This window comes from Lolium rigidum, chromosome 2, assembly GCF_022539505.1.
Source record: "Lolium rigidum isolate FL_2022 chromosome 2, APGP_CSIRO_Lrig_0.1, whole genome shotgun sequence".
NCBI lineage: Eukaryota > Viridiplantae > Streptophyta > Magnoliopsida > Poales > Poaceae > Lolium > Lolium rigidum.
Window position 1 is genome coordinate 41,031,454 of NC_061509.1, and position 60,948 is coordinate 41,092,401.

The 60,948-nt window shown below is 45.7% G+C and overlaps 4 protein-coding genes and 1 long non-coding RNA gene across 6 annotated transcripts; 2 read left to right on the forward strand and 3 right to left on the reverse strand.

The window, feature by feature from the left end:
* Window positions 1–23,447: 23,447 nt before the first annotated feature.
* On the reverse strand, window positions 23,448–25,881 carry LOC124686296 (syntaxin-51-like). 2 transcript variants are annotated; one of them, XR_006997778.1, is made up of 7 exons: window positions 25,688–25,845; window positions 24,976–25,077; window positions 24,715–24,818; window positions 23,978–24,078; window positions 23,856–23,900; window positions 23,540–23,727; window positions 23,448–23,500 (listed from the first exon to the last, which is right to left on the reverse strand). XR_006997778.1 is itself a non-coding variant. In XM_047220266.1 (6 exons), the coding sequence occupies exons 1-6, from the start codon at window positions 25,828–25,830 to the stop codon at window positions 23,596–23,598; spliced, it is 627 nt and encodes a 208-aa protein (XP_047076222.1). In that variant the 5' UTR covers window positions 25,831–25,881; the 3' UTR covers window positions 23,478–23,595. The 2 variants fall into 2 exon arrangements, 1 of the variants encoding a protein (XP_047076222.1); XM_047220266.1 differs by having other exon boundaries at window positions 23,478–23,727; window positions 25,688–25,881.
* Window positions 25,882–39,929: 14,048 nt separating this feature from the next.
* LOC124691636 (BTB/POZ and MATH domain-containing protein 2-like) lies at window positions 39,930–41,125 on the forward strand. Its single transcript, XM_047224920.1, has one exon. It carries the CDS (start codon window positions 40,223–40,225, stop codon window positions 40,859–40,861), a length of 639 nt encoding a protein of 212 aa, XP_047080876.1. The 5' UTR covers window positions 39,930–40,222; the 3' UTR covers window positions 40,862–41,125.
* An 852-nt stretch (window positions 41,126–41,977) lies between these two features.
* On the reverse strand, window positions 41,978–46,348 carry LOC124691633 (AUGMIN subunit 4). Its single transcript, XM_047224918.1, has 13 exons — window positions 46,199–46,348; window positions 46,083–46,130; window positions 45,899–45,997; window positions 45,370–45,711; window positions 45,017–45,116; window positions 44,877–44,922; window positions 44,423–44,516; window positions 44,232–44,303; window positions 44,081–44,139; window positions 43,568–43,636; window positions 43,400–43,451; window positions 42,510–42,587; window positions 41,978–42,437 (listed from the first exon to the last, which is right to left on the reverse strand). Exons 1-13 carry the CDS (start codon window positions 46,346–46,348, stop codon window positions 42,372–42,374), a joined length of 1,275 nt encoding a protein of 424 aa, XP_047080874.1. The 3' UTR covers window positions 41,978–42,371.
* Window positions 46,349–49,378: 3,030 nt separating this feature from the next.
* LOC124691635 (F-box/kelch-repeat protein At3g17530-like) lies at window positions 49,379–52,141 on the forward strand. The gene is made up of 2 exons (XM_047224919.1): window positions 49,379–50,513; window positions 51,782–52,141. Exons 1-2 carry the CDS (start codon window positions 49,388–49,390, stop codon window positions 51,787–51,789), a joined length of 1,134 nt encoding a protein of 377 aa, XP_047080875.1. The 5' UTR covers window positions 49,379–49,387; the 3' UTR covers window positions 51,790–52,141.
* A 904-nt stretch (window positions 52,142–53,045) lies between these two features.
* LOC124691638 lies at window positions 53,046–53,947 on the reverse strand. Its single transcript, XR_006999043.1, has 2 exons — window positions 53,842–53,947; window positions 53,046–53,341 (listed from the first exon to the last, which is right to left on the reverse strand). It is a non-coding gene; the product is annotated as an uncharacterized LOC124691638 (long non-coding RNA).
* Between the last annotated feature and the right edge of the window lie 7,001 nt (window positions 53,948–60,948).

Below are 60,948 nucleotides of genomic sequence, written 5' to 3' on the forward strand. Positions count from 1 at the left end.
TCCGACTACCCTCGTATGCTTTACTCGCCGAAACGGAACTGAACCTCTTTCTTCCACAGCGAGCCTTGGCTTCGAGTGGTCAAAAGAGTCTAACCTGAAGAGGACGGAGGCATACGAAGAAGTGCGGACTTCCATTGGCGCATTGTTTGAGGCCTGTCGCGGAATTGCCAAGACTCTATCTTTGAAGAAGGCCAAAACTTCCGTGATCGACACGATGACCCAGCTGATGGAACAAGTGCCGGACTTCATTAAGGATTGGCAAAAATCTTCCGCGCGCGGAGTCGCCTCCCTGGTCTTAGCCACCTGCAAGGCCCACTTCCCTTCACTCAACTTTGCGGATGTTGCGCGCGGAGCTCCAAAAGGATCCGACATGGGCGCCATCCTCACGGAAACCGAAGGGTACGAGCAGTTGTTTGTCAGGCGGGTGAATCACTCGTTCTGGTATGGCAAGCACGCTTTGCCCAAGGGATTTTCCGATGCAGAGGAGGAAGAAGGCGAGCCGGAGTATTACGGGGAGGGCTCCGGGTCAAGCATCGAGCGTTCCGAAGGAGGCTCTGGTGATGGCTCCGAGGCCGGCTCCGGCGACGGCGACGGCTCCGCCTACCAGGAATCTGAAGAGGAGAGCTCCGAGTAGAGTTCCTGTTTGAACAATGAAACAGAGTTGCATCATTTTGGCCCTAAAGTGGGTTTGTAATAAGACTTAAATTCTTAAGTAGCTAGGGACGAAACGACTATGCATGGGGCGGAAACACTTATCCTGATATCCGTTAATATTATGTGCATGTTTTCGTTTTGTGTCGGAAAGCAAGTGCTGACTTCGTTGTTTTCCGGCTTGCCCGCTTGACCTTCCGCGAGCCGGAAGACCTCAGCCGGAACCGCTCGCCAGCAGCGACGAAACCCAATGGTAATCCGTCAATAACCGCGGAAACAAGCCCCCAAGCATAGGTGCCGGAAATCGCTACTAGGAATCCACGAGTTCGCAACAGATAACAATTTAATCAGAAAACTTAAGCTTACGTCCTAGAGGACGATTTTTGAAAATCACAACTTTTATACACGCCTAGGCGGAAATATCCAGCTCTGCGGTTTTAGTCGGAAAACTCACATGATCTAAAAATGAACAAGTAAAGGAGGTAAAAGACTCGAAGAGTGAACCATAAGCTTTATTTCATTGATCATGTATAACTATTACAGAGTTTATAACTCGGAAAGAATACGCTAAGTGTGGAAAGGACGTAGCTGTGCGATGTTCCAGGGGCGATCTGTCTCGTCGTAGATGTCATCCGGATCCTCACGCTGGCGCTTCCGGTGCCAGTTAGCAGGTCTGTCCCTCAGCTCTCGGAAATCGACAAGGTAGTACGATCCGTTATGAAGCACTTTGCTAACGACGAAGGGTCCTTCCCATGGGACTTGCAGCTTATGGTCTTTCACCTGCCGAAGGCGGAGGACCAGGTCTTCTGTCATGAAAGAGCGATTCCGAACTCGACGACTGTGATAACGTCGGAGCTTCTGCTGGTAGATGGCGGAGCGCTGGTCAGCTAAATTCCGAGCTTCCTCGATCAGGTCCACAGATAGCTGTCTGGCCTCGTCAGCTGTTTCTTCATTGTAGGCGGAAACTCGCGGCGAATCGTGGATGATGTCGGAGGGGAGCACGGCTTCGGATCCGTATACCAGGAAAAATGGGGTAAACCCTGTTGACCTGTTGGGGGTAGTTCGCAAACTCCACAAGACAGCGTCTAACTCGTCAGCCCAAGCTCCAGCTGCTCGTCGCAGCGGTTCTTCAAGGCGTGGCTTAATTCCTGATAATATTAGACCGTTAGCCCTTTCAACTTGACCATTGGATTGTGGGTGAGCCACCGATGCAAGGTCCAGTCGAATCCCTAGTGTCTCGCAATAATCCTTCAATTCTCCCTGTGCGAAGTTTGTGCCATTATCTGTGATTATGCTATGTGGGATGCCGAATCTCATCACGAGGCTGCAGACAAATTTTAGTGCCGTAGCACCGTCGGCTTTTCTCACTGGCTTTGCCTCGATCCATTTGCTGAACTTGTCAACAGCGACCAAGAGGTATTCAAAACCGCCAGGAGATGATCTTTTTAACTTACCAACCATATCGAGCCCCCAGACCGCAAACGGCCAGGTGATAGGTATGGTCTTCAGCTCTTGGGCTGGAGCGTTTGGCTGAGTAGCGTAGTACTGACAACCTCGGCAGGTCTTGACTATCTTGTCAGCATCTTCTTTAGCTGTGAGTCAGTAAAATCCTAGCCGAAAAGCTTTTGCAACGAGTGACCTGGGAGCGGCATGATGCCCGCAATCCCCTGCATGGATCTCTCTGAGGATTTCAATGCCATCTTGATTAGAGACACATTTGAGAAATACCCCTGTTGCGCTTCGTTTGTAGAGCTGTCCATCAACAATTATGTAGGATCTTGCTCGTATGACGATCTGACGTGCGAGGACCTCGTCCTCAGGCAGCTTTTGATCGATGAGGTAGTCCAGGAAAGGCTGCGTCCAGGCCGGAATGATAGCCATCACTTCTTTAGCCGGAGACACTGCCACGTCTGGGTTTTCCGGGTTAGCGCCCTTCACCGAGGGTATCCGAAGGTGCTCCAGGAAGATACCAGGCGGAATTGGTTTCCTGCCGGATCCGAGCTTGGATAGCATGTCTGCCGCTGCGTTGTCGTCTCTCCGGACGTACTTGACTTCGTATCCTAGAAAGCACTTGGCGATCTCGTCAACTTCGTCTCTGTAAGCCGCCATGACGGAATTTCTGGCGTTCCAGGTTCCGGCTACCTGCTGTGCCACCAGGTCGGAATCTCCGCAGCAGATAATGTGCTTGATCCCTATTTCCTTAGCGATGCGCGATCCGTGTAGTAGAGCCTCGTACTCCGCCATGTTGTTTGTAGCTTCGAATTGGATCTGCAAAACGTACTGCAGTTCTTCTCCGGTAGGGGACTTCAGGGTGACTCCGGCTCCTGAGCCTTGATGCTGCTTGGATCCATCGAAGTGCATAACCCATGTTTCTGGTTCCGGCTCCAGATTTGCATCTGGAGCTTCTGTCCAATCTGCGACGAAATCGGCCAAGACCTGGGATTTGACCGCGGTCCTGGCTTTGTAGCTGATGTCGAAGGCGGATAATTCAATCCCCCATTTTGCTGTGCGTCCTGTTGCGTCAGCGTTGTTGAGAATCGTTGACAGCGGAGCCTTGCTCACGACTGTTACTGGATGTTCTTGGAAGTAATGTCTCAGCTTCCTGCTGCCTAGGAATACTCCGTAGGCTAACTTCTGAAAGTGAGGGTAGCGCTGTTTGGATTCCGTAAGGACCTCGCTAATATAGTAGACTGGCCTTTGGACTCCGTATTCGTGACCTTCTTCCTGTCCTTCCACCACGATGACGAGGTTGATGACCCTGTTGGTGGCTGCCAGGTAAAGGAGCATAGGCTCTGACTCTCCTGGAGCTGCTAGGATAGGTGGGGAGGTGAGTATGTCCTTCAACCCTTGTAGAGCTGCATCCGCTGCCTCGTCCCAGACAAACTTGTCTGTTTTCTTCAATAGCTTGTACAGGGGAAGTGCCTTCTCATCAAGACGGCTAACAAACCTGCTGATTGCTGCGACACAACCAGTGAGCCGTTGCACATCTTTGAGACAAGTTGGCCTTTTTATGCACAAAATTGCCTTGATTTTTTCCGGGTTCACTTCAATGCCCATGTTAGAGACAATGAAGCCAAGGAGTTTTCCAGCTGGTACGCCAAAGACGCACTTCAGCGGATTCAACATCATCTTGTACCGACGGAGATTCTCAAAGGTTTCTGTGAGATCGCTGATCAAGTCGGATCCTTTCCGAGTCATGACCGCGATGTCGTCGACGTAGGCGTGTACGTTCCGGCTAATCTGGTCCTTCAAGCACCGCTGCATCGTACGTTGGTAGGTGGCACCTGCGTTTTTCAAGCCAAAGGGCATTGTAACATAGCAGTAAGTGCCAAATGGGGTGATGAATGAGGTCGCCTTTTGGTCGGACTCCTTCATCCGGATCCGATGATACCCGGAATACGCATCAAGAAAACACAGAGTTCCGCCCCGCCGTCGAATCAATGACTTGGTCAATGCGCGGCAGGGAAACGGATCTTTCGGGCAATGTTTGTTCAAGCCGAGTAATCGATGCACATTCTTAGTATTTCAGTATTCTTTTTGGGTACAAGGACGGGATTTGCGACCCAATCAGTGTGGATTACTTCTATTACAAAACCTGCCTCTAGTAACTTTGCTAATTCCATTCCTATGGCGCGGCGCTTCTTATCTCCAAAGCGTCGCATAGCTTGCTTCACCGGTTTAGCCCCGGGTTTATGTTGAGGTAGTGCTCGGCGAGTTCCCTTGGTACTCCGGACATGTCGAAGGTTGCCATGCGAAGATATCCATGTTAGCGCGGAGAAACTCGACGAGCGCGTCTTCCTATTTGGGGTCCATGTTGGCTCCGATCGAGACTTGCTTGGTAGCGTCATCTTCCTTGAAGTTGACTTTCTTGGTCTCTATCGCGGCCCTGAAGGAGTTTTTGTGCTCGGAGATCTGCTTCTTGGTGGTCTGCATTTCAGTCGGATCCACCGCGGCTCTGTAGCCTTTCAGCTCTTCTCCGGATATCACAGACTCTGCGAAGGCGGCTTCGCCCAACTCGCACTCATGAGCCTTTTTGTAGTCTCCGGATACGGTAATCATACCCTTAGGACCCGGAATCTTGAGCTTGTTGTAGATGTAGCACGCTCTTGCGTGGAACTTGTGGTAGGTGGGCCTGCCGAAGATGACGTGGTAGGAGCTCTTGAAAGGCACAACTTCAAACGTGATCTTTTCTTCGCGGAAATTGTGAACATCGCCGAAGGCCACGGGAAGTGTGATGCTTCCTAGGGAATTCGCCTTCTTACCCGGAACCACGCCATGAAACTCAGTGTTGCTGTGTTTGAGCTGTTCCCTGGTGAGGTTCATCCGTTCTAGAGTCTCCAGGTACATGATGTTCAAACTGGCTCCGCCATCCATGAGGCACTTGGAGAAATCATACCCGTCTATGCGGGGACTTACAACCAAGGCGTAACATTCTTTTGGCACGATGGCGGGGTGATCCTCCCTGTCAAACGTGCACGGGACTTCCGACCACCTGACATACTGCGGCACAGCCGGAACTGTGGCGTTTAGGATCCGGGTAGCTGGCTTGGTAGCGCGGACTGTTGGGGTTCCGAGGAAGGTGTGGTACGCGCCCACGCTCTTTTTCTCGAAGGGGTTGGATTTACCTGCGGATCCGGCTTTGGGATCCGGCGAGTTATCATCCTCGTCCATCGCCTCGGAACTGTCCTCCTCGTCTTTGTTCTTGCCCTTGCCTCCTTTGCCACGAGGGCGGTGCTTCCGGGCTCGCTTGTATCCTGCTTCCGGGTCGTTCTTTAGATCATTGACCCACTTGCAGTTGCGGTTGGTGTGAGTGGACTTCCCTGTAACCGGATCCAGGTGGGCCAGGCAGGGCATGTCTCTGTACTCCTCGTAAGTTTGCGGGGCGCGGGATCCGCCAGCTGTGACCTCAGTGTTGTGCTGCTGACCCCTGCCGGCTCCGCCTCCACGGCCGCGTCCTCTTCCGCCTCCTGAACCTCCGTGTTGGAACGCCATGGCGACCATCTCGGATCCGCCACTCTTCTGGTCATCAGGGTTCTTGCGTTTATGGCTGCTGCTGTTGCCGTTATCACGGTTCTTCTTTTGTTGATGTAGGGGGATTGCTGTAGCTGCGAGATCACCGCCAGCGTCATCATCGGCGGCAGTATGATCACTGGCAATGGAGATCATTTCATCCAAAGTCAGTTTATTTGCGTTAGCCAAACAGGTGAGCTTATGCCTCAGCAATCCTCCCCTTTGCAGTCCACCAATGAAGGCGTACATGGCAGTGGTGTGGTCGACATTTTCGCACTCATTCCTGCATGCCAACCATCGTGTGAGGAAGTTTCTTGAGGATTCTCCCTTCTTCTGGATACAAGCTTGTAAGTCGCTTGCCGTGGCAGGTCTTTTGTAGGTGCCTCTGAAGTGTTTCTCGAAAGCGGTCTTCAGGTCAAACCAGCAAAAGGTGGAGTTCTTCTCGAGGTCGCCGAGCCGGATCCGGGCTGGACCTACAAGGTACAAGCTGGAGCATGCGGCAGGCGATATTAGGGGTTCCTCCGGCAAAGGTTACCGCATTATAGTAATCCTCAATCCGGGTATCCGACCTTTCGGTGCCATCATAATGCTTCAGGTTTCCGGATAGCTTGAGGTTCATCCTTGGCTTTGGTTCCTCTCGAATCATCCTGCCAAAGCACTTCGGACCGATGTAGTCGGTTCTGTATTCGTTGAGGCGTTCCCGCGCGTCGCGCGAGCCGTGGCGGGGACTGTGAGCGAGAGCGAGATCTCCGGCCGCCGCCTCCGCCGCCACCTCCGCCGCCACCGCTGGGTGGTGGTGAGGGAGACCTGCGAGGGGGTCGATCCGACTTCTTGCTTCCGCCTTCAGATTCTCCCCGGCCTTCCCGATGCTGGCTCCGGCTCCTGTGGCTGCCTTCGCCGTGGCGCTGGCTGCCCTGGTCGTTCCGGCTCCGACGAGGTTCCGGTTCGCGCTCCTCATTCCGACTCCTCCTAGGCTCGGGTTCACGATCGTTGTTCTGATTCCGGCGAGGTTCCGGCGTGCGCTCCCTGTTTCTGTTTCTTGAGGGTAGCACGTTGTCGCGGATAACAATTCCACCATGCCCCTGGGGCCTGGTGTTTCCGGCTGGACTACGGCGGCGAGGGGGACGCGGGTAACCATTGGGTGGAGGAGAGGGATTGCGGTACTTGTCCCGTCCAGAGTACATTGCATCCTTTCCCTTTCGTGGATCTGACGGAGGCGTCTTTGATGGGACGGGGATTGGATTTGGATGTTCTCTGGCTTTCCTTGTGCGTTCCGAAGATCCGGTTCGCGATTCGTCATCTCGATGGTGATTGTCGTGGGCGTCCTTCTGCGCGGTGGAGACGCAATGCTCCGGGTTAGACTCTAACTTGCGCGAAGTGTCTGCCTTGCTCTGTTGCCTCACTGCTGAAGCGACGAGCGTGCGAACATAGTCGATGTCAATCTCCTCGTTGTTTTTCTTCAAGATCTCTGCAGCCTTCGTCATATTGTCCTTTGGGGTTGCGAACGGCTGCTACTCCGTTGGAGTTGCGAAGGTGATCCTGCGGGGAGCTATCAACTCACACCGGACCTTTTCAACCTCCTGATGAGCTTCAACGATCTTGTCCTCCCAATGCTTTCGGAGTTCCTTGACCTTTGCCAGTCCTTCATCTACCTCCTGCTCACGCTGGATGAAGTCTTCCACAAAAACTGCGGCGTGCTTCCTTTCCTCCAGCATGGCGGCTGCGGTGTCCTTAAACTTCTTGGATATAGCCAGCAGCTCCACTCTCTTAGCTTCTAATGCTTCTACGTCTTCGGGAGTGATGGGTTTGATAAGAATATCCGAGCGATAAACCGCATCCATGCCTGCTTGTGCGACCATCTCTTCAGGCGACAGGAGGTCCTCCGAGGAAGAATCCCTGCGGGGTCGCTCCCGCGACATTGGAGATCCCTGATGGGATGGCTGGGGGTCGGATTGGGTGCCTGCCTCTTCTGATCCATGTTCTCCCAACGCCGCTACAGTCGCAAGTACCTGCCTTGGCTGGGCGGAGTCAACTTCAGGCTGACCACCGTATCCATATTCCTTCACCTTGCGATCGAACTCTTCAGTGTCCATGGATTGGGTATCTCCGGAAATTGGGCTTAGGTTGCCCAAAATTGACTCTTCAACCGGAGTTCCGCTTTCTCCGACAGCTTCTTGCTGATCCGGAGCAGCGTTGTTTTCCGGGGCCTCGACCTGCTCGGGACCAGCTCCGACTTCTTGAGGGGCGGTTCCGGCGGTATGGGCCAAGAAGTGCACGAAGTGACACCTTTGCTTCTCTAGCACCTGGGAGACCCAAGCGGATCTGCATTGGTCTTCCACCTTTATTTCCTGCTCAGGGGCGGATTGGGTGGGTTTTGATTTTTTCAGATCTAAGCGGAATCTTCGCTAGGAAGTTCCTGCGTCTCAGATCAGATCTTCGCGACTGCGTCCTGCTCAGCGGCGGTCGCGTCAGCGCTACTTACCAGTGGGTTTCCGTCGGAATCGACGGTTTCCCCGATGAAGATGTGTATGCCGCCAACTGGGACGATGGAGAGCTTGACAGGGTCGGTTTTAGCCGGAATCCAGCACTCATCCGGAGGGACGATCGGCAGATTTCCGGCGTAAAGGACACGCCCCACTGTAGGATAACGTAGCATAGAAAACAAAAATTTTCCTACCGCGAACACGCAATCCAAGCCAAGATGCAATCTAGAAGACGGTAGCAACGAGGGGGTATCGAGTCTCACCCTTGAAGAGATTCCAAAGCCTACAAGATGAGGCTCTTGTTGCTGCGGTAGACGTTCACTTGCCGCTTGCAAAAGCGCGTAGAAGATCTTGATCACGATCGGTTCCGGCGCCACGAACGGGCAGCACCTCCGTACTCGGTCACACGTTCGGTTGTTGATGAAGACGACGTCCACCTCCCCGTTCCAGCGGGCAGCGGAAGTAGTAGCTCCTCTTGAATCCGACAGCACGACGGCGTGGTGTCGGTGGTGGTGGAGAAGTCCGGCGGAGCTTCGCTAAGCGTGCGGGAAGTGGAGGAGCGAGGCGGCTAGGGTTTGGGGAGAGGGGGCGCCGGCCACTATAGGGGTGCGGCCACCTTGGTGGTGTTTGAGGTGGCCGGCCCCCTCCCCTTGTCCCTCATTATATAGGTGGAACCCCAAGAGGTGGTGTCCAAGTCTTCGAATAAGACCCGAACCAAATCCTTCCATAGGAGGGGGCAATCCTAGCCCAACTAGGACTCCCACCCAAAGGTGGGATTCCCACCTCCCATGTGGGGGTGGCCGGCCCCTAAGGGGAGTCCACTTGGGACTCCTCCCCCACTAGGGTTGGCCGGCCATGGGGGTGGAGTCCCTTGTGGACTCCACCTTCCTTGGTGGTTTCTTCCGGACTTTTCTAGAACCTTCTAGAACCTTCCATAGAACCTTCCGCGACATTTTATTCACATAAAATGACATCCTATATATGAATCTTATTCTCCGGACCATTCCGGGACTCCTCGTGATGTCCGGGATCACATCCGGGACTCCGAACAAATATTCCAACTTTATTCCATATTCAAGAACTACCATTTCAACATCCAACTTTAAGTGTGTCACCCTACGGTTCGAGAACTATGCGGACATGGTTGAGTACTCACTCCGACCAATAACCAATAGCGGGATCCGGAGATCCATAATGGCTCCCACATATTCAACGATGACTTTAGTGATCGAATGAACCATTCACATACATTACCAATTCCCTTTGTCTCGCGATATTTTACTTGTCCGAGGTTTGATCTTCGGTATCACTCTATACCTTGTTCAACCTCGTCTCCTGACAAGTACTCTTTTACTCGTACCGTGGTATGTGGTCTCTTATGAACTCATTCATATGCTTGCAAGACATTAGACGACATTCCACCGAGAGGGCCCAGTAGTATATCTATCCGTCATCGGGATGGACAAATCCCACTATTGATCCATATGCCTCAACTCATACTTTCCGGATACTTAATCCCACCTTTATAGCCACCCATTTACGCAGTGGTGTTTGGTGTAATCAAAGTACCTTTCCGGTATAAGTGATTTACATGATCTCATGGTCATAAGGACTAGGTAACTATGTATCGAAAGCTTATAGCAAATAACTTAATGACGAGATCTTATGCTACGCTTAATTGGGTGTGTCCATTACATCATTCATATAATGATATAACCTTGTTATTAATAACATCCAATGTTCATGATTATGAAACTAATCATCCATTAATCAACAAGCTAGTTTAAGAGGCATACTAGGGACTTCTTGTTGTCTACATATCACACATGTACTAATGTTTCGGTTAATACAATTCTAGCATGATATATAAACATTTATCATAAACATAAAGATATAAATAATAACCACTTTATTATTGCCTCTAGGGCATATCTCCTTCAGTCTCCCACTTGCACTAGAGTCAATAATCTAGATTACATAGTAATATACCTAACACCCATGGCATTCCGGTGTTGGTCATGCTTTGCCCTAGGGAGAGCTTTAGTCAACGGATCTGCTACATTCGGATCGGTGTGTACTTTGCAAATCTTTACTTCTCCATCTTCGATGTACTCGCGAATCGAGTGGTAACGCAGCTTGATATGCTTCAGCCTCTTGTGTGACCTTGGTTCTTGTGCATTGGCGATGGCACCCATGTTATCACAAGTAAATGATTAATGGGTCCAATGCACTAGGAACCACACCGAGCTCTACAATGAACCTCTTCATCCATACCGCTTCGATGAAGCCTCCGAAGCCGCTATGTACTCGATTCCGTTGAAGACTTCGCCACCGTGCACCGCTTCGAGCTTGCCCAGCTTATCGCAGCACCATTCAATATAAACACGTACCCGCATTGTGACTTAGAGTCATCGGGATCGGTGTTCCAACTTGCATCGGTGTAACCGTTTACAACGAGCTCTTGGTCACCTCCATAACAAAGAAACATATCCTTAGTTCTTTTCAAGTACTTCAGGATATTCTTGACCGCTGTCCAGTTGTTCCATTCCCGGATCACTTTGATATCTCGCTAGTCAAACTAACAAGCATGTGCTATATCCGGTCTAGTACATAGCATGGCATACATGATAGATCCTATCGCCGAGGCATAGGGGATATTATTCATCCTTTCTCTTTCTTCTGCCGTAGCCGGTCCTTGAGTCTTACTCAATACCTTGCCCGGTAACATAGGTAAGAACCCTTTCTTACTTTCGTCCATTCTAAATTTCTTTAGAATCTTGTCCAGATATGTACTCGTGATAGCCCTATTAGGCGTCTTGATCTATCTCTATAAATCTTGATGCCTAATATATATGATGCTTCACCAAGGTCTTTCATTGAAAAACTATTATTCAAATAACCCTTAACACTCGCTTAATAGTTCTATATCATTCCCGATCAATAATATGTCATCTACATATAATATCAGGAATGCTACAGAGCTCCCACTCACTTTCTTGTAAATACAGGCCTCTCCATGACACTGTATAAACCCGAAGTCTTTGATCACCTTATCAAAGCGTCGGTTCCAACTTCTTGATGCTTGCTTCAGTCCATAGATTGAACGCTGAAGTTTGCATACTTTGTCAGCATTTTTAGGATCGACAAAACCTTTGGGTTGTACCATATACAACTCTTCCTCAATGTCTCCATTAAGGAATGCCGTTTTGACATCCATCTGCCAAATCTCATAATCGAAAAATGCAGCTATTGCTAACAAAATCCTCACAGACTTTAGCTTCGCTACCGGTGAGAAAGTCTCATCGTAGTCAACTCCTTGAATTTGTCGGAAACCCTTTGCGACAAGTCGAGCTTTATAGACAGTAATATTACCATCAACATCTGTTTTTCTCTTGAAGATCCATTTATTCTCGACAGCCTTTCGGCTCTCAGGTAAGTCTACCAAAGTCCATACTTTGTTATCATACATGGATCCCATTTCGGATTTCATGGCTTCTTGCCATTTGTTGGAATCTGGGCTCATCATCGCTTCTTCATACGTCGCAGGGTCCTCATCATTGTTATCCACAATCATGACATTTAGACAAGGATCAAACCAATCAGGAGTGGTACGTTCCCTTGTCGATCCGCGAGGTTCGATAGTTTCCTCGTTCGAAGTTTCATGATCATTATCATTTGCTTCCTCTCGTTGCCGGTGTAGGCGGTACATGTACAACTTCCGGCATCGCGCTACTCCGATCAACGAGTATAGATTCATCAATCTCATCGAGTTCTACTTTTCTTCCAGTCACTTCTTTAGTGAGAAATTCTTTCTCAAGAAAGGTTCCGTTCTTAGCAACAAAGATTTTGCCTTCGGATCTGTGATAGAAAGTGTACCCTATAGTTTCCTTAGGGTATCCTATGAAGACGCATTTCTCCGCTTTGGGTTCTAGCTTGTCCGGTTGTAACCTTTTTACATAGGCTTCGCAAACCCCAAACTTTCAGGAACGACAGCTTAGGTTTCTTATTAAACCATAATTCATACGGTGTCGTTTCTACGGATTTTGATGGTGCTCTATTTAAAGTGAATGCGGCTGTCTCTAATGCATAACTCCAAAAAGATAACGGCAAATCAGTAAGAGACATCATAGAACGAACCATATCTAAGAGAGTTCGATTACGACGTTCGGACACACCGTTTCGTTGTGGTGTTCCCGGCGGTGTCAATTGTGAAAGTATTCCGCATTTCTTTAAATGCATGCCAAACTCATAACTCGGATATTCACCTCCACGATCGGATCGTAGAAATTTAATCTTCTTGTTACGTTGATTTTCTACTTCACTTTGGAATTCCTTAAACTTCTCGAAAGTTTCGGATTTATGTTTCATGAAATAGATATACCCATATCTACTCGGATCATCCGTGAAGGTTAGAACATAACGATAACCACCGCGCGATGCTACGCTCATTGGTCCGCACACATCGGTATGTATGATTTCCAATAAGTCAGTAGCTCGCTCCATCATACCATAAAATGGAGTCTTAGTCATTTTTCCCATCAGACATGCTTCGCATCTATCAAGTGACTCAAAGTCAAGTGATTCTAGTAATCCATCAGCATGGAGTTTCTTCATGCGTTTCACTCCAATATGACCAAGACGACAGTGCCACATATAAGTAGAATTATCATTCAATTTAATTCGCTTAGCATCAATGTTATGTATATGCGTATCACTACTATCGAGATCTAACAGAAATAAGCCATTCTTTTGTGGTGCTCGACCATAAAAGATATTATTCATAAAAATAGAACAACCATTATTCTCAGACTTGAATGAATAACCGTCTTGCATTAAACAAGATCCAGATATAATGTTCATGCTCAACGCAGTACATAATAACAATTATTTAGGCTTAAAACTAATCCCGAAGGTAGATGTAGAGGAAGTGTGCCGACTGCGATCACATTGACCTTGGATCCGTTTCCAACGCGCATCGTCACTTCATCCTTCAGCAGTTGTCGTTTATTCTTTAGTTCCTGTTTCGAGTTACAAATATGAGCAACCGAACCAAGTATCAAATACCCAGTGTACTAGAACGAGAACCAGTGAAATGAACATCTATAACATGTATATCATATATACCTTCTTTCTTCTTCTTGACAAGGCCGCTCTTCGGATCAGCCGGATACTTGGAGCAATTACGCTTCCAGGTGTCCCTTCTCCTTGCAGTAATAGCACTCAAGCATCGGGCTTAGGGCCGTTCTTAGGTTTCACAGGAGGCGTGGCAGCTTTCTTGCCACCCTTCTTGAATTTTCCCTTAGACTTGCCCTCGTTTCTTGAAACTCGGTGGTCTTGTTGACCATCAACACTTGGTGCTCTTTCTTGATCTCAATCTCAGCAGCTTTTAGCATGCCAAAGAGTTCAGGTAACTCCTTGTTCATGTTCTCGCATATTGTAGTTCATCACAAAGTTCTTGTAACTTGGTGGCAGTGATTGAAGGACACGATTAATCCCCAGTCTATTAGGAATCACTATTCCCAAGTCACCGAGTTTCTTCGCATGCCCGGTCATGGCGAGCATGTGCTCACTAACGGAGCTGCCTTCTTCCATCATACAGCTGAAGAATTGTTTCGATGCTTCATAGCATTCCACGGCCGCATGAGTCTCAAAAATAGTCTTCAACTCTTTCATCAACTCATGAGGATCGTGGTGCTCAAAACGTTTTTGAAGATCGGATTCCAGCATCGCATAAGATGGCACACCGAACTTGAGAGTACCGAGTTTTCCGAGTCGCGTAAACAGCTTTTACTTCATCGGTTTCAGTTTCTGCAGGAGGGTCACCTAGCGGTGCATCAAGCACATATTGCAGATTTCCGCCGCAGAGGAAGATCCTCACATGACGGAACCAGTCGGTGAAGTTGCTACCGTTGCTCTTAAGCTTTTCTTTCTCTAGGAACCGGTTAAAATTGATTGGGGACGCCATCTCTACAACATATATTTGCAATAGTTTAGACTAAGTTTATGACAAATTGAGTTCAAATTTTAATTCTACATAATTAAAAATCTAGATGAACTCCCACTCAAAACAATATCCCTCGCATTGTCTTAGTGATCACACGAACCAAATCCACCGCACCTAAACCCGATCATCACGAGAAAAGGTGTGATTTCATTGGCGAACACTCAAAGTGTTCATCATATCAACCATATGATTCATGCTCTACCTTTCGGTATCATGTGTTCCGAGACCATGTCCGTACATGCTAGGCTCGTCAAGGCCACCTTAGTATCTCGCATGTGCAAAACTGTCTTGCACCCGTTGTATGTACTTATTGAATCTATCACACCCGATCATCACGAGATGCTTCGAAACGACAAGACTTGATAACGGTGCTACTAAGGATGAACACTTTATTATCTTGAGATTTTAGTGAGGGATCATCTTATAATGCTACCGTCGCGATCTAAGCAAAATAAGATGCATAAAAGGATTAACATCACATGCAGTTCATATGTGATATGATATGGCCCTTTTGTCTTTGCGCCTTTGATCTTCATCTCCAAAGCACGGACATGATCTCCATCATCTTCGGGCATGAACTCCATCATCGTCGGCGAAGCACCAAGGTCAATGGCGCCGTCTTCATGATTGTCCTCCATGTAGCAACTATTACAACTACTTTGAAATACTACTCAACATGAAATTTAAAGACAACCATAAGGCTCCCGCCGGTTGCCACAATACAATAATGATCATCTCATACATATTCATCATCACATTATGGCCATATCACATCACCAAACCCTGCAAAAACAAGTTAGACGCTCTCTAATTTGGTTTGCATATTTTACGTGGTTTAGGGTTTTTCGATATAGATCTAATCTACCTACGAACATGAACCACAACGTTGATACTAATGTTGTCAATAGAAGAGTAAATTGAATCTTTACTATAGTAGGAGAGACAGACACCCGCAAAGCCTCTTATGCAATACAAGTTGCATGTCGAACGAGGAACAAGTCTCATGAACGCGGTCATGTAAAGTTAGTCCGAGCCGCTTCATCCCACTATGCCATAAAGATGCAAAGTACTCAACTAAAGATAACAAGAGCATCAACGCCCACAAACCATTGTGTTCTACTCGTGCAACCATCTATGCATAGACACGGCTCGATACCACCGTAGGATAACGTAGCATAGAAAACAAAAATTTTCCTACCGCGAACACGCAATCCAAGCCAAGATGCAATCTAGAAGACGGTAGCAACGAGGGGGTATCGAGTCTCACCCTTGAAGAGATTCCAAAGCCTACAAGATGAGGCTCTTGTTGCTGCGGTAGACGTTCACTTGCCGCTTGCAAAAGCGCGTAGAAGATCTTGATCACGATCGGTTCCGGCGCCACGAACGGGCAGCACCTCCGTACTCGGTCACACGTTCGGTTGTTGATGAAGACGACGTCCACCTCCCCGTTCCAGCGGGCAGCGGAAGTAGTAGCTCCTCTTGAATCCGACAGCACGACGGCGTGGTGTCGGTGGTGGTGGAGAAGTCCGGCGGAGCTTCGCTAAGCGTGCGGGAAGTGGAGGAGCGAGGCGGCTAGGGTTTGGGGAGAGGGGGGCGCCGGCCACTATAGGGGTGCGGCCACCTTGGTGGTGTTTGAGGTGGCCGGCCCCCTCCCCCTTGTCCCTCATTATATAGGTGGAACCCCAAGAGGTGGTGTCCAAGTCTTCGAATAAGACCCGAACCAAATCCTTCCATAGGAGGGGGCAATCCTAGCCCAACTAGGACTCCCACCCAAAGGTGGGATTCCCACCTCCCATGTGGGGTGGCCGGCCCCTAGGGGGAGTCCACTTGGGACTCCTCCCCCACTAGGGTTGGCCGGCCATGGGGGGTGGAGTCCCTTGTGGACTCCACCTTCCTTGGTGGTTTCTTCCGGACTTTTCTAGAACCTTCTAGAACCTTCCATAGAACCTTCCGCGACATTTTATTCACATAAAATGACATCCTATATATGAATCTTATTCTCCGGACCATTCCGGGACTCCTCGTGATGTCCGGGATCACATCCGGGACTCCGAACAAATATTCCAACTTTATTCCATATTCAAGAACTACCATTTCAACATCCAACTTTAAGTGTGTCACCCTACGGTTCGAGAACTATGCGGACATGGTTGAGTACTCACTCCGACCAATAACCAATAGCGGGATCCGGAGATCCATAATGGCTCCCACATATTCAACGATGACTTTAGTGATCGAATGAACCATTCACATACATTACCAATTCCCTTTGTCTCGCGATATTTTACTTGTCCGAGGTTTGATCTTCGGTATCACTCTATACCTTGTTCAACCTCGTCTCCCGACAAGTACTCTTTTACTCGTACCGTGGTATGTGGTCTCTTATGAACTCATTCATATGCTTGCAAGACATTAGACGACATTCCACCGAGAGGGCCCGGAGTATATCTATCCGTCATCGGGATGGACAAATCCCACTATTGATCCATATGCCTCAACTCATACTTTCCGGATACTTAATCCCACCTTTATAGCCACCCATTTACGCAGTGGTGTTTGGTGTAATCAAAGTACCTTTCCGGTATAAGTGATTTACATGATCTCATGGTCATAAGGACTAGGTAACTATGTATCGAAAGCTTATAGCAAATAACTTAATGACGAGATCTTATGCTACGCTTAATTGGGTGTGTCCATTACATCATTCATATAATGATATAACCTTGTTATTAATAACATCCAATGTTCATGATTATGAAACTAATCATCCATTAATCAACAAGCTAGTTTAAGAGGCATACTAGGGACTTCTTGTTGTCTACATATCACACATGTACTAATGTTTCGGTTAATACAATTCTAGCATGATATATAAACATTTATCATAAACATAAAGATATAAATAATAACCACTTTATTATTGCCTCTAGGGCATATCTCCTTCACCCACCGCGATGGTGTCGTCGTAGCTTCCCATGGCGGAACCCTCCCGGTTCCGGCCTCCAGACGCCGCAGGCCCCACGGTGGGCGCCAACTGTCGTTGCCTAATCGACGGTACCTTGGAGGAGGGATCCTCACGAGGGGGAGAAGAAGTAGGGGCCATAGGGCGGAGTGCACTCGGGACGGTGGTACGCGATTTACCCAGCTTCGGAACACCTGCACGATGATAGGGCCTACTGCTGCTTGTCTGGAATTATCTGGGCGCTTTCGCGTTGTTACAATGAGTTGTGGTTGTGCCTCTAGGGCTCCCAGGATCCGGCTTATAAAGGCGCACTGATCTAGGGTTTACATGGAGAGTCCTAGCCGGATTACAGGTTTACCTAATTACGATACTATGTCTTGCCGTGCACGCCAAGGATCCGCCTTCCTCTATACGTCGTCCCGGATCCGGGTTCCTACTGGGCCTTCCTGGATCCGGGTTCCTCTTAAGGTCGGTCGGATCCGGCTCCCCTGCTCGGCTGCTCCTGGGCCGGACATCTTCCGTCAGGATCAACAGCAACTGGGCCGCCCGATGGGCCACACGCCTCATCACCATCTGTGGGCCACCCGGGCTTGCCGGATCTAGGCACTGTCGATGGTACACCCATGAAGTATACCCACAACACCCACGATGCAACGCCATCACTATCGGTCTTCCGCTTCCATAATCGGGCAATGAAGCCTGACACGGAGACCAAACCTAGCCTACCACCCTCTTCCCACATAATTGAAAACCAGAGGCGATTAACATGCACCGGCACCCGTAACATAGCTAGGTGCCGCCTCTCCAAATTAAACTCCAGAACTCCACTTAAACTTCCAGCAAGCTGCCAGTAAAGGGAATCCCCAACCAACACAGCACGATTGTCCAGAATAAGCATAGGAAATCTCTTCGCAGAAGCCTCGGGAGGAAGCGGCAGTGAGATGAGATCACCCCATGAGTTGGTCTCTGCGGAGTAAACACGGGCGAGCGATTGTCTCTGTTGTATGCCTTGGGTGTCCCCCACTACCAAGACCACCCGGAAGTGGACGTCTCCGGCATCGCGAAGCACCGTCCCCTTTAGGCCTTGTTTACTTCTAGAGTATTTATGGGGATGAGAGGGGATTATTTCGTATCCCGGAAAATCCCCACTAGTCCGTTTACTTCTCCGGTTTTGAACGACATAATCCCGAGATATCCCCTCCCATCCCCACATTTTTTGCCTAAATCAAAAACTCTCCATCATACTAGTGTATTTTTGGGGAGGGGTATTTGAGGGGATTGGGTGAACACCAAATCCCCTCTCATCCCCATATCCATTGGGAAGAAAAATACGAGAGAAGTAAACAAGGCCTTACGGTGATATCATCTTTGAATTCCGGGGGTATGTCAAGGCGGTCCTGCTTACCGGTGACAGGGTCCCACACCAAGATATGGCGATACTCATCGTCGAAGATGAATACGAGACCATGACGAGATCCACAGGCCTCGTAGCGGTCGCGGTCAAGCGACCAGGTATGACACGATTCGGGGTATCGAGAGTAGGCACAAAGATGAGGAATTCTTCTGGGTTGAAGAAACCGAGGAGTGGAGGGCTGCGGCGGTGGTGGCGGCGGAAGCGGCGGCAGAAGCCGGGCTCGCAGGCGAGGCTGTGCCAGCGCTTGCAGACGGCGGAGGCGCGCGGGAGGGAAGACGGCTGCGGGGGCAGGCGGAGAAGGATGTTCGAGAGGATGTTGTCGTCCATGTCGTCCAGCGACGGCGCCGCCGGAAGCATCCCGCCTTCCTCAGAGCCCATGCGGGGAGTGGAGTGGAAGCAGCCGCCGGCCGCCGCAGTGATGGGGGAAATGTGGAGCTGGCGTGTGAGCGTGAGTGAAGTGGATGCGATCCTTTCCTTTTGACCTACAGCAACACTGGATGACGCTGGGAGCCCACTAGAAAACCCAGGATAACAAAAGCCCACTACACAAAATGTACAATTGCAACTGAAAGGCCATTTCGGGTCACGGCAGCTTTACCTCAAAAAAAAAAAGGTCACGGCATCTCCACCGAGACGCAAACGGACACCGGAGCAACTGCTTGCAACCGTGCGGGCGCCGAGTGTCCACACGCTTTTTTCCACGGGCCCGCTTAGCAGCGATCTGTTTCGAGCGCATCGCTTTCGCAATCTTCGCTTCCGCATCTGCACCGCAGCCTTCGCCATCAATGGCGTTCCTTTCTCTTCTGCACCAGCCTGGCAGGCGACGGATGGGTTTCTGCGCCGCCATTAATGGCAACGTGTCCCCCGCGCGTCCGGCCTTTAAAAGGCGAGCATCGTCCCTCACATTGCCCATACCACCGACACCTCCGCTCCCACCCTCACCACCGCACGCCGTTGCATCACCATGGAAAGAAGAAACAAGACTCCGAGGCGTCGGGCAGCAGCGTGAAAAAGGATCCGCGGCCGAACAAGGTGCCGCTCCCCATAGATATGGCGCGGGTGTTGCACGCAAACTGGGGTGGCATGCAAACGCTGGAGGGGCATGCACCTGCCTGATGGCGGCTAGCGGCTCAGCTACCGCTGGGTGCTTGTCCCCCCGGTGCCTCGTCGCGAGCCAGAGAGGAGCACCCAGATCCGACTCTGGTGACGGTACCTGTCGCCGGACCTCCGCTCCGATCCCGCCTTCGCCGTCTACTCCAATAGCTGGCACAGCTGGCGCGGGACTGGAAGGATCCGAGGAGGGTGGCAGGCTTCATCGGCGACCAAGACTTCCCGTTTGAGCGGCCATCGCTGCCTCGTCGTCAAACACGGCAGCCATCGGCGCCTCCACAGAACGACGCCACCGCAGACACGCTGGCTTACCACAACAAGGAGGCCAAGGACGACACAGACGACTATGTCGTCTGCATCTTCCACGACTGGCAGACGACCATTGAAGGAACATCTCTCTAACTTTATAGTTTTGTGTGTTTGATGACAACATGTGTGATACATTAATGTGCATTGATATGGTGCGGAACTTATTAGTGATCGAATTCGTGTTGAGAAGCAAGAAAAAGGAAGCACGAAAATTGCCCCAGGCCAGATAATCCGGGGCCGGATATTTGTAGAATATCCGCCCCCTGAAAATCGGCTACCCCCTCGGATATTTGGCTGGATATTTTGCCTGGCCCCGGATATTCGGGGGGGGGGGGGGGATTATCCGGCCCTTATTTAGGCTGGAATATCCGGCCTCAGATTTCGGCAACGGCTTGATTTTCTTGGGGGTATAACTACCCCCTTCTTCCTCAAGCTCACATTGCTCACTCTATCACAAGTTCATCCACCATTGTTGAGCCACAAGAAAGCACAAGATTCACTTGATCTCCTCCTCCAACCATCCAAAGCTCTTGATCTTTGGAGAATCGAAGGAGAAGACCCCAATCTACATCTCCACCGAAGTGATTACATTTCCCCCTCATTTGCTTGAGGGCCCACTTGCTAGTGTTCCATTTGGAAACCCTAGTTGTTTGTGGTTGATTTGTTCTTGTTCTTATTCTTGTTGTGTTGTTACAGATATTGGGAGCCAATTCGGTTGTGGATGTGTGCCCCAACAACTTTGTAAAGGCCCGGTTTCCGTCTTGAGGAAATCCCTTAGTGGACAAGTGAGCTAGGCCTTTGTGGCGTTGCTCACCGAAGAACTTGGTGAGGCCTTCGTGGCGTTAGTTAGGCCTTTGTGGCGACCACACCCCTCCAAACGTAGACATACTTCCCCTCAAAAGGAAGGAACTACGGGGAATCATCCATGTGTCTCTGCGTGCTCCACTCTCGGTTACCTCTATCCTTGATTGCACTATTATATCTTGTCTTACTATATCTTGCTTAGTTGTAAACCTTGTCATCTAGGGAAATTCACATAGTTGCATATCTAGAGAATTTACCTTTGTGTCAAGTCTAAATTGAAAAAGAACAACTAAAATTTGGTAGCACCTAATCACACCCCCTCTAGGTGCGGCGTACGATCCTTTCAATTCGTATCAGAGCATCGGCTCTTATTTCGGGCTTAACCGCCTAAGAGTATGCCGGACGATGAGACTTCAGAAGGGGCCGCAAAGTCGGCTTCCATGGAAGATCTCAAGTCTATGGAAACATCCTTGAGATCCTCCATGGAAGCTAGTATGGAAAATATGAAGAAATATTTTTCGGAGCTTCTAAAACCGGTCCCTCCCGTCATTTCCGTCACAAAGGAAAAAAGAAAATGACTCTTTAGTAGAGGGAGATGCTTCGGGCTCACCGTCTACTACAAAGCACTTGGATGGTGAAAACTTAGACAGAATTAAAACTACTAATGCTTCTCCTAAAGCGGGTGTTGGTGAGAGCTACAATGTCGTTCCTTGGCACTCTCCCGATCCCCCGGTTCCCCACCCTCATATAAACAATAGGGGTGATCCACCTAAGTTTAATGTTGAGGATTTTAATAGGTGGCAATTTAAGTTTCACTCTCACGTGTGCAGTGCCTCCAATGAGCTTTGGAGAATCATTATTGAGGGTACAAGCCTTTCCACCCCGACAAATTGAATAGAAGAGAAGAGGTTGATCGCCAACTCAACTCTGTCGCCTTGAACATGATTCATCAAGCTGTGGGGTCAAGGACTTGGCTTATATTCGGAACTTCACCACCGCGAAGGAAGCTTGGGATGGATTGTCCGAAATCTTTGTGGGAAGTGAAAGCATGAAGAGAAACAAATATATATAGTGCTCTTCGGAATCAAGTTGAAGGGTTCATGAGGTTGCCACATGAAGATCATCACGAGATGTATAGAAGGCTTATATCCATTGCCGATGCCTTCCGTGTAGCGACCCCGGAGGTCGGGACTAGACAAACCCAGATCTCCATCGGCCTAACCTAGATCTCTAGGGTCTACAGGGTGAGAATCAGTAACACACCAGTGACTCTACGACTCGAAGAAGTAATACAAGCTCATAACTGAGCAAAAGAATCAAAGTACTACAAGCAGAGGTCACTGACATGACATTTCATCAACCAACGGAAGCAAAAGGCCTAAGAGGCCATGAGCATAACGGCGATGTTCCAGCCCATAGATTTCAGGCTGTCACCTGGGAATCCCAAGCTACTCATCGATGTCGACCTAGAAATCACCATTTGTTGGAGCGACTTCGTCTGAAACAAAGCATGCAAAGTTGAGTATAGTGACTCAGTAAGACTTAGTACCACCATCATTTTCTTTCTAGACAAGACGGGACAAGAAAAGGATCCAAAATAACGCGAATCCATCAAAGAGATATATCTTAACTAGGAATACCAAACAAAGACTTTGAAACGGAGGGAGCATACCTTCACATATTTTGGACATTTAGGTGACAGGAGATACAAGTAAGTCCATACAGCCCAACAACTCCATGCCACCTTTACAAATGCATGCATGTACCCCATCAGCATCGAGTTCAACACAAATCCAAGTGATTACAGGCAAACGAAAGATTGATTTTGTGCTTACAGCTAGTAGCTAGTGGGGGATTACACTAGAAACTCGCCTAAACTTCACTCCCTACCTTCCATGTGGAGATGATAAGCCCCCGCTTCTGGTTAAAAAGCCCAAAGATGAAAGTCTAGGCCCGAACCTAGCCCAACCATCGGGCCAAGAATTCAGGGTCGAGCCCAGCCTAAAGTCTGAAAAAAGCTCGTATGGCCCAAGCTTCATTAAATCGCTTATTTTGCAGGCCCAAGGCCCAGCCCTACATTCAGGCTAAATATGCAGGGCCAAGCCTAGTCCAATGTGCAAACTTGGCCCAGGATTTTCGGGCCAGGCCATGCTGGCCAGTGGCGGTGGCATCGAGGGGAGCAGGACATGTATAGTTGCCTGGATGGCTACAGTTTGGCCTCGCCTCGTGAGTTGCAAAAAGCTAAAAGAAATTATCATGGTCTTTGGACGAAAATGGTGAATGGAACCTGGGTACGTGCGCACCCGTTTACGAAAAGTTCAAAAAAATACTATGTAAAAGTTTCCAAAAAATATGAAGTAAATTTTTGCATGTAGATATTATGTTGGTACTTACTCATGTGTGTTTTCACGGAAAAATACCATTGTGTGTGACCTACACAAAAATGACAAAATGATCCAAAGACCCGACAAAATGTGAATAGTACAAATTCCTGTTCACTATTCTTATTTGGACATTTTGTCATTTTTATACAGGCCACACACAATGGTATTTTTTCGTGAAAACTCACACGAGTAAGTATCAACATAATATGTACATGCAATATTTTACTTCACATTTTTTGGAAACTTTTAAATAGCATTTTTTTTGAACTTTTCGTAAACGGGTGCGCGCGTACCCAGGTTCCTATCCTCCGGGTCGGGTCTTTGGATCATTATCACTAAGTTAAAATTATCGCGTGCAACACACATATATTTGCCAATTCCACTGAAAACAGAGGCAAAGCGACGATAATCATATTAGCTTTGAAAGTCTGTACATCTGACACTGGTTTGAGTTTTGGCAAAGGTTACAGGTACTTCATCAGAAGCCAGACAATGACCACAAGCATCACTATAGCGACCACAGAAAGCAGCAGGGACATGCAGGAGCAGCCACCTTTGGCGCGCTTGTTCAGAACCGCAAGCCTCTTTTGCACACGCTGTATGAGAAAGGTTTTGCATCAAAATTCAGTTCGTGTAAAGCTTGAAACTATTAATAAAAAACAGCAATAAAACTTTATTTGAGATCTAAGGATAAGGCATGGAACAGATTGTTTGAAATGCCAACCTGGAGGCGCGAGTTTGTACCATCAACATGATCATCTAAGTCTTCCTGCATCATGAAGATAGGGCAGTGATTATCCAGTCTAAAGAACAAATACAGATATGGTTTCGTAGTAAGAGACTAACAATCAGTCTTGTATGCAGGGTAAGTTCTTCGTTCACTGCTAGTGCAATGTGTTTTGTGCTCAGCACCGTCTCTTCCAGCCTCTCAAGACCCTCATCTTGTTCTGCAAATTGTCAGGTCAGACAGGGTCACTGAATTAGGCAATTGACAATTGGTCATCACTTTGTAAATGCTAGTTTGTGGCCAGCAGTAGATATACAGGCATACGTAGTATATAACAAACTTAAGGAAACAACCACATTAAATATGTACTGTGCTAGCTAATCGCACAATTTCAGTAAAACTAGAATGTTAAAAAGGTTTTCGAAAACAAAGTGACTGCATGAATACTATAGAGAGACTGGGATACATGCAACAACTACTGGTGATTTCTGAGTTCTGAATTTCTGTATGCTTGCCACCTGAAACAGGCTAACTGTGTTATCATGCCACTGAAATGGTGAGGAATGCATTTGGCATGCCCACTGTGAGGCGCAGGAGGAATGGCAATGTTTAGTTTAACTGTTTGATCAGACATAATCGCTTCTCTTGGATACACTCAACAAAAATGAAAAAAAACTTCCTCCTTTATTATTTTGACAAACTCAACACCACCACTAAACACCAACAACATTTGGGTATTGTCGAGGGCGATGGAAATGGAAGGCAACAGACCAGCCATCACATCCAGCTATCCCTTTGATATCATCAGAGCACTTCATTGTCACAGCGGCATGAATAATAGGTCATACATCAGTACCTTTTATGATTTGCCTCTGAAGGCCAACAATCCCTTGGTTATCCAACCCTGCCACTCTGCTTATGTCATCAGCAGTTTTCTTAGTCTGACCGAGCAAATCCTCCCTAAATTTTGAAAGCACATATGTGAAACATTAATTATCATTCTGAAATTCATTAATATGCATCTGAACAAACTTTATAACAAGATAAAGAATTGACGAGCCTTCTTTATAAAAGGATTAATCACGGTGATGGTGGATACCAAAATGCAGAAACCCACCTGTTGGCAAATGTCGACATGTTGAAACTTTCCCCCATCTGTTTCGCTCTAGATTTCAAACTTGAAAGCATGTCCTGGCGCTTACGCAACTCCTTGTCAGTGCTGCACAACATTGTAAGGATCACTTATATATCAGTGGATTTTTTTTATAACCAAAGCTTTCAAAAGGTATCCAGAGAAGTTATTGTATAGAGGCATATGTACAAAAGATATCTCGTTATCATGCAGCAGAACTCATTGTGATAAGCGGAAAATTTTGTACTAGTGTCATCACAAGAGTAACCAGGGTAAACTACTCCAAATGTTATCTCCAAAGAAATGAATCACGAAACATGGATGTATTTAGTGCTGCGAATAAGAGATACGATGATCTCCTTTCTCACTTCAGCAGCTCTAATTTATTTCCTCTTCGTAACTACTCTCTCTCTCACACACACACAGGTAATGCACCGTGGGTGAATCGTCCACATGCCAATTCAAAACTAGTTGAATTTCAACTCTAGGAGGATGCGCCGAACAAGGTATCCGCATCATCATGCTATTTTTTCCGGTTTTCGCTGACAATTGGTGGAGGAAATTGCAGGAGGTGACTTAAACTAGGAGCAGCAGACGCAGCACACCCCAATCCGAAACATTCCAACCCGCGACCTATCTAGTTGCAGCGATATACGTCGAAACATGGGTACAAGTAATGCTACGAGCAAACACATACATGGATTTGGGAGGAGCCCTGGCGAGCAGCCCGTCGAGGCTCTCGAGCCTGGTCCCGAGGATGGTGATCTTCCTCCGGATGGCCGACGCGTGCCGCGTGGCCTCCGGGCCGGACTGCGGGAGCGCCCCTCGCTCGGCGACCATGGACCCCACGTCGTCGGCCAGCCGCGCCGCCTCGCCGTACTCCCGCGCCCACGGATCCGCCATCGGCGGGAGGGAAATGGACCCTATCGTCGGGCGGGGCGGCCGGAGCGGGGACTCGGGGAGGATCGGTGGGCCTGGTCGGGTTCGATTCCGCTGCGTCGCCGGCGCCGGCTGGTTGCTTCGCGACGCGACGCTTCTTCCGGCGAGGATGGCGTGTGGATTGGTTGGTGGTGGTTTCTTCTCGGTGGGTTTGGTTTGGTTGACGAAGCGTAGCTGCGGGGAAGAAGGGATTAGACCGACCGGATTATTTAGCAACTTAATTGTGGATCAGTTTAAGATCAGATTAAAAAGGTTTTTTTTTAGAATTATCAGATTAAAAAGATGACTATGCCAAACCTATTCTGGGCCAATTCATACTTCGGCCTGGGCCTGAACAACTACTTTAGGCCTGTACAGCTTAATGGAGAGAAAAATAATTTGCGCTCTTTGTCTCAAAAGAAACAAAATTACCCCTCTCTCTTCTACACTACTTAAAAAGGAGGAACATGTTCCCTATTCTGCCTACTCCTCACTACTACCAGTTTTGGTCGTCACCCCCTCTCCAGCAATCACCTACATAGGCCGCACCAAGTGGGCCGCTCCAGAAATCTCGTCCAAAAATCAATCTCAACCAGAATCTCGACCAGAATCAATCTCGCCCAGAATCTCGCCCAGAATTAATCTCGTCCCAGAAGGAATGCAACCTCGCCGCAGAAGGTATGTAATCACGCCCCAGTCAAACTCGCCCCAAAATCAATCTCATCCCACTATGCAAATATTCAGTGAATTCAATAGTATCTCGGTCAGCTGAAATTAACTCACCAGCTATGGTAACTAAATCACCTCACGCTATAGTTTCTCGGCAGACTGAAATTAACTCCCCATCGATCACGCTATGGTATTTAAAACATTTCCCAATTTCGCCCCAAGCACCCGTTATGGTAATGGTAATTATAACATTGCCCTTAATACTTGAAAAGTATAAATAACCTGAAGCATTTTTCAACCTGCTCATTCTCCTCAAACAAACTAGCAAGGGACGTCTCAAGGAGGATCATCATCGAAATTCAGGTTCAGATAGTTCAGGTATGTAATCACTAGCTGATGCACCATCACCCTCTTCCCTCCCGAATCAGCCATGTTTTTTTCTGGAATACTTTTGAAGGATTAGAGAATGTAAAGTTAGTCACCAATACAATACAGAGATACATAGATTTTGCAATGGTAAATACATCAGTACATCAACTATGTACAACTGCAGCCATCACAGATTCGTATATAATTTATGTTAAGAAGTACCAATTGTCGTTAAGATTTCCTAAGCCATGAACTGCAAGCAAGTACCTGGTGAAGACAATTGTCTTATCACCAACTTGTATGTCTATCGTTATATTTGAATTCATGCCTTGCTGGTTTTGGAGGGACAATTATATTGCATAGGATTATAACTCAGGGTACCTTGCAGTCTTGTTATGCAAACATCTGTTAGAATGTTACGTAGTGCATATTGATTAGGGCAAACTGATCTGGTTTGCTGCAGATTAATTAGGGCTTAACCAGGTGTCGAGTTTATTATTTGCAGTAAAAGCTTTTGTACTCATCAGTCGTATGGTCTGAGAACTTAGAAATTCTTCTACTCATTTTCTTCGTGTATGTCTCAACAGAAATAAGGCAATGCGCACAAAAGGCAATGAATATAAAATTCATTGTTAAAAGCAATAGTGTTGTTGATGCACATCAGTACATACCAGTTAAATAAGGCAATAAATTGTTATTTTTAACTGTGATTAATAACTTTGTGGTTTGTTTCATAGAGAAATATGGGTTCAGAGCTCTAAGCCGTATCCAATTGGTATAAGTCTTAAACAACTGCAGGACTTGCTAAAGGATACTAATGGTATAGACACTGATTGTTTACGGATACAAATTATCATATTATGGATCTCAGGTTTTATGTAAGTATTGATGTTTAAATTCATCTTATATGGTAACCACATGTCATGTTTTAAGTAACTCTAATAATTCTACTCTCGTCTCAGACCATAGTGACCGACTCCACAAGAAACCCAAAGCAACATCTACTGTTTGACACTAAGCACGAGATCATGGCAAAGATGTGTGACTGCTGGCCAGGGATGGAGTTCTATGTGTCAGCCTGCAACTCGGTAAGACTGTTTTTCTAAATATAAAATGGGGCGCTGTTTCATACATGGTAATAATTCATAATTCAATTTTATGCAGATTTTTATACCATATCGTAGATGTGGACAATGCTACATGCTATTTGTGTTTAACCTGGATGAACAAACCGTTACTCTACTTGATCCCTGCACCGGACATGTCTAAACAAAGACTTCATGATTACTATGTAAGCAAGCTGAAAGAAATATCATTCTACCTAAACATTGCTCTTCAAGACGCAATTAAAGGCTCGAACGATGACGTCTTCTATTGGCGTCGCATCACACCATGTCGGTTGCCAATGAACCATGACAGGTTAGATCGATGGCATTATATGTAGTTTTTTAGATCTTGTCTACAATTTAGCTAACAACAACGTGTACTTTCTATATAGCCGCATGTCCGGATTTTTGGTTCTAACATATATGCGTTGGTGGAATGGTAAAGAAGTTGTCCGAGCAAATGGCAAGGTGGGTATCGAATTAAAATCTATCTGTAAGTTTGACCTTTTCTGTAGTATTGATGTGTAATCCATGTGCAGGTTGGTTACGCCCTACGGAACAAAGCGGTTGTACACATGCTTTCGTACAAGAACAACGAGTGTGAAGCCAACGATTCCGCAATTTGTTAGATATTTGGTCACCATAGTTTGGTCAGATTTTTTTCTTTGAAAAGTTGCTGGTTCAGCTATTGTGATGTCCTAAATCATGATGTCCGAACAAGAGTAATGCTATTATCAGTACCATAACTACGATTTTGTAGTACATCCTTGTACATAGTCTTGGGCACAGTACAAGCATGAGATACTTTGCGCTTGTACTTTTAGTAATCACTATGCTATCTTTTAAAATTTATGCATATCAGTTCCATTGTGGTAATCATGTGAGAATCCGAATTAGCTAAGATCTTATTAGGTTCTGCTGCGCTATAAATGGCCCTATGCAACCAGATGAAACTAAATAATGCGCCTTGTTCCCATTGACTCTTCTCAAATACTTGTTCCTTTAAGTCAAATACATAATGATCTAGGTAGTTATATTGCATGGTAGTTAGACCAGACAAGAAAGCAAGGAGAACCACAAATTGAGTTCCAGCAAAGTAGTAACATGTATACATTGTAGTCTGTGGATATTTTTGACTGACTATGCGAACCTTCTTTTTCCAAGTAGCACTTAGAGCTTGATCAAATTTTGGTTCTCCTCACAGTATAACTTTTTGTGAGAGGCAGAACCTATTTATTCAAAAACTTCAAATAAAACTTTGTAATTTCTGTTGCATGGCAGAACCTGAGTTGGAAAATAAAGGAACTACCATAGAAAGTATAAAGTTGCACGTATGAATGGAAGAATGAAAAATGACAGTTAATCATCATAAGTAAGAAAGTACCTGAAGATAAATACTGGTATTTGGATTTTCATTGCATACTCATGGTAGACAGAAGATACTGATGGAACAGTTACCTACACAAAACAAAGCTTCATCTGAATATACAACAAATGTAAAACAAAACTCCCTAAACTATCATTTTCCGGCAATTCTCATCCCACGCCAAACAAAGGAATGGGACTAAATATCATTTTCCCTCATCAATTCCTTCTTCACTCCCTAAACTAAACTCCCATTACCCTTCCTTAAGTTTGCCAAACACGCTGTTGATGGTAGTCTTTTGAAGAGGGGGGCAGATATACATTGGGGGATGCTTAAACTTGGCATGCAAATTTCCTTATTTCCTTAACAAAAAAGTTCACAATGAAGTTTCAAAATTTCCAAACAAATAGCATATGTGGAGGAAGTACTCAAGATCTCTTCCTGTATCAATATAAGGAAATATTTTGCAATCGCCTACCAAATACCAATCATGTGCCAATTGTGATCTCCTACCAAATACCAATCATGCACCAATATAAATAGGCATTACCTATTATTCTCCTTGCTGATCAATCTTCCCGAGCGGCATCAATCCAACAGCACCACGAAATCACGAATTCTCGTCGACAACAAGGTATGAACTGAGGCCAAACAACACCGCCAGCGCTCCCTCCAATCCTTTCGGAACCCTGGGATCTTCGACGGCACTGCGCCATCGGTGAACCCTGGCTCAACCGTGCATGTGCGGGGGGAGGACCGGTCCATCACGAGGGAGCCAGCGGCCGTGCGAGGGAGACGGGGGCGGGGACGCGCGAGCGAAGCTGGGGCCATCGGCCGCGCGAGGGAGCCGGGGGCAGGGGCGCGCGAGCGAAGCTGGGGCCAGCGGCCGCGTGAGGGAGACGGGGGCAGGGGGCGCGCGAGGGAGCCGGTGGGCGGCGGCGCGCAAGCCAAGCTGGGGGCTAGAGGCGGCAGCGCGAGCCAAGCTGGGCAGCGGCGGCGTCAGTAGCCGGCAGCGCGAGCGAAGCTGGCGGCGGTGGCGGCGTCTGTAGCCGGCAGTGAGCAAATGGGGCTGATGGGGAATTTTTTCTTGATTGGAAGTGGACGGGGAAGTTGAGACATGGGAGAACGAAAGAATTTAGCTTCCGAGCGTTTTCCAGTTTCTCAGCTTATGTGCGCCTGAGTTAAATTTTTATCTCCAGCTCTCCAATTTTTCACTGCATGTTAGAAAACTGAGCAGCAAATAGATCGAGAAAGATAGTATGGCTGGACTTCTTTAACTGTATTTAAACCGTGGGAGAGAATTATATTTTTTTCCATTCCATATACATGCTTGTATGACTTTATTTCATTTTTTATTTCTTTTTTATATTATGGCTGGGATGGACACTGATATTGTTGATGCAGGGGAACTCCGCGCTTCGTCATCCACCATCAATTCCATCGCGCGGTAGCTAGGACTGTGTCGGCGACAGGGTGATCTCGATGCGTTGCTTCCGTTCCATCCTCGGCTCTCCCTTCCTCCATCAACTTTGGTCACCCTGGTATGTCTCGGGATATTTTAGGTCTCTTAAATTTCGCCTATAAAATATGCTAATTTTGGACTGAACTTTCGAAGCCAGGAGAGAAGCCCTGAATTATTCCACCGGTGACATGTTCTAGGTCTACAAAGCTTCGGTTTCTGTTGCGCTCACCTAGATCTTCACCGCGTCATGGATCTAGGGTTCAGCATACCGTCCGGTAGGACATGTTCTATTAACCTGCTAGATTACCACTTCTCCTATTTATCCAAATATTATGGCTTGCTACATTTTATCTATCGATTCCATCATTCTATTTGTAGATGCTTTTTTTTTCTAAATGGTTGGAGGCGGATAACTGTGATGTTAAACATACAATTGAACCTATATGTTTTCTCAGTAGACTAGAAGAGTAAAGAAGAACCTGAAAAATTACATGTTCGTGACAGAGAATGGAATTGATTTCGCGGTTGATCAATTCAGAGCGTTCCTCTCATCATACCTCCATCTCAACTATGAATTTGAGCTAATTAAAATTGACATCAATAGATTCATTCTCACCTTGGATACTCATATGCCAACTGATTATGCATGTGTTGTACTAGAGGAGAGCAAGATGCTTCTCTTTGCTGGGTCAGACATAATTTGTTACTCTACAGATGATTACGCAGAAGGGTACTTCGGTGGAAACCCCACAGATTATGACCTAAATGATGAAGTTGCGGACATCTACATTGAGGTATATATGCATGCTTTGCCGCTTCATCTTGGGACGATCAAGGCCATTGAGCGCATCTTGCTACGTTATTGTGTTGTTCATACTGTTGATGATGATTGCCTTTCTTCAAAGAGGCTTGATTGCATCAGTTGTGCCTGTTGGGTTTAGAGAGGAGTCATATTCCCTAAATTTATCGTCATTAGAGTTACTAGCAAGTTCTCACAGAATTCAACAGTGCTCTGAAGCATGGAACAAAAACATGTTCAGACATAATGTGTTGCTATCACAATCAAAATAATAGGATATCCTCACCCCACCCCAAAGTATCAACTACAAAATGACACATTCTTTTTTTCAAGAGCTGGCTATCGGGTTGGGTGTTGCTTCCAAAGAGATGTTGATGTTTGTGGGTCTCGAATCGCAGAACTACATGAATCTATCTTGCTAAGGCCTAGACGGTACAAGAAATTGTTGTAGGGTTACAATCAACGGCACTGTATATTAGTGGTAAACTAAACGTGCAATCTATTAGTGTTCAGGGCTTCATAGCACAATCCATAGGCCCTCCTTTTCCTCAGCTTTTGTAAGAAACTTTAGGAGTTGGCAACGATATCATCCTCTGTTCACATCATTTTTCTTGGTTTCCATGGTCATCCTCCTTTGGAGCGGTCAAGGAATCGCTGCCAAATAATTTAGCATCCGCACCACCGGCTTGCCGACGGAGTTTTTTACCCTAACTATTATTGAAGATTTGCTAAGCCCCTTTTATATGTTTGACACAGAAGGCTACGATTTGGGATTTTCTCCGGATATTCATGAATATCAAAGTGTTGTTTAGACTAATCAGAAAAGAAGTATTCCTTCAGTTATACATGTGTTTGCAACATCCACCTTTTGTGAGACAATAATACATCCAAAACGAGAGGTTGTTGAGTTGACAGTTACGACAGCCCAGAACACGAACACATGTGTGGGAATTACCGCAGAAGAGTAACAAGAAGACCTAGAACTTGAACCATGGAGGTGCACGACAATGCTATCTTGCTATTGTGTTTTGTATTATCATATCGTAGTACATTATAATACCCCCTCCCCGATTTGATTTAAATTTCCATACTGAGTTGTAAATTATATATGTGCATTGATAAATAAAATTTGAGGACCCGTGGCAACGCACGGGCATTTGTACTAGTCCATAAAAAAAGGAATGATTTGCCCTCTCCAGTGTCGCCTCAGGAATACATTACCTCCTTAGGCTTCAAGTTTTTTTTAAACACATCAACTAGATAAATTTTTGCTAACGTTATCTCCATCGATGCCTCCAGTAGATCCCCAATAAGGTCATTGGGGCTGCAACCACGAAACGGGCTCAACGCTTCCCCAATAGACTACAGTAGCAGGCACCGCCCAATACTATGCTCGTCACTCTCGCACCAACCTCGGGACCACGTGAGAGTGGCTACACACGTGCCACGTCGGATACCGGATACTAACAAGCGAATATCGCATGGCATCGTCCCAGCCATTGCACGTGCCCTAGCTCATCACTTAGTGCACTCGTCTCTTCTCCCACCCCGCGAATCGACCGCCAAATCACCTTTGCCGTCCTCCTTTCGATGCGTCGATAGTTTGCCACCGTCTACGGATCTTGTCGTCGGCAGCTTGTACCACTCCACCATCGATGTCTTTGTTGTCGTTGTTGTCCAATAATTAAAGTTTTTTAATTATGATTGTTCTTGTAGAACAATTTTTTTAAAACATAATTAAAGATTCGACAATTTAAATCTGTTTCTGCCTATTTATTGAAATTATTCCAATTGTACAAGAAAATCCTTGCATAAGTATATTGTATAAGCACTTATGCAAAGTATATATATTTGTGACTTTGATACTTTTCAACAATGAATGCAATAAACGCCGCATGCATAGTTGATCCCCGTTTCAAAGGAAAGAAAAATGCATAGTATATTTAGGATCTTTTTCTTCTCTTCAATGGTTGCTTCGCTCTGATCTCTTGTGCGCAATATCCTGCAGAGATAGGAATTTGTGTCGCGGACTTGCCGCCAGGCATCACCATGTTGCCTATTCTGGCGAGGATGGACTAGACGGAGCATCGATCGGCAAACGTGCCGGAAGTGGCGGCGAGTGCGCGCGCGTGGGTACGTGCTGGAAGTGGCATGCGCGCGTGCGTGCTCATATGGGAAGAGCCAGCAAAATCCCGTCCATATCGTCAATCACCGAACGGTCGGATCCCGTTCCGTTCCGTTTATATACTGGCGCTGTTGTTACCGCTGCTGTATACCACCTCCTCCGAGCTCCGACTCCAGCCCGTCCGTCCCCCACATCGAGAGACATCGGAGCTCCTGAGAAGTGCAAGCCATGGCGACCGACGAGCTCATAATCAAGGCAAGTTCCTCCTCTCTCTTTCTCTACCAACACCCAGCTAGCATGCATGCTCGTCCGACATCTCCTTTTCTTGATGCATACTACACATTCGTGCGCGCGGTTATTTTATTTTCCGATCAACGGAACTAGATGTCTTCGTTTTTTACTACTCCTAGAATATATTTCATGTAGATTCTCCTTTTTATCTCTAGTCGATTTATATATGCTAGTACTAGTATTGAACAAGGTGATTCTTGCACATACAAAAGGAAAACAATCCCCATTGTTTTGACTCGTCTGACTATGATTCTCGGATTCGTTTAATCTGTTGTACAGTAGCTGCTGCTTATTTCTGAACTAGATGAGATTTAGTACTAGTAAAATTACTGATCGATTAATATCTCTATGGCATTCCCCTAAATTTTTTTCTGTGGCATTACTGTGACCACTCCAGATATTTCTATGTATGTGGACTGTGTCAAAGTATAAAATGTTTCAACAAACGGATATCACAATGAATACATGTAGAGACTAAAGGAGTAGCACTTTAACCATGTAGTATCTTAGATGTTGAAATTACTGGTCAATTAACTTTACTAGTACTCTGCATGACAATTACTCTGCCTTGGCTGCTTATTTAATTTTCAGAGGAAAAGAGAGACTCCTCCATCGCAGTCTGCCAAGACCAAGATGGGGCGGAAGACGGCATTGGTGCATCAAGGAATCTCCTTGCTTGACAACAGCAGTCGACACGTACAAGACGATGATGATTTCAACCCCATGGTGAGAACCTGCATATATATGGAACCATCTGATCTCACATTGCTGCTCCTGCTTTCCAGAGCTATTACAGAGCATCAGATGCATGTATATACTCCTATAGAAACGCACAACGAGTATGTGCATGCTTTTCTTCACTCTTGTTAATGTATGTTAGTATATACTACACTTGTATATAGTACCTCTGTTTTGTATATACTCCCTCCGTTACATGAAAGATGTCTCAGATTTGTGTAAATTTGAATGTAGGTAGATTTAAATTTTGACAAATCTATCATAACTTTCATGTGACGGAGAGAGTTACTAGACTTGTACATTCTATTCATCTCACGGTTGCTGCTTCTGCTTTCTAGAGCTACTACAGAATATAAAATGCATGCTTTCATATGACTATACCTACGAGACAATTTTTTATCTATAGTTTGTGGGATAGGTAGATTTTTGTCGTGTGTTGTACTTTTTATTGCAAGTCCTGTCTGAGACTGTTATTTTGCCACTTCAGTAGTCGTCAGCGTTTCATTAGGCTTTATTTTTCTCCTTTGAATGTCTGAATCTTCAATCATGGTGTACCATGTCGAACTGCCCGACAAAGTGAAAACTATGTGCTTTATGTTTTTTCTTGTAGTGCTCATTACTAATGAATGAACTACTTCCTCCGGTCAATATTAATCGACTTAACTTTATCTAGATTCGTATGTATCTAGTTAAGTATTTAAACTAGATTCGTACGTATCTAGACAAAGTTGAGTCCACTAACATGGACCGGAGGGAGTAGTAGAAATACACAATGACTCGTGCTCGACTTTGATTATATCCGTTTATTTATGCTCGACAATGACTCCTGGTAGAGGGAGCATCTGCGACACGATCAGTATGTCCGTTCTTTTGGTCACGGGTGATTCGTCTCCGATGAACTGACTAGTGTGACTGCTGCTAATTGTTATACTAGTTGAGATTTAGAAATACACCATGATTAATATCTACTACTATGCATTCTCCGTGATATTAGGATATACTTATTATTTTTATAAAATGAGGCTATATATTGGCTTCTTTTTGGTCTTTTACTCAATTCAAATTTCACCTGATGCAATTTCTTTTGGTTATGGCAGGATGAGGACCTCGCCAACGTTGCTGGTGAACAGTTTGTAGCACTGGATGACTGCGATAATCCACATCGTGGTGTCAGCTATGGTCCTACAAGAGTAAGTGTTCTGCTGATTTATTTCCCATGTATATACATTAATCAGAGCACGCGTTGTTCCATTCAGATCATCACTGCTTATGAAAGAACTAAATTCTTCATACTGTCTCAGTTGTCCTTTGTTATTTTCCTTTCCATGTTGATTATAATTTTGTATAAAGTACAAGCATAGAACTGATCAGTGGCGGAGCCAGACCAAACACATAGCCTGGGCAAAGCATTAAGGGACATGGTCGATTGACTTTTGCCCATGAAAACTCTTGATTAACTCTTCATTAACTGTTATGACCCCAATGAGCAATCATGGGCAAAGCCCGGGCAGGTTCCCAGGCTCGCCGGGCTGAAGCTCTGCCACTGCAACTGATATATCTAATCTCCTATGGCAGACCGTGAAACCAGACAGTGTGCAGAATGGACAAGGAAAGCTTCCAGGCTTTCGTATTAGACCTGGAGCAAAGAAAAATAGCTCAGGCCTCACTAAAACTTATAAAGTAAGTCACACTCCTAATTCAGTCTTTGTATTTGTGGTTGATATGAACATGTCTTAGTTATTTGGAAAGTTTGAACAAATAAACAGAGCTTCCAATTTTAGTTATGTCGTACTCATCATGCTTCCAGTGGTTGGATACTAGCTTTTCTTCCGTGTTCTGGATTTCTTTTCTTTTTATCTGCAATTTTGTATAGGTTTTCTTATGTATTTGTAGCTTTATTTTGTTTTCAGTCATGTAAGTTTTGCACCTTCTTGGTTTCTGCTTCTAATATAAAAGATATGTGTTTTGACGCATGTTCAAGGGGAAAAAATTAACTCATAGTTGTTCAAAGATTTTGGCTCATCAAAAGAAATCATTATTCAGATTATTTGTTATCATCAGAGGAATACACACAAAAAATGTTGAATTCGTTGCTCTTCTTTCGTTGGTTCTTTATTTTCAGAGGAAAATAGGGGGGCCAGGTTCCAAGTCTGCAAAGAGCAAGACAGAGCAGAAGCCGGCATTATTTGACAGCAGCTGCCGTAGCGATAACTATAGTGACTGTGACAATGATAATGATTTTGAGCCACCGACACCAATGGTAAGATCTTAATTGCAATAATTTAAAATTTCTTCGATTAAAACATTTTTTGATATTCAAAGCTTGATCTATGTCACACTTTGCATTGTGAATGGCTGAGTCGAATTATTTCTATTGGTTAAATGGACAATGGACTAACAGAAAGTTGCTCTCCTTTAATTGGTTATGTTACAGAGGAAGATAAGGAGGCCAGCACGTTCGAAATCTGTAAAGAGAAAGATGGAATACGAAATGTTCTCTTTTGACAGCAGCAGTAGTAGTGAGGGTAAGGAAGATAATGATGATAATTTTCAGCCAGAGGTAAGGTTCAAAGTGGAATCATAAAATCATTTCAAATTGATTCATTCTAGACAAATTTTATAAATCAAAAATTGTTCATATATGGCACCAATGTTTCTGTTAAAAACTACACGATAATCGAGTGTAAAAATATGAAGGTGCCCTCTGCAATGTGGATGGATGAATCATTATCTCTCACATTAGAGAAATAGACTAACTATGAACAAGCTGTGTCTCACAGGTAGCTGGTGATGGCAGTTTCCCTAAGAAATATGCACGGTACTTCAATTTTTTGTTGTTGTTTTCTCAAATATTGCATTTAAAACTTGCCAATTTGATGTACCTGAATGATTGCCAGCAGAAGAAATTGTAGTATCAATGGTGCTGCTTTGGAAAGAGCTCTTGAGCTAGAGAAGAAATTGCCAGCAGAAGGTCCAACCTTTGTCAAGGGTATGATGCACTCACAAGTTGTTAAGGGGTTTTGGCTGGTAAGTCTAGATTTACTGGGCGTTTTAATGTTTGTCCAGTGCCAAAGAATCCGTTTTTTTATGCTTATGAGGTTTAGTTTCCCTTTTTCTAATAGAAGATTGACTTCTGTGTTCCTCTCGCAGGGCATCCCAGCTACTTTTTGCAGAGACCATCTGCCAAAGCATGATGATATAATTAAATTAGAAGATGATGAAGGGAAGATTTATGAAACAAAATACATAGCTTACAAGACGGGACTGAGTGGTGGATGGCAGGGATTTGTGAAAAAGCAACATCTTAAGGTCGGTGACGCCGTGGTCTTCCAACTAGTGGGAGAGACAACATTTAAGGTGAGTTCTTCAATCGTCGATTCATTTAAAAAAAATGGAATGCACGGTAGGGTCACTAACCTTTAATTCATAATATTTTATAGTGATTTGATTAACTATTAACTCCTGTTTTCAGGTGTACATACTGAGGGAGAATGAGTTCACCGCTACTGATGGAGCCCTCGGTCTCCTGAGTCTGGACAAATCTATGGAGAATAGCACATCAAGTGAGTCGAACGCATTATCATGCATGTTCATTTTGCAACGCTACCAAATCTTTTGAATCACGCATCGTGTTCCGTGATGCAGAGAAAAAGAAAGAAAGTTCCAACGAACATGCCAAGTCTAAGGAGGCAGTAGATGGCGGCATCCGATTTCCATGTTCAGACATTGATGATTTCGCCGCCGTGAAAAGCATTGTGGATTTCAAGATCGTCATTGGAAATGGTTTGCTAGTACTCCCAGATCACATGCGCACGACGTACTACCATCTCTGCCAGGCCCGGAAAGCTTTCCTCCACAAGAATCTGCTGAAGACAATAAGCCCCGAGTTCATCACACGTATTATTGTGGAGACGGTCAACATTGCCGAGGGCATCAGAGCCTCCTCCCCTGCTTCCCTCGGGGACCTTGCAGGGTGGAAGAATACCCTAGAGTCATATGAGGCCATGGGCATGGACGTCACCTTGATGCGCAAGCGCATCGACGACCTCCTCGGCCTCCTTGGCGCTCCCTCACAGATATCGGTGGTGCCCGAGGGGTACGAGGCGGTGAGGCTAGAGCGCGTTCGTGCAGCGAAGGAGTTGAGAGGCATCGAGTCGAGGGTGTCGACCCTCAAGCATTCTCTGACGGTAATAGATGTGAAGATGGAAGAGATAGTGGAGGCAAGTACGAGGAAGAAGGAACAAGCCATGCGAAAGCTAGCGACCGCGCTATGGTGATCGACGACGACGTTCTGCGTGCATCTTCAGTAGTAACTAGCTCCACGCACCTCAGACTTTTTGTCCTATCTTTCTAGTTATGGTTTTGTCTATCTGGTTGGGTTTATTGCTACATCAAACGTACCAAGATGATGTTTCAAGGTTTATTATGAGTGTTCTTGGTTTATTTCTAAAGCTACCGATTTTGTTTTACTGCCAGCAGCCTTGCTCCAGTTAGGTTACTACTGAACATACGTGTATTGGAAGGAGATAAGTCATCTCTATTAATCTCACTTCTCCCTTTCAGACTGGTGCTCTTTTTTCTTTCTTAGCCAATGAGATGCAGTAACAAATCTATAAGAACCTGATAATTCGTGTCGGCCTTGTTTTCTTGTGTGTTGTTTCTACTTCCACGCTGCGTGAACCTGGTTGGTGTCATGAGCCACTTTTCTGCAAGTTGAGTAATGCGTATCGCTTTGTTGGGGGAAAGGCACAACCGGACGACAGGTGCTGTGACATCTTATTTCTTTCCAAAAGCAAACGAATAAGGGAGGTCAGTGGTAGTTTTGCTTTCCTAGTTTTCTTAGTCCCTGAACTCATCCACTCACGCCTATTTCTAAGTTGCTGCGCGATTTCTTCATGCTCAGTAGTCAGTACCAGGAGCCAAAGACACTTTCCGGTATCATACTCCCCTTCTTCTTTGTGAAGCCTCCATTGTAAACCATGTCGACCTCCGCCTCCTCCTCGACCATTGTGGTTGGCACGGTGAACAGATGCCATCTGCTCAAGATCGACTCCTACTCGCGCACCAGGGATCTACTCCCCTGCGGCACCTGGGAAACTATACCGCGCACATCCAGTACTACCCCAGCATCTACTATGTATCCCTCAAACTCATTCTGGATGTTGGTACGTCTGTTCTCCACCACAAGAGGGGACAGGTTCAGTTCAGTGTGCTTGATCAGGCCGGTAAGCCAGTTTCTGAGTACACCGAAACAACCACGATTGACTTTACGCTGAACCAGGATAGCTTCACCTTCTTTTGGCGAAGAAACCCCCGTTTCACCTTCTCAGCTGATTTAAGAAAGGATGAAAAATGGGAGAAATGGGTGCTCCTCAACAGCGATTCCTTCATGATCAGGTGCGACATAACCCTCATGGAGGCGCCCAGCGCTACAACTCCAATTGAACCCGATGTCATCGCACCACCGTCAGACCTGCACCGCCACCTGGGCGGTCTGCTCCTAGGTGGAGAGGGCGCGGACGTGAAGTTCCAAGTGGGGGAAGAGTCCTTCCACGCGCACAGATGTGTGCTTGCTGCCCGGTCGTCAGTGTTCAAGGCGGAGTTCTTCGGTCCTATGGCTATGGAGGAGCACACCGTCAAAGGTGTTGTGCAAGTGGATGGCGTGGAAGCTCAGGTATTCAAGGCTTTTCTACATTTCGTGTATACGGACTCGCTGCCGGACATTAGCAAAGAAGAGGAGATATGGATGGCTCAGCATTTGCTCGTAGTGGCAGATCGGTATGACACGGAGAGGTTGAAGCGTGTGTGCGAAGACAAGCTGCTCAAGAGTATTGATGTGAACTCTGCCACCACTACGTTGGCTCTAGCTGAGCAGCATCACTACTACGGGCTCAAGGAGGCTTGCTTGAATTTTCTCGAGCTCCCTGGGAACCTTAAAGCAGTCGTGGCGAGTGATGGCTTCGACCATCTAGCCACAAGCTGCCCCGCCGTTCTAAGGGAGATAATCGCAAAACTTGCTGAGCTTTGATTTCCAGGGCAAACTCTTCAATGCGGCAACTTAATCGCCTTTAATTTGGAACATCCATTGGACAAGGGCTCAGCACCAGGGTTAGGGTTGCAGGAGGCGCCCGCTTCCGTCCCGCATAAGAAAATTTAGAACAAAAGGACGTACGGAATAGATCAGAATTAGAGAAACATCTGTCCACAGCCCGTGCCGCTTGCCACTCTAATCGGGTTATTTCTTCTTGTAATCAGTTGCCTACGAAGAAAGCTTGACAAACCCATTTCCCCCCTATTTTTGTCACTTCAGTTTTATCGCTGCATGGTTCTACTGTATGTCTGTATCTCTTCCACTTGCCTTTTCTTCTTTCCTGTAGCCCCCATAATCACCTCTAAGAGGATCTTCAACAGGTGATGTATAGAGTACCTTGGGCAAAAAAAAGGAGCTCCAGTAGGTGATGATGCACTCGAACAAATAGCAATTTCGGTTGTCAGAATAATTCTAGATCATGTAACCTGGTAGAATACTTTGCTGCTAACGGAACTTGTGAAACTCCTTAAAGAGAAGAATAAAGTTTTGAAATTGTGAAGAAATATATTTCAAGGAACAAGTGATGACCAATTTGTGGAGCTTGTGATGACAGGGAGAGCAAGGAAAATCTGAAATGAAAGAGTTGAAAGAAAAATTCTTTACCAGGTTTAGAGAGACGAAAGAGTGGGGGAGCAGCAGGCACCTGTTCTGGTGTTGGTGGTGAAGGGTGGCGTCAACCCACCAGGGTTCGAGTTATCTATCCACCCTGCAAAGATATTTCGAATAGATCAAATGTTTCAATCCTCTTTGATCAGCAATAACAAGAGTATCAATATGGTGGCATGGACTCATAGTATCAAAGAAACTTGTGCAGGCAAGCAGTGAAGAAATGAGTGGGTCAGAACTGGAAACATGCCGTTGGGCAGTCCAGATACTCAGGATGACACAGCTTCAATAAGAGAGGCAACTTCCAACCAACAATACAAAAATCATGCTTCTGATTTCTTCTCAACTCCTTCCACGTTTTGGTCGATGCAGCTCGCTTTCCACAGCGGTGACAGAAGAAGCAGCAACAACTAGAAAAACAAGAGAAGCGGGCGAAGATGTTAAAAATTCAACCGAACACTTGCTCTGTATTGATAAGTACACACATAATGCCTTCTGAATCCAACAGACTACATCGCACTATCAGCAAACAAAACATACACAGATACTTCTCTCATAGAAGCTTTTCAATATATTGTTCGAATGACAGAACATGGTGTCCGATTCATACATTAGGTTTCCTCTATCTAGAAGAAAAAAACATACAGAAATAGTACACACAACCACCAGCGCAATATATACGACGAGCGCTCGGGTGAAATCATACTCCGTCTCTCTGTCCTGACTTCCTGAGCGACAAACAACAAATTCAACAAAACCCGTGTCCTGAGCATTCTGGTGAGTGGTAACAAACACAAGATGCCTCTTCTCCCAGAGTAATGGGGTTCAGACGCCCACATGATCATGATGAGGCCGGCTTCAGATCCATTTCAACCTGATGGATCGTCCACTGCATGCCCTCCAGTTTCTGCAGTTCAAATCAGGTTACCAAAAGATACATCAAGAAATGACATATAGTTGTCAAAGGAGTAAGTGTTACCTTCACAATCTCATGGTACTGCCTCGCGATTACATCAAAGTGTGGATCCACACCTTGATACTCACGGAGTCGTGAAACCTGACACGGAGATCACAAATCAAACCTAACAGTTAGACGGTTGGAGGTGGGTACCATAGTTTCTTCTTCTGAGATTAAGTGGGTACTACAAGATAGCATTCTTTATTTACCTAAACATGCAGTTTTTTTTTCGATAAGGGGAGAGCCCCAGCCTCTGCATCAATCGGTGCATACGGCTTTTTATTGCTTTATTAACAAGTATAGTAAGAAACTTATTACAAATCACGGATCACTCAAGGCCTTTGACATCTCTGCTTCTTAGACCTAAACTTGTCAGACTCTCAACACACCTCCAGAAACTCAACATCAATTAATTGTCTGGTACTACTACAGGACGCATAAGTCTTGATGAATTTACCTGATCCTAGATAAGAACCATTCAATTCACAGCAGGATAGACACTGTTCAATATTACATGATTACTCACACCTCTGACATATTTTTCACGCAAAAGCAGCTGCTAATATTGCCTGTGATTTCATACCGATTGTGACTTTATGAGCTTACATGCAAAATTACTGAAGGTGAGTGAATAGGGAACAGCATGCACGGCGATCAAGGTCTCAGCCATATAACTAAGCAAGCTATTTATATACTGGAAGGCACACGAGACTTTCTGGATTTTAACCAGGTGGTATATTAGTGCCAACGACAGCCCTAGACCGCTATTGCAAGGTGCTATGAGCTAACCGTCCCATTTCACTAACCTTTCAAATAATATTGGATTAAGAAGGATTTCATTGACAAATGATGTTTGCTAGCAAGTACAAATAGTTGAAAGATAACAGAGCCAGAAAGATGTTGAATCATACCGCTTCATTGTAGGAATTGGATGCTTCTTTGGTTGCCTCCACAAGATATTTCCTGCCACAAAGAGCAAATTATGTAAGCTGGTTGCTTACTTAAAAAGAAGTTTAAGGAATCATGTTTGCTACCTTCAATGGTAAGATCAATGTTAGGATATGCTAAGTTCGATTTACCTGATCCTATGCAATGCAGGCACTGTCTCCTTCGTGTAGGTGTCACGCAAGAGATGGTGCTCCAGATAGCTAGAACAGAAAGACAAACATGCAGTTCATTCAGTATTCTGATCCTATCAGTGATTATAGAAAATAATAGTGCATGCAGGGCAGAAAGCTTCAAAGTTTGAAATGATTGTTCTAGCAAGAGAATATGATAATTTGTTAATGTTTAAAGGAGTACACATTAGAATTAGCTTAATGAAAACAGAAAAGTTATACGAATGTTTTTGTTCAAACCCAAGTTCACCCAATTTGGCTAGCAAAATTTTTGGATAAGGTTTTGCTTGGCCGTAATTTGGCAAATGTTGGCAAAAAAAAAAAATGCATGGACATGCTTAAACTTGGCAACCATCCGAACAAGAACCAAAAAATTGTCTATGACGATAAATTGGTAGCGCTGGTTTTGGACACCAACAAACATACCCCTACAATAGAGTCAAAGATTCAGGTACCGGTAAGTCAAGTACCAACCTTAGTTTAGCATTCATTGTACGACATCTTTTAATAAGCCAGGTCTTCTTCACATCATCCTGTCAAGTCAGACAAGAGAAAGTTAACACCTGTCAGTAAATAATATTATTCCCATGAAGAACACTGTTAAAGGAGTACGAAAAGCCTTTACATATTGGTGCTGGTGTTCCAACTTCTTGTCTTTGACAAACTGTATAAGTACAGCAAGAATTTGCTCCAGGACCTTCAAAATTTGAGCAGATATAAGTATTTCAACAGATTTCAGAGAACAAATTTGGATTAAAATAAACTGGACTAGCTGCCCAAGTTAAGTTTAGAAAATTTTCAGCATAACAGGCGCACATTGTAGTGTTCAGCAAATTTCCTGTCCATTGAAGCAAGATCCTCCAGTAAAAGGGATTCCTCCTTTTCTATCTCTTCGATGATTAATTTCACCCTGTAAAAGAAGAAAAGGAAAATTATGAGAAGTGTCTATCCTGAAACTCACCATTAATCATTAATATTTCAAAACAAGGAAGGTGGACAATTGGAGTGACATTGCCACCAAGGTGATAACAGATGAGCATGCCCCAGAGAAGCGATGATACCAGTGTAAAACTGCTAAAGAAAACTATGGGCATATAAAGAAAACTCTGATAATTGATGCAAAATGTTTAAAAGAAAATAACGATAGTTACTTCAGAAACTACACTTAGCTGAAGAAAACTATGGGCATATAAAGGCCTTCTGCTTGCTAAATAGCAACCGTAAAATGACCACTTCGAAACATACTAAGATTGGGGTGGGGGGTGATCACCTTTCTGGAAGCCTGGCACTTGAAATCTGATTCATGGATGATAAATCTGCAGCATATCTCAAACGTTATGATGAGGCAAGGGTGAACACTCATATATCATAAAAAAGATCTCTACATGTCATTCAGATTCAGTAGCTTACCCCTTTCATCCATTGCAAAAAGATCAGTTAAAGCGTCACACTTGGCTTCTAACCGAGCCTCAATCTCTCTGGCCACAGTTCTCTGATAATCGACCATGTCCTGTAATGCCAGATCAAAAGTAGATGGTTTCAAAGTACAAACTACCAAAGCTTTCTGAGCAAATCATGTGTTTTTTCCATATTAACTAAAAGAGTGACAGTGCTACAATTAACAAGAAAGCACTAAACAGGTTCACATTTCCATGAGGACATACATACATGAAATACACAACCAGCTAAAACACATTCTGAAATCAATTGGTGCTAGTTCAGACAAAAACTTTAACTGCAAAGGCTGCGACCATTCTACATACCACAGTCATGGCCGGCTGCTGTTGCTGGACCTGATAGAGATAATCCGATGTTATTCCAAGAAAACGATCGGGCACGCCCCCAGCTCCAGGCTCAACCAACTCAGAACCGCCACCACCAGCAGCCAAGGCGCTACCGGTGCTGCTGTAGTTATTGTAGCTAGTCGAGATTGAGGTTGAGCTGGGCGTGGCACTCGTTACGGTGCTGTCAAAAGAAGCCCTCGACAAGGTGCTCAGCTTTTCTATCTCCTCCTCATGCACCTCCCCGTCCTGCGAGAGCAGTGGGAGCCTCAGCCTCTGGGCCGCCTCCGCAACCGCTAAATGGTGCTCCAAAGACTCATACACCTGAATCATTCACATCAAAGTAAGTAAGCTTAGCCGCCAGGTTCCATTTTCGTCAGGTAATTTCTGAATCACCGCCCAAATAGATACACGGACTAGCAATAAGTTTCAACCCTCGTTTTCCAGCCCTATCTGCACGAATCACCGGACAGGCGCGAACATTTCGGATACAGAGAGAAGTGGAACCTACCTGCGGGGAGCAATTGAGCTTCTTGCCGGCGCCGGCGCTGCCCGCGGCGGTCGCGTGCTGGTACTCCTCCACCATGGCCATCGCCTCCGCGTAAACCGCCTGCCGCGTCGCAGTTGTCAGATCCGATCAGAACCCGCGCAAAATTCTAGATCCGGGAGAGGGCGGGGGAGGCAAACAAACTCACCAGGGCCTCGAGGTAGCGCGCGCGCTCCGCCGCGACCTCCTCGCGCGCCTGCGGGGACGGAGGTAAGAGAGAGGGGATGTGGGTGGCGACGTGAATGGCGAGCGCGCGCGGCGTACCTGGAGGAGGTCGGAGTGGGCGGAGCTGGAGAGGAGGGAGGCGTCCGGGGCGAGGTGGTGGCGCTGGAGCTGCTCCACCAGGTGGGCCACCTCCGGCGGCGGTGGCGGGAGGGACGCCGCTGCAGCGGCGGCGGCGGCGGCCTTGGACATCGCGGACGGCGTCTCCGGCGGAAGGTTCGATGAGTCGAGCTGGTGAACTGTTGGGGATGGTGGTGGGTTCGACAAGAAGTCGAAGAAGGCAGCCTCGTCCGTTGGATCGGGAATTGGACGGCTGAGATCGCAAGTCCGACCGGCCGGCCGGCCAGTTCACAAATCACCACGAGATGGCATTTCAGTTTGAACTTTTTGTCGCCGCCGATGGGAGACAATGCTGAACACCGAAACCAAAATCGCATGAATTAGTTGCAAGAGATGTTTGATGCGGCACAAGAAAAACACGGCAAATTTGAGATCATGTCCTACTTCAGTAGTTGGATGATGATGTATGGCACATTCCGAGGTTGGATGAACTACGTGTTCAAGATCATTCTGTAATCACATCAGCACAACCATCAATGGTAGATGCAATTCTGCTTATTGCCTGGAGGACATGGCACGCTCATAATGAGGCTACTCATTCAAAGCCACTACCATCTACTGAAGGCTCTAAGGGGGTGTTTGGTGTGGCTTTTTTTGGCTTTTGGCTTTGGCAAAAGCCACCCGACAAGCTCGGGAACTTACCACAGAAGAGATGTTGCGTGGAAAACAAATCTTAGGCTCTCTGAATTTGAAACCAGAGGCCACGGGTCGAAGAAAAGAAGAAGCTTGCTGGTCTAAACCTCGTCGCCGGATGGGTGAAACCGAATTGCGATGGCTCTTATCGCATAGAGGATGGCTCGGCGGGTGCCGGTATGCTTTTACGAGATGAGCATGGGCAGGTTATTTTTTCCGCCTGTCGTCAATTACAAAGTTGTAATGAGGCGCTTGAAGCTGAGGTTCATGCATGCAGAGAGGGTGTTGCCTTGGCCTTACAATGGAGTACTAAACCTTTGGTGGTGGAGCTCGACTGCGTTGGACTGGTGGATGCTATCAACAAATCATCACTGGACCGATCGGCGTTTTCGTTTCTTATTCAGGAGATTAAAGCTTTAGTTAATTCAAATCGTACTATTTCTGTTGTAAAAGTGGACCGTATACAAAATAGGGCTAGCGATTGTCTCGCAAATTTTGCAAGGCAACATAGTAGAACGGTTACATGGGTGAGCTCGGGGCCTGAATGTCTTCGGAAGTTCCTCGAGGCGGACCTGATTGTAAGTCCTATTGAGTAATAAAGTTCACTTTTACCCGCAAAAAAAAAAAAAGGGGGAATGAGAATCTGAGCTTTGAAAAACAAAACTATTGGTTTTCTCGGAAATTTAGAATGTGCATTGTATGGAAGCGGGTTTTCATGCGGTTGTATTATCAAAACGATATTCCTTGAATTTTGGCTCTTAAATCCGTTTAACCCAAGAGAAAGTCTAAATAGTATTGTATCGATTTATCATGTTTCACCTCGTAATATGACTTCTCTTCAACTAGTTATGATAACATCAACTATGGGTGTTGCTATTTTTTAAAGGCCCAATGCACATATACTTTTGTATGTTGTTTGATGTCTTGTTATTGTGATTGTTTGAAACTTGTGTGGTAGAAAGTGGTCGTGTCGGTTGCAGGTTTTCCGACGTAACTCGTCATGTGCCCCGTTTTATGCCTTTTGTAAATCGGCTTCGACATCTTGGATATCATGAATTCACTAATGCTTCACTAATTTGAGGAAATATCTACTCTCTTATAACAAAACACTTTATTCATGTTGGAACTATTTTCTTTAAGTTCGAAAACACTATTGCTTACTTAAGAGCTTGCAGACAAAACAAATTGGAAGTTGTGGCCGATCATGGAAACTAGGTAGAAAGTGGATATGTAGACAACCGCGGCAGATGAGGCAACGAACAACGGCCTATCGCGCCTACCTGACAGGGCATTGAACGGCGAGAGAGCCAGCCGCGACGACGGTGCCCGACTCAGAAGAGATCTGCCGTAGAAACGTCCGGCAAATCGAGCGGCGGTGGAGGGTTAGGAGGCGTGGGAGCGAAGGCGCGACGAGAAATAAAAGGCGCGAACCAATGATTATGGAAGTGGTCGCCGATAGGTGGGAGCCTGCCTCGCTTTTCGTTGTGTCCGGCGTACGGAGCGTACCCTGTGGAGAGCAGGGACGGGCTCGGAGACTGCTGCAACATGTTGATGTCATTGTGTGATCCCGCCATGCCAAAGAAAGAATGCCAAACCACAGGTCATAATCTGACACAGCTTCAAGAACCACACTACAATATCCATGACGCCATTTTGTATATACCTTGCCAAGCAAACGGGCAGTTCTTTCATGACCAGTGCATGCAATGGATACTTCTAAGCATCCCAGAGAATCCTATCGCTGCATTTTATGCCATGATCCTTGCAGTCTCTTCTTCAGTTGGCCCTCTCAAGTAGTATTTACCAAACTTTCCCACCACAGCTCGGCAAAAACTTGTACATGCACTCAATGACAGTAGACTCACTCATGCGAAGGTAGTCGTCTTGCGTATCGGCAGGTACTCCGTATGCAAGCATTCTTATGGCGGCGGTGCACTTCTGAATCGACGAGAACCCGGCAATGCCTACAGCGTCGTGCTTGGTAAATTCATATGTTTCTCAAGCAAGTATCACTCATTATGGGGTTTTTTCAAGAAAATATGAGATGTGTGGGATTCAATATTTCCCTCGTTTGTACTCAAATACTTATGATATATGTGTGTGATCGTTAGTTTCGTATTCAAAATATATTTTATAATCTTGAATACCCATACTCAAAAGTCTAGGCCCGCCCCTGCGGGGTGCTGGACAGAAGAAGGCTTTGAGGCGCGCGGTTGAAAATGAAATTTTTTCGCGCGCCCCAAATTTCTTTAGGGGATGCTTTTGGAGACGCCGGGGGTGGAGATACTCTAATATGAATAGGAAGGAGCAGTACAAAGTGGCAGAATAGTAGGATTTGCTTAGGCAGAAGTGAAAAAACTATGCGGTACGATCGAAGATTCAGGGGCTTTGCCTCGGCCTGGTGGGCAGAGTGATATTTTCTCCATTTGGGCCACCTGCAGCTTCACTTCCTAGATCGATCCCCGCACGAGCAGCGAGATGAGTATCCTCTGCCCATTCCCCACCTCGCCGCCGGCGCCGCCGCCGATGGAAGATGACGACCTACTCTCCGAGATCCTCCTCCGCCTCCCCCCACAGCCGTCCTCCCTCCCTCGCGCCTCCGCCGCCTGCAAGCGCTGGCGCCGTCTCGTCTCCGACCCCGCCTTCACCCGCCGCTTCCGCCGCCACCACCACCGTCGCAACCCCACTCCCCTCCTCGGCTTCTTCTCCCAAGATGCTGCCGGCATCACCTTCAACCCTACCATGGAGCCCCCCGATCGCGTCTCGCCAGGCCGCTTCACCGTGCTGCCGGAAGCGCGCGTCCTCTCCAAGATCCTCGGATGCCGCCACGGCCTCGTACTAATGTTCCACCAGAAGCTGAAACGGGTCCTGGTGTGGGACCCGGTCACCGGCGATCAGCGCAGCCTTGCCGTTCCCCATCCCCTGGTATTCGGCACCGACAAAACCCCGAGGGGGGCGGTGCTGCGCGCTGCTGGAGACGCCCACCACTTCCGGGTGGTATTGGCAAGCTGTGACAGGCATGACCGACAATATACACGAGCGTTCGCCTGCATTTACTCATCAGAGACCCGCGTATGGAGTGATCTTATCTCAACACTGGTCCCATCCGAGGATTATATGACATTGTCTACCATGCCCGCTGTGCTGATCGGGGATTCCCTTTACTGGATAATTACTGGGAATTGGCGTGCAGTTCTCAAGTTTGATCTGAATATGCTGAGCCTAGCTGTGATACATCTGCCAGTGGATAAGTTTGCATGCTGCAAACCTTGGAACATCACAGTTATGCGGGCAGAGGGTGGCGGGCCTGGCTTACTCTTTGTGTTAGATTTGACCGCCCAATTATGGAACAGGAATACTGATTCTGATGGTGTCGCTTCATGGGTGTTGACAAGAACTGTTGAACTGGACAAGCTACTTTCCCTGAATTCAGAGGAGAGACGGTTCCTAATGATTATAGGGTTTGCAGAGTACAATAATGCCATCTTCCTGCAGACAGATGTCAGCCTTTTCATGGTCCAGCTTGAGTCGTTGCAGTTCAAGAAGTTTCCCGTACCGATCATCGGACGTTGCTATCATCCATTTGAAAGCATCTATGCTGCAGGTAATAGCATGCGCTTTACATTGCGGGTACTAGAAAAATCAGGTTATTTTTCGGTACTTGTTTCATGGAATGTTGTTCACATCCTATTGTGTTAAGCCAATAATTTCAAGCAGCATCATATTAATTGCCTCTTTTGGTCCTAGAGATGTTGTTCTTAAGTATTCTGCTGTGTTACTATGTAGTATAGTTTAACGTAATGGTTATGATCTGGAAAAGTATTTTTTACTCATATCTAGTTCAATCTGTGTCACAATTTCTGCTTCTGTACCCAGTTTATTGGCTGTCATCATCCCATTGTGTTGTGGCTTATGTGATTTAAGCAGGGAAGGGGTACCTCATTTTTAAGTAAATATGTACCGAGGTTGTTTTCAATATACCCACGTTATTATTACAATTAATTACCATCAGACAATAGGATTCAAGTCCAGGTTGCTGTGCTCTCTATTTGTTTAGTGCAGTAGTGCATTTTTCTCTCGACATGAGATACATAAAAGTTGGAAGTGTTGAAGACAACTAAATGAAAATTTTAGCTTGAACCAACTAAATTGTACGAGTCCTGTTGCAAGTGGCAAGGTACCAGGGAAAGACTAATGAATGGTCTTCATTTCATCTTTCTGGCCAAATATTTGAAGATAATCTAAAACTGAATAGTCACGGCGAATTTTGCTACTGGGAGTAATGTGGGTATATATATTTTTTGCTGATACGGCGTGGAACAAAATTAGTAGTTCTGGTACCCTAATGATAGCTATGATATTCATCACTCTATACTGTTCCGGGAATGTTTTTGCAATATTAACAGTAGATGATGTTTTGTCTATCTATTCCTAATGCTGCATCAAAACTGAGTCACTTCTCTATTTTTTATGGAAGTATATTAGTTAATATGATGATTTATGGTCCCTTGGCGGATAGTGACCAGAAGCTCTTACATTTCTTACCTATGAGCTAGAAACCAGATTTGTCTCTTTTGATATTCCTTGAGCCTGTCCATGATAATCAATAATATCTGCCTCTATGGAAGTTGTCTCTTAGCCTCTATTAATATCAGATGACAAAAATACCCACTATTGTGCTAGCAGTAGAAGCTGAAAATGTGGTCCCTATACTGCATAATACCTATTGTTTTTCTGTGTTTCTATTAGTTGTTTTTCTTGGTAGAATTTTCCAGCTTTGATCATAAAAAAATGTGTTTCTGTAACTATAGTGGCATTTCCATGAATGAATAGTACAAATTTGTTTGACTAATGACTTTCATTGCTCCACAGGTATCTAGAACCGTATTCCGGTTGCTGAGATGCAGGAACGGGCTTGTTCGCTGAAGGTCCTTCTTTTTGGATAACTTAACGTGGACCATCTACATAGCTTGCACTGGTCAACTGGGAAGTGGACTTGTAGGACTTGGTCGTTTAGTTTGCCAGCTTCAATCTATTATCTAATTCTGAGCACAGTTAGCCAGCAGAACGATGAAGCTACATTGACTTTTCTTCGATTAAGTAGTACTTAACTGGTGGTTCATTTGTTTTAAGCTTTCCATACAAGTGTGTGTGTCTTCATCTTTCCAATTTCTGATATTTCTAAGTTGTATCAGATTGAGAGGTTTGAATATTGAAATTCTGCTTATGTCCCATTTTTGGCCTAGGCGATGCTATTTTGCAATTGGGACACCATCTCCTTTTCTTTGAGATGCGGTGACCAAAGGGTCTAATGATTTTTCTGACATCTGAAATGTTTTGTGAGTTTAGCTTCTGAATAATAGAAGGCCTAACTTATTCGTGGCAAAGAAAAGATGAATAATTTGTTTGTCACGATCAGGACAGGGGATATTTAACAGATTAATGGAAGTGTATGTAGCTGGGGCTGGGAGATGGTGGCTTGTGTTGATTCAATTCGTACTGCTCGGAGCTGATGGCAATCTCCAATCTCCTGATTCAGTGCGAGTAGCTAGTAACAGTACGCAGGCTGTGGCTGATCGCAAGCGTAGCAATGGCAGCTGACAACTCCCGAGCACCATCAGCAACAGAGGTGGCACCATCCAAAAAGGCACATTGCTTCAGAACGGAAAGGGGGCTCAGTGAAGCTTTGACACCCACCACCGTCGCTAGTCTCCAAACTCACAGGCCTATGGTCCAAATGCCGATGATCACCATTGAGCACTTTAAAATTTTCCAAACAGATTGCGCGATTCTGGGTTCAGGACTGCATGCACCATGCCCCTAGCACAATGCCTGTTACAGTTTTTAAGAAGTTAACTCGTAAAAGACATCAAATTCAGAAATCAACAATTTCACCAAAAGCCTTCACCACATCCCAAAGAAACAAGAAAAACCCATGCCATGCCAGTAACATTGCTACTCAATGGGTGCAATTAATTCAACTCACAAAAGCATCCCAGGTGCAATCGTATCTTTTTTGAAATAGAAATTCAACACAGACACAAATAAGTTTTTTCATGGGCATAAAAAGAGATTCTGTGAGACATGAGCAAACAATGCTGAGAACATACACGCACATACGAAATACAAGCGATGATGAACAACAAGATACGAAGTGCAATGGCATTAACGGATGCAAGTTAATTTTCTCTTCATTACAGTTTGAATATTACCTACAGAAATTAGATGTAATACAGAAGTTTGATAGCATAGAATATTAGATCCCATTACACTTAACCAGAACATGTTAATTCCTAGGAGTTCATGTCACATGTGTAGAGGGTCACTTCCCTTCTACAGCACATCTTCACAGGCCCCATGCACAACATGCAGAATAGAAGGACCCGACAAACCAGTTCTGTATATCAGACACCGAAACCTAAACGTTGATACCTGCAGAACAACCAATGCCGCCAGTCAAACTGATTTGCTGTATCATTCGTGGAAAAGCCTTATCTCACAATTTATGTATGATCATTCAACCAGTAAATATAAGCTTCAAATTGTGAACTTGTACCAAAACTCAAAGGCTTCCCAGTGTTATTGGACAAAACCACAATTAGAAAAGAGAACAACATGAAGGATTGATTTGTAGCACCACACATCAACTCCTACTGTTAGCATATTTTCGAGTTCTTCGCTACATCTGGTTTCAGAAGAGGCTAAAAGAGGTGTTTCAAATAACTCCAATGGAACATCCTAGATTATCATTTTTTTTGTAACTTTTCATTCCTATCATGGGAGCACGAGGGGCTGGTGGAATCGGCGGAGCAGCTCCCAGCGACCCATAACCACAGAAAAAATGCAACGTAGCAACCAGCAAAGTAAAACAAAAATACCCACGAGGAAAGGAGAGGGAACATTTTATTTTGCTAGAACTAACAGATAGTTACCTGCTCAATCAATACATCTCGGCAGCATATCCATGTGGACAGATTATATCATGTATTTTGCAGAAGTTCAGCTCCATTGTGCTGGCCATCCATACCTTTGTCTACAAGAATAAAAAAAATGTCAAGTAACCAATGCGATTCCAACAGTCAAATAGATATTGGGGGGTTTTGGACCAACAATGAGAACAAAAAAACATAACTATATCTACTATCAAATACAAAGAACTTTCCAATAACAGTATATACTTTTTCCAGTTGAGGTATGTACTCGCTTATATCATAAAAATGAAGAACATGCATGACTATTAGCAGATATGTAGAGAGAAGTTATCTAAAATTACCCTTAAGCCTGGTCCCCATATTTGATAAAATAAAATACAGTCATAGTATAACAATAAAAGTGATCATGACAATTCATATTAAGCTTATTTTCTAGTACAAATTTAGTCTTGAATGCTCTGCCAGAAATGGACATGAACTTCTTTTAAATAAATCCATATCAGATAAATTGGTTTCGTTATACTCCCTCCATTCCTATTTAATCAACGGGAGGGAGACCAGACTACTAATAAACAAATAACGTTTTGATTGAAGTGAATCAAATCCGAACAGAGGGAGTACCTGCAGTGTAGACACCTTCCAATGGATAATATTTATACCAGTATTCGGAGTCCAATAATTTCTGGAACTGCAATGATTCAAGCCGAACCATGAAGACGCCGATCGATGTCCACACGAAGACAGCATTGTTGTCCTCAGCATACCCAAGGATGACTGGGATATGTTCATCGTCTGAATCAATGGGAAGTAGCTTGTCGAGTGCAATAGTTCTTCCCAGGACCCAGGAAGCTACACCATCGCAATCCGTCTGTCTCTTCCATAACTGGAGGCTGAATCCAGACAGTACCAAAAAACCGAGGCCACCACCCTCTGACAAGGGATTAACTTGTCAATGCCTATGGATTATAGGCTAGGGTTTAGTTAGAAGTAGAGGGCAAGTAGATCTCGAAGGTTTCAGCCGAAAAGTACTCGACGAATATGAAAACTAGGGTTTGCAGACAATGATTCGATGATCTTCTCGTCCCTCGACCCCCCCTTTATATAGGTGGAGCCGAGGGATTCGTGCTATACAAGGATTACATAGTCCGGGACGGTTTCTAACTCATCCCGCTAGATTACAAATAACACTTCCTATTACAACTCTATCTTTTCCTTAAATACATCTTGGGCTCTCGAGTCTTCTTATTCTTCGGGTAGTGGGCCTTCAATAAACCCCGGGTACTATATTAGGCAGGCCCATTTGGGATGCCTATGTCAGTAGCCCCCGAGATTTTGCTTGAATCATAGAGTCGGGAAAATCTCTACTCGTTTATTTTTACTCGAAAGCTCTAACTTTCATACTTTTTCTCACAAAATTCTATATTGTACAGGGATATTGGTAGTTGGGGCTAGTTCATCCGACGGATCGGTACTAGTTAACTGCTCTAGTGGCAATCCGCAAAAACCTACTTCAAAATCACGTCCCCGGACATGATTTCGGGATACTCGGTGTAAACTTCGACAGGCGCCGCTTAAGGTCTTACCATTCCGTCGAGTCCCGGCTAAATTTATCGAGTACCTAACGCGTCCGTCAGATTTTTCTTCGTATCCGTTGATACGGATAAAAGTAGCAGAGCGCAGTCTTCGGCGATGCCACGCCCAGCAGAATAGGTCCGGGGTCTTACCTTCGCAATTTTGCGGCATTCGAAATTGATCGCAACTTCGGCGTTCTGAGAATATATTGTCGAGTGCTTTTCCGGCTGCTGGAATGGCACATTTTATTGAGTCAAATATGACTTATATTGCTTTCCCGATGGGAGTATATGGAGAGTTAATGATAACTCGAAATATATTCTCTTGCTTGTTCTATTTTTCCTTTGTCAATTTCATCGGGCACGCGAACAGCGTTCCCGATGGGAGTAGCTCCCGAGGCTACAGCCAAGAACTTGTGCTTGGTTGTAGGCTCAACATTTTAGTCCACCTTGTCACTATATTGCCATTATCTCTTGATATTCTTTCCTCCTTCTTCTCTCTTTCTTTTTTGTTTTTCCTTTTTTATCGGATGCGCGAACGGCGCTCCCGATGGGAGTAGCTCTCGAGGCTACAGCCAAGAACTTGTGCTTGACTCGTAGACTCAACATTTTCTATTTTTGCCATTGTCGAAATTTTTCTTTTTTCAAAGTGGCCCCCGAGCATTTGGGCAAAAACTTGTTTCGACCAAAAGCTCCCGATGCATTCAAATAACTTATCCTGTCGCCATTCTCCTTTAACTTGTCGACATACTTTCCCTTGTCAAATTTTCTTCAACTCTATCACCGGTCGATATTTTCCTGCTTTGTGGGTCCGTCGTTCCCACCATGTTGACACGTCGTGCAAGTGGGGGACACACGTCCTCCGCTTTTTCTCGGTGCTCGTGCGGTAACGCTTGTCCCAAGTAAAAATACTTTTTTGCCCTTGTAACCGAAGATCAATTCTCACCACACGATTTCCTCATCCAACGGTACACTCGCTTCACCCAATTCTTATATAAACCTGTCTTCAACCTCCGTTCATCCCTCGCTTGCGCCGCTCACCTGTTCCTCTTCGCAAATCTTCCTCTCGCGCCCAATCTTCGCCGATTTCCCGCTCTCGCATACATTGCTCAACCCGCTTCCGTGGATGCCGCCGCGTGCGCGTTTGACCCGCCACAAGCACTCCGCAGTCCGCGATGGCCGCTGAAGATTTTGAGTGGGAGAGATCCAAGATCTCCAACCAAGACTCCAACCTCGATGAAAAGGCTTGGCCCGATGAAGAAGGAAGGCGCCATCCGCTTTCCCAGTGAAGAAAGCTATCCCAAGCCTCCAATGGAGTATCGGGTTAGTTTCGTTGATCATCTTATCCGCGGCCTCTCTACCCCAATCCATGATTTCCTCCGCGGTCTTCTCTTTGTCTATGGGATTCAACCGCATCATCTCGACCCCCAATTCCATCCTTCACATTTCTATTTTTATCACCCTTTGCGAATGCTTTCTTGGAGTTGCTCCTAATTGGGCTCTTTGGAAACGCATCTTCCGCCTCCGCCGCAATGGCTCCCACAACGTCACTTATAACATAGGTGGCGTTGTTATCCGTATTCGTACCGATGTCGATTATTTCGACGTCAAGTTTCCTGATTCTCGTCCAAGGATGGCGCAAGAAGTGGCTTTACATTCACGAAGAAAGCGCCAACTCCGTTGAGCACAACATAATTCCCTTCGACGGGAGTGCCAAAATTCAGCGCCGTTTCTCCTGGGATGCCGAAGCTTCTGAGGAAGAGAAAAAGGCGACAGAGGCGCTCATGTCTCGCATTCGCCAGCTTCAAAATACTCGAGGCGAGGAGCTATCTGGTGTTCAAATCACTGCTTACTTCCTTAGGATTAGAGTGCAGCCTCTTCGAGCTCGCAAAAATCCCCCGTGGACGTACTCGGTGAAAATGACGCCAACCGAATCTCCGGTGACCTTTCCACCAAGGACTTGGAGAAGTTGGTTCGAAGGCTTTCTCGCCTGGGCAAAGATCCAGCTCCTTCTTCTTGTCGTGTGGAACCATACAGCTCCACCAATCCACTCCCCAAGGTATTTTGTCTTTCCGCGTTTTTATCTTGTTGCACCTTTTTTCTTGCATCTCATTGTACCGTCATGTCTTTACTTTTTCTTTGGTTTCTATTTTTTCAGATCATCCTAGTATAACTTCCCTTCCTCCTCTTCCCCGAGGGTGGAGAGGTCGAAGAAATGACCATCGTTGCCGACGATACTCAAGCTTCTTCTCGTTCCCGAAAGTGAAGTTGCGGGTTCTCACAAATCTGCGGCTTCTCATGAGAGAGAGGCTGAGTCTGAGGCCAGAGAGTCGACTGAATCCCTTCCTCCTGCCGTTTCTCCGAAGAACAAAAGGAAAAGGACCGAAGTCGAGGATTCTGGCATTTCTAAGGCTGAAGAAGTTGTTCCTTCGGATCCGAAGGCAGCTTATGATCCTTATTTTGAGTCCCTCATCAGCTCGTAAGTCAATTTTATCTCTCCTCCTTTTTTGATGTACTCGAAAAGTTTAACTCTCGTCTTGCTTTTTATACCGTCGATTTTTGTTTACTAGTGATGAGGAGGAAGTACCAGCCTACGACGTAGCTCCTCGGACCAAGCACGTCACGTATCGTGCTTGTTTCGTACACGTTAGTTGAAGGAGATGAAACATCGTCTCCCCAACAAAACGTCGTCACTACTACTCCACCGTCAAGCCCCCTTGTCCCTTCGCCAAAAAGGGCAAGGGTTGAAATGGTCGTTGAGCCTCCTCCTCAATTGGGCAGCTCTTCGTCGCAGCTCTTAGATGATGTAAGTTTATCGAGATCTATCTTTCCTCTATTTTGCTTTTGCGGACCCTTACTCTTGTAATGCCGAAGTTTTTTTTCCCCTTCTTACTTTTTTCTTTGACAGCCTATGATCAAGGATCTCATCCGCATCGGGTCCCAATTTATTGGGTACCGCGAGTATGCCAGTAGAGCCGAAGGTAACGACTGTTGTACTTGCTGTTTTTCCTTGAATTTTTACTCCTTCTGCTTGTCGCTATTTTGAATCTTTCTTCTCTTTCTTTTCCTTTCTCAACGGAAAAACTTGCAGAGGCTAACAAACGTGTCGAGACACTTTCTGAATCTCGAGAAAAGTGAAACGGCTCGCAAGAAGGCTGAACTTGCCGCTAGCGAAGCCGTAGCCGAAGCCGATGATGCCAAGGCAAAGGCTGCTAGTGTCGAAGAATTGCAGCAAAGGCTCAAAGATGCCGAGTCCGCCTTGCACGAGCAAAAATCTGCACAGGTTGCACGAGAACAAGGGATCATCAAGCGCTTGAATTCGCAAAGTCGACGCACGCCGAGTAATATCGCTTGTCCCTTCTGTTTTGTTTGTACTTCTTGTTTCTTGGTTTTCGACTAACATTCTGTTTTATATGGCAGCTCAAACCAACCAAGATTTTGATCTCGGAGAAATCTGTCAATGACCCTCTCCTTGACGCACTTTCTCTTCTAGAGTCCCATGGACGCGAAATTCGTGAAGGTGTGGCCAATGCCAGTGGGGCTTTGTCGGCGTTGTTCCCCTACTTCTTCCCGAAGAAAGAGGAACCTTCGACTTTCCTTGACCTCGCCAAGATGTTCAATACATCGAAGATCTTGGGCTGAAGCCGCGCCATGAGAACATGAAGGTAGCGGTTGAAAATACTCGTTGCTCGGTTGCTGACAGTCGGCAGACTCTCGACCGGACAAAGGTTGGCGACACCGATCCGATAGAACAAGCCGAGGTGGAAGTCACCGATGAAGGCGGCCAAGCCCAATACGAAGAAAATCTTGGCGTATCTCGGGATCCAGCCAACGTCGACTCCTAGTTCGTCAAGGCCGGAGGTCTAGTTGCATGCCTCTCGTTTTTCTTTTGCTTCTTTTGCTCTTGTCGCCAAAGTAGTCTTTTGGCGACACGTATTTCCCTAGCCCCACCGTAGGGCCCTTGTAATTATTCTCGAGAGATTAATGAAGAACTCTATCTTTGCCTCGTTTTTTAATGTTGTTCTGTTTTAAATTTCGCTTGATATTTGATAACTATACTCCAATTCCTACTCCTTCCAATGCTTCGCCTTCTTCCCGCGCGAGAGAACTGCGTATCGATGCCGCACTCGTCGATGATACCTCGTCGCAAGAATTGAATGATCTTCGACAACAACTTCAGCATGCGAAAAGCAAACACTTGTGATGATGGAGCAGTCTCGTAAATCATCCGAAGCCGAAAAAGTTGCCCTTCAGCAGGTCCATGAGGCTATGGCTGCTAAGGAGATTGCTGTTTCGAAGCTGAAAAGCGGTCACTCGAGAAAATTTCATGCTCGAATTAATGAATGAAGCCGATGCAGTATATGTCGGGTATGTTTGTCTCGTCTTGTGATATCTTTCATCTTCATGCTATTGTCTCCTAAAGGTTGTCCCTTTGTTGTGTTGATAGGTGCCTTTATTGATGCCGCCGCCGAGGAAGAGAGGGTAAACACTAGGACAAACCTCCTTGTCAATCTTTCCTTGGACCATGGTTCTTTGTTTTGGGCCACTCCGGAGAGGACCCGCCAAATTATCGATTTCAGGATCGTGCCTCTCAAACCCGTGATTTCCTTCACTTCTGTACCAAAACCTTATCTATGGTTTACAACTCCATGTTTCCTCGTAATGTCCCACCAAAAACTCTTCCTGAATTGATGGAGAGATTCAAGGATGCTCGCAGTATCCACGATTTTGTCAAAGCACAACTGGTAGCTGGTGCCAGATTTGCTCTTATCATGCTCCAGATCTGTCACTCAAAGCTTGACCTTGCCCAAGTTGTCGATAGGGTTCATCAAAAGGTAAAACGCCGGAGAGTTGGTGTTGATAGGATTAACACGAAGGTTACACCTATAGCCGAGGAAATGATTGAGGACCTTCTTCTGGATGGATGCCGACTTTTTTGCCGATGGCCATTATGCCGACTTTCTTGGTGCTGCTCCCGAGGAGAACATGAGTTACTCTTGACGACATACCGAATCAAGACTAGTTATTTGCTTCTTGTAGAAATTTCTTCTTTGTAGTCCATGACCATATTGTAAAGCAACCATTATATTTCTATGTTTGCCTAGCCCCCGAGTATTTCGGTGACTTTTTCTATATTTGTATATTTGCGAGGTTGTGGACCAAGGCATTTATATATTGAAGGCAAGTGTGAGCCCCCGAGCTTTTATTGAGTACTATTTTGTATTTTTATTGACTCACGAGGTATTTGAATACCAAGGCAAGATTTTTTCTTCTTTTATCGATGAACTATATTGAAATTCGTCTGAACGATGACTTTGGTCGCGTTGACAAAGAAGAAGGTGATATAGCCACTATCTTTATTATATTGCAAAGCACCGCGAGCCCGCCTCATTAAAAACCTTCTCCGGCCCCACTCTGTGCCCCGAAAAGGAAAAGAGTGCGTCTCGAAAACTCGCGGGCGTTTCATTACATTGAAGTTTTACAAGGACTATATTTCGACTCTAGGCGTAGAACCGCCCGAGTTGCGCCACGCTCC

Coding starts and splice junctions, on each gene's coding strand:
- LOC124691635 (XM_047224919.1), top strand. CDS start 49,388: ATGAGTATCCTCTGCCCATTCCCCACCTCGCCGCCGGCGCCGCCGCCG.
- LOC124686296 (XM_047220266.1), bottom strand. CDS start 25,830: ATGGTCGCCGAGCGAGGGGCGCTCCCGCAGTCCGGCCCGGAGGCCACG. Junction 24,079..24,714: donor TCAGAGGCAAATCATAAAAG/GTACTGATGTAT, acceptor GACAATTTGCAG/AACAAGATGAGGGTCTTGAG. Junction 23,901..23,977: donor CCCTGCATACAAGACTGATT/GTTAGTCTCTTA, acceptor TTCATGATGCAG/GAAGACTTAGATGATCATGT.
- LOC124691636 (XM_047224920.1), top strand. CDS start 40,223: ATGATCAGGTGCGACATAACCCTCATGGAGGCGCCCAGCGCTACAACT.
- LOC124691633 (XM_047224918.1), bottom strand. CDS start 46,348: ATGTCCAAGGCCGCCGCCGCCGCCGCTGCAGCGGCGTCCCTCCCGCCA. Junction 45,998..46,082: donor CGCGCTACCTCGAGGCCCTG/GTGAGTTTGTTT, acceptor GCGACGCGGCAG/GCGGTTTACGCGGAGGCGAT. Junction 44,304..44,422: donor AATTTGCTGAACACTACAAT/GTGCGCCTGTTA, acceptor CAAATTTTGAAG/GTCCTGGAGCAAATTCTTGC.